We start from the raw sequence: 71926 nt of genomic DNA, 5'->3' as shown, positions 1-71926 counted from the left end.
GCAGGTTCCTGTTCCCAACATAGGCTGTCAGAGACTGCTGCCAAGCAATTAAGACTGGCAGGCACCTGGGACTCATTAAGAGCTGGCCTGCACCAGCAGACTAATGGGACACCTGCAGTCAATTAGGGCCTGCTGGTCCACTATAAAAGATTTCCCCTCGGGTAAGGAGGGGGGAAGGAGAGGAGTGACGGACTGGAGAGGAGGAAGTACAAGGTGGAGGAGAACTGAAAGTTACAACTGGGAGAAGTTCTCACCCTGTGGGCCAGGAGAAGGTACCGTGGGAGTGGTTGGGGAAGTGGCCTAGGGAGAGGCTACTATTCTGTGGGGATTAGGGCAGGAGCCCCATTAGTGGCCACTACCTATGGCCCTCGGCTGGAACCCTGAGTAAGTGTGCAGGACTAGATTCCCCCCAACCCTTCCCGCACCTGGTGGGCCACCACTGGGGAAAGAGGGAACTTTTGGACCGTGGAAAGATTTTCCCCCTCAAGCTAGTGACTTTCCTATGATGAAAATGGCTCATTAAGTGGGGAGCCTTTGCCTCTAAGAGAAGCAAGAGGCAGTGGGAGGGTCACCGCGAGCCTCTGAGGCATATCAAAAATCCACTAGGAAGTGCAGGAGCCAGGGGGTATGACCGGAGCTCTGCCACAGGATGTTAAGCCAAGCTAGGATGCCGTGCTCACTGTGAGAGGTCGACGGGAGAAACACTACTGTTGCAAGGAATATCGGTGTCGATGAGGGTGTCTCCAGTGTTCCATTTAGCATGTCCCTACTAGACCCACTAAATCAAATGCCAGAAGATCGATCACCGCAGTGTCGATCTTCCCAATGATGTAGATGTGGCCTTACTGTGTAGGTCAAGTTCTGCGCTCATTGATATTGGTGTATATCCAAAGTAACTTTACTGCAGCAAAGGGAGTCACATCAGTGCAAATAAATTTAAGGAATTCTGCCCTCCTCGCTTTTACTATCTTCTCCTATGTAATGTTGCCATAAATTCTAGAGACTTTATAAACATCCATGCTACGCATCCACTGACATAAGTGAAAGTCTGACTGGAAAGTGTTATCGCGGATCATTTTGATGACTACAAGCTGATACCGTAAATATAGGGCTATGACTATAGGATCAAGCAGATGGAAAAGGAAGCTCTGCTGTGCAGGAGACTGTTCCTGCTGAACAGTCAAAACTTGTCTTCCACACTTATCTTCCTTGGAAATTACTGGCCATGGGCCTGGAACAAACTCACTCACATCAGTGGCTTTGGATCGGTCTCCAAGTAAATCTCATTTTGCATGAATGTGCTTCACCTTCCCTTTGAAGACCTCATTTTCTCACAACAGCCTCATTAATTGTGTTATAGATCAAGGTGACAATGTCTCAATCCAAACAGCTGCCCAGCTAGCACCTGATGTTGTATAATAATAATGACTAATGAATCTTAATCTTTCTTTCATAAGTCAAATTCATTAATATTTATATCTGGCAGATGAACCCCCATGAGACTCTTTCAATTGCTAAGTGTTAGTATACGGCATATAGCTGATATTTTATGCAGAGTCTTTCAGGACACTCTGCTAAACAGCCGACAAATTATGTGCAATTGTATTTTTAAGTGATTGTTACTGTTGCCATGTGGTGGGTAACAGAAGAATGTCTATTTCAGACACTATCATCTGGCAGAATAAAAAACCTGAACAAAATATATTTTTAGCAATAAAGATTCTGATGGAGATGTAAGATTAAATGCTTTAACAAAGGCAACTAAGAGAGGTCAGGGTCAGTATGGATACACCATTGCAGTAATGACGAGATTGTTTGAGGCTATGGATTTTAAACAGGTACCAATTTTCCTGTTAGAACATGCATGATTTCACTTGAAAGAAAATCTTCTCCGGCGCTGTTAGGAGAATAAACATTCATTTCAATGATCTAATTGAGCTCTTGTAATTAGGTTGAAGTCTGTTTATCGCTAATTCATAATGCTTCATCTTTAGACAAATGATTAATTGGTAATTACCCTAAGAAAACAAATTAATCATTTTTTTTTAAAAACCATGATCTTCTATCTACACAATGTAGCAATCCAGTTGGCTCTGGGCTCTGATTTTTCTTAATTTATTTCTCTCCGTTCCATTGATTTATTTGGGGATAGTGTCTCCCATATCAGGGAAAACTGCAGCTGAAAAACCGAAAAAGCATAGTCTCTTTATTTGACAATAAATAAATAAATAAACACCCTTTAACAATGGTGGGCAATAGCCAGTCCATGGGCTAGACACTGTTCATCAGGGTTAGCCCCCAGAAGATCACCGCTTCTACATTTGTCTGCTCCTCCATAGGTACGTGTGCTTGCAGCCCGCAATGGCCACAGATTGCTGTTCCCAGCCAATGAGAGCTGCGGGAAGCAGTGTCCCAGTCTGCACCACTGTCCACAGTTTCCATTGGCTGGGAACAGCAATTTGCAGCCAATGGTAGCTTTAATATGCGCTTTATTGTTTGCCTGCGAACTACTAACTTGTAAGCACTGGACTTGTACAGTCAGACTTTCAAACATAGTCCCTAAATCGTACCTGTACAATGTGTGCGTGGGCGGGTGTCTGTGCAAAGGGCAAGAAGGGTGTAAGTGTATATTTGCTGTTGCAATTCAGTCCTCACGCACACAAAGTGGCGAAACTCTTTTTGAAAAATTGGCAAATCATGTCCTGCTCGGGTGTGGCTGATCTCCTGGTAATCTACGATAAGCATTTTATATGCAAAATAGGGCCTGATTTAAAGTTTGCTGTCGTGAATGGAAAGACTGCCATTGGCTGCAGTGGGCACTGGATGAGACTCAGGCTGCTTACTAATATAATGATATGGTGTCTGTCTCCAAATGAGCATCCTTTCCTTCATTTCTGATTGTTCTGGGAATTACACAAGTGTGCAGCTGGCAGGACCCTTGAGAGCTCATATGGTCTAGCCTAGGACCAAATATACTGAGATCATCTCTGACAGGTGTTTGTCTAACCTGGTCTTAAAAATTTCTAATGGCAGAAGTCCCAAAATCTTCTCTGGAAGCTTATTCCAATGCTTAACTAGCCTTAGAGTTAGATACTTTTTTTCTTTTTCTTTTACCTAATCTACCTCTCTTGCAGGAGGTTAAGCCTATTACTACTTGTTCTATCTTCAATAGCAGGAACAACTGTTGACAAGGGACATGGGGAGGGGGACACTGGCCACACGACTGCCTCCCCCCACACACATGACTCCTCACTGCACCACCCCAACTCAGAGGTGAGCCGGGACAACCCCCATTCTAGTCCAGGCCCTGCCCTGACTGTTCCCCACCTCTGCTGTGCTCTACCCCACCTCCTCCCCCAAGTCCTTTCCTCCCAGCGATACACCTGGGGGGAGTAGTGCAGCTGGAGATCTGGTGCCGGCAGCAGGGGTCAGGCCCTCTGCACTCACTGACAGCAGTGGGGGGCAGCAGAGTGACCTGGCCCCAAGCAGGCCCCTTGCCTCTCCTGCCCACGGCGTTTGGGGCACATGCCCCCCTCATATCCCATCCGGGTCGCCCCTGTTTATTGGACACGAAGAATGGTCGATCACTGCCCTCTTTCTAATGTGCTTTGCCTATCTGAAGACTGTTATTAGGTCCCCTCAGTCGTCTTTTCTCAATATTACACACGCTCAGTTTTGGAAACCTGGGAAGAGGGAGAAAGAAAGTGAAGGGCAAGGAAGTCTGAGTAGCAAGTGCTGTGGGAGGGTAGGCAAGGTGATGCTCAGAGGGGAGCTGCTGGCTGGTTGACATGCTGTCAGCTGGCAATCCAGACAGCTCCTGGCAGCGATCCATTAGTGGCAGGGAGCAGAGGGAAACCGTAACTATTAAGAATGGAGAGGAAGGAGGAATAAGGAGAGCAAGCAGCACTTGTCAGGGAGTGAAGTGCAGTAGTCTTAAGACTAAACAGGCCCCATTTTTTAACTTTTCCTCCGAAGCTGGGTTTTCTAGAGCTTTAATCAATTGTGGTTGCTCTCCTCTGAAATCTCTCCACTTTCTCCAAGTCTTTCTTAAAGTGTGGCCCCCCAAAACTGGACACAGTACTCCAGCGGAGACATGACCATGAGCTGTGTGTCATCTGTCTGCGTACATGCATAGGCCCTTGTCCCCAGCCTCCTTCCACCAGTGGCTGGTGGTAGGAGGACATGCCCCCCTCGGGGTCAGAAGTGTGTCTGGCCTCCCCAGAGCCTGTTAGCAGGAGCCCCGGGGTGCTCTGTTGATGCTGCCTGGGGCTGCGTGGCACAGACTGCCACTGTACATGCATCCATGTGCAAGACTGAAACACGATAGCCAGGCCGAGAAGGCCGAGTAACAATTGCACCACTGACCCTCAGTGCCTGCCACCCCCACCCTGTGTAGGTGAGTGCTCTTAGCTGTTCACACAATGATCTCTCCCTGGCCTCGGAGGATGCCTGCGAGACATCCAGGCCCTGGGATACCGGCTCTAAAGTCAGAGTAGTGACTATGCTGGCCGTTTTCTCCCTGTGGGCTGGGACCCCTGGGCAGGCGACAATAGGAATTTCTAGCCCCTTAGTGCGGACTCCGTGCCCGCGGTTACACGTGGCACGGAGTAGGTAGTTCGAATTAGGCTCTCGAATTGGAACTACCGGTACACCTCGTTCCATGAGAAGTAACGCTAGTTCGAATTAGAGAGCCTAATTCGAACTACCTACTCTGTGCCACGTGTAGCCGCGGGCACGGAGTCTGCACGAAGGGGGATTTAAAAATGGCGGCGCCCGGCAAGATGCAAATGAAGCCCGGGATATTTAAATCCCGAGCTTCATTTGCAACTTCGAATGCCTACATTAGCCACCCTAGTTCGAACTAAGGTGGCAGTGTAGACATACCATAACTCTGTCAAAGAAGGAAGTTTTGGTCTTGATAAATCTATATTGGCTATTAATGTTATCTTCTATGTGCTTACAAAATTTTTAGCGAAGATTGATGCAAAATAGGCATTTAACACCTCAGTGTTCACAGTGCCATCCATTATGTGCTTTCTGTAGTAGACCTACACTTGACTCTTTCTTCTAACATATTTGTAGAATTTCTTATACTCTTTTAGGTCATTTGCTGGATGTAACTGATTTTATACTTGAGCTTTTCTCATGTAGTCCCTATGTCCATGATGTTCTTGTGTATTCATCTTTATTAATTTATCCAATAAGCTTCCCTGGAAAGGAGCTGCCTGAGAGAAGGAATGGTTAATTACTTAAACAGCCTAGATGGAGGGAGAGGGGGGAGCTAAGGAGCTAATTAGCCCATTAACTGCAAAAGTAGAAAAGTACCAGAGGGAGAGAAGGACAGGGAGAGATCCTGGGAGCGGTGAGGAGGACTCTAGTAAAAGGGATCTCTCTGCATGGAGGGGCGTGGCAAAACGGGATGCTTGTATATCACTGTGAATACAATTGCTGTATAGGACTGTAAAGTGTGATGGCTGATTTAATAAACGAGGGTATGTCTACACTACCACCCTAGTTCGAACTAGGGTGGTAATGTAGGCATACCGCACTTGCAAATGAAGCCCGGGATTTGAATTTCCCGGGCTTCATTTGCATAAGCCGGACGGCGCCATTTTTAAATGCCGGCTTGTTCGAACCCCGTGCCGCGACTACACGCGGCACGGGCTAGATAGTTCGGAATGGCTTGCTAGTTCGAACTATCTAGCCCGTGCCATGTGTAGCCGCGCGGCACGGGGTTTGAGCAAGCCGGCATTTAAAAATGGCGCCGGCCGGCTTATGCAAATGAAGCCCGGGAAATTCAAATCCCGGGCTTCATTTGCAAGTGCGGTATGCCTGCATTACCCCGCTAGTTCGAACTAGCGAGGTAGTGTAGACATACTCCTATAGATGTTAGAACCCCTAGTGCTGGAAGACAGGAGGAGTGAGCAACTGTTTCCTGACCTACAACAATGTAATCCCTCTGTCTAGGTGGTAAAACAATGATATAATAGCATCTGATGTTACAAAGGAGGCTACCAGATTAGGTGATAGAAACTCACTGCTTTCATCATACTATAGTGATGATTCAAGCCAGCTTTGGCTTTATGAAACAGAGTCACTGAGGTGTTAGAAATGAAGACTCAAAGCTGTTTTTAAACTCGGAAACTCCAGGGAATCTATGATGGTTGCCAGGTTGCTTCCTCAAGGGCAGTGAGGCTCTGCCATCAAGCATTTGTCTACTCTTTGTGTTCAGTTTTACAGACCCAATGATCTTCCAGATGGGGGCACATGTTTTGGAAATTCTGTTATTACAGAGAATCGACAGGAAAGGAAAATGTGGGACCTTCTGAAGAAGTTTAAAAAGCAGCCAAACAACAATGAGCTTGCATCTAAAGGAACTGAGTTAGGATGAAACTAGCAAAAAAAATCTGAGCAGCTCTTCTTGAACCATCATTATGGCAATGTGGTGGGATAACTAGGCAGAGAACACAGGGTCACATTCCTTAGGCAGAGTCAATAGAAAACATTATCGGGGGATCAAAAACAAGAATCAAATCTGAAGTGTAGTATCTGGCGACAGTACAAACTATTAACTGGCTGCCGTCCTGGAATGGGCCACACAGGAACTGGTTGCAGCTCCTTGTTTTGGGGTCAGTTTTATGCCAGCCCAGGCCCCAGTGTAGATTAGAGCAAACCAGATGTCTATGATCCAAAGCAACTTTTATGCCAGTGGCAAATAGTCGTAGCACAGCAGCCATTTCTATTCCTTATCCAATTCACGTCCATTGCTCAGCACAGTTCCTACACAAACTGGGGAGAGCAAGTGTTTTTTTCCAGTCCATTTGCGCCATTAACGCGGTGCAAAGGATCCAGGGAGGTTACAACTTCATGTGGCCATTTAAAATCAGTCAACCAATTGTGTCTGCTCACTGTCACCAGAATGCACATGAACTGGACATCAAATATAATTGCACAGGTGTCAAGCCAAATGCTAAGAAAGCAGACCTCCTTGTTAGTCCTAGAGGTAGCCCATTGCCAGAGACATAGACAAGGGATATCTGAATCCCAAATCAATAAGGATGCAGCAAATCCAATGGCAACCAGGAGCAAAACCATGGAGGGGTTTATAAGGAAGCCAAATATATGTTAAAATCATTAAAGACTTTATGAGGAGACAGGGATGAGTATTTAACAGTGAAATGAAATGGATTTAAAAGCTACCACAGAGATAATCTTAGCAGAGGAGTTCCATAAAATCTTATAGGAAATCAGAGCAAAGCGCAAAGAGAAGAAAAAAAGGAAACTCCTTGCCAGCATTTGGTGTTGTCTGAAGACCATGTTCAAACAGGACCCTGTTCTTGGCTTCGTGCTCCTGTCTAAGTCAGGGAATGGAATTTCTCAGAAATATGACATTTTAAAAAGAATGAATTGCCTGAGACGTGGGTGGGCGACGTCTCTCTAGTGGCCCCCACCATCCTGGGCTGTGAATGCTAGATTAAAAATAACCTTCAATAACAAGCAAACCCCCATGTTCTCAGTCAGTCATTATTATCTGCTCTGAAAGCTGGAAAATAGCATAGAAAGAAGAGATGACCTAGCATCACATGAAAGGGGAAAAAACCTCTTGGTTTTATTTTTCATTAGAGGAAGAAAACACCTTTTACAATGGAAAATGGATGCATAACAAGGGCCAACATTTTATTGAAGGAGTCAAATGACTCTTAATAGTTCTGAAAACATCCCCAAGAGGATCTGGCTTGGAGTGGATATGGTCCAATATCAGTAGGCCAAAGCCTAATTTTATCCTGTCATGAGCCCCAACAAGACGCTGCTTTTGTAAAAGTGAGATAGTAGCAAGGCTTATGTGGTGGGCAAGAGTCAACTGAATACCAAGATAATAATGAGGGATACAGCCAAATGATCATTACAATACAATTTGTCCGATTGACCGTCTGTGTTGGTGTCAGACAAACAACCTACCGGGTGGATATTCTAAAAGCGCAGTTTGGCCATGTCAAGCTAAAAGACCTACACAAATCTAACAGCAGAAGAAGAGAATGGCTGAGATGGGTGTGAGTAAAATACTGACTGGTTTCAACAGATTCACAACACATTGAGGGCTAAGTGTTAGACCATAGAAAGGCCACTTACGCTTTATGGAATGCTGTAAAGTCTGGGTGAACTGCTAGAGCTGAGATGCAAACACCTGTGTAGGAACCATGTTAATACCCTATGTCATCATGGATTGTTACTAAGGATTCAGGGTGCTTACATTTAAAAAATCAATGAATCAATGAATCTAGCCCTAGTCCCTAAGGGCTAGATTCACAAAGGGGCTGAAGCAGACAGCTGAAAACAAATCTTGAAACTTTGCTTAGGGAGAAGTAAGGCAAGGTCACTGTTAGGGATGTGAACGGTTAACCAGTAGTAAGCATCACCCTTAACAGGTAGTGCTTACTGATTCCAGTTAACCGGTGGGGGATGGAGCAACTTCCCACCTGCCATGGGAAGGGGACTGCTCGAGCTCCCCAGGGCCTGTGGCAGACAGCAGTGCTCCAATCTGGCTGCCTGCCGTGGACATGGGTGGGTCACAGGCAGCAAAGGGGGAGAAGTTGCATCAGTCCGGCCATGGTAGACAGAGGGGCCTCTGAAGCCCAGCCAGTCTGCAGAGTCTCCTCCTACTCCTCCTTTAATTGGTTAACAGGTTTAACATCACGTTTAACTGGTTAACCAGTTAATGGGCTTTTACATCCCTAGTTTCTGTGTGGGAGAAGGAGACTGAATCTTATCAGCTTCATTGCTTTTAGGAGCTGAGGAATGCAAGTGTTTGGTGCTCCCTGTGATTCTCTTCCTATTCCTGCACGTCAGTGCCCACTTTTTCGTCCATTCTGTGACCCATGTCCCTTCCGTGCTTCCTAAGCCAAACACCCATTTCCTCTAGCCCTAGAGCCCTTGGTCAGTCTCACGCTCACACTACACACTTAAGTGAGATTAAACTGCAGTGCCCTCTGCAGGATCAGGGAGGAGAGACATTTTACTGTGGTCTTAAAAACCACACAAGTTTTACAGAGGTGCTTCAAACAAACGATTCCCCTGGAGACACAAATGGGATTTCCAGCCACAGCCTTCAGTCACTGCTGGAGTCCCACTGGAACCAATGCCAGCTCTTCCACTCACTGCAGTGTTATGGGAGCAAGTCACCAGGAAAGCGATACGAACACACAGCACACACCCAGGGCCTGATCGCTTAAGGAACTGAGGGTGTGATGCTCACTACCTTGCCAAGATCAGGCTTTCCACGGTGCCAGTGGCAGAAGCTGAGGTAAAGATAAAGGAACTGAATTGAATAGTGTTTTGCTGTGAGCTCAGAAAGTACTTGCCCTTTTTAGTTCGCTTCCTAATCATGTTGTCCTAAAGAACTGCTTGTTTCAGGTGGCTCAAAGCCTGGATTTGAGATGTTCTTTCTTACTCTAATTATCACTTGAGCTACATTGTAACACTCTCTTTATTAACTGTTTCACAAAGATATCTTATGCAACAGCAAAGTGCAGGCTACCTCTGGCTCTTGAAGGTTTGGATCAGGACATTTTAAGGTAGCCCATTAGAGACAAAAGCTCCAGTTATTAAATTCAGATCCTGGGGCCCCAGTCTTTAGGAATGCAGGATTCCCGTTTAGGCCTATCTCTAAAACAGAATAGCTTCTCCAAGGCTAAGTCTATTTAGTGATATACATTACAGTCCAGGTTGAACCTCTCTAGACTAGTACCCTGAGGACCTGACTGATGCTAAACTAGAGAATTGGCTGAACTATGGGAGATTAATATTATCTAGTGACATTGCCAACACTTCCACTACTCAATGGGCTCTTAAAAGATATTTTGGGGGTAAATTAGAGCTCAATAACAGCACAGAACAGAGCCGTAAACAAACTTCATCGGACCATGGAAAACTTGGTCACACCCATGATAAGTGGACATTCAGTTAACTAAAATCATGCCAGACCACAGATGTTGCTGGAGCAGAGAGTGCCTGACTAGAGAGGTTCAACCTATGCCTGCTTCGGTATGGTGAGAGCCTAAAGCTAACCAGGATTTACTAGCTGCATGGTTGTTGCTTCCTCAGAGTCATGCTGTTTTTTGCAATTCTGGAAGTGTCTGTTACCCACACACCTGATGGGTGTGATTCATTGCCCTGTGTAGTGGCACTTAGACCACTTACAGAGAGGTAGGAGTGTGCTCTACAGCCTTAGCTGAGAGTGTGCTGGCTTTTAGCTCAGGGTGTAGAGCAAGGGTGGCCAACCCATTTAACAAAGAGAGCTGAAACAGCGGCGGAAAAAATGTGAAGAGCTGCACCAGAATTGTCGAAGGGGGAAAAAAAGGCTGCCCCTTTAAGAAACAAGCCATATCAGGCGCCCGTCAATGGCCGCCATTTTGAATCCTTGCCCTGGTGAGCACAGGGGAGCCTGGGGAGAGCCGGGAGGGGATGGGGACTGTTGGGGGGGGGGAGGCGCAGGAGCAGCTTCGCGAGCCGCACTTTTGGAGGAGAAGAGCCACATGCAGCTTGCGAGCTGCAGGTTGGCCACCCCTGCTGTAGAGACTCCTGCCCTACACTCCAGAGGTTGCAGGTTCAGTTCCTCCTGCTGGCGTTACACCTGCAGGCTTGAAATGAAGGAACATGAGGAACCAGAAATGCCTCAGATAATGACAATGTGCTGACGGATTAGTGATACTAAGGTTAGGAGCCTGGGTCATGACATGGCCCTTAAATTCTTGCGATAGATCTAGTCTCTTTGATCACTTCATTATTTTCCATAACTTCAATTAAACTATACACAATAGAGGTGACACCAGTTTTAAAATCAAGAAATCCTTTCGTCTTATAACTGTCCCGGCATAGAGAGCACCAAGGCCGCTCTGTTGCTTGCCCTGAGGGTGCAAAATGGCTAATTATTGGAAAAGTTAAACTCCATGATCTGTGGCAGGAGGCCAGGGTGATGCGCACCTAACAGGTACATGTGCTTAGGGGGTCTAGAACTTGACCTATCATTAGCTGTCAACTCTGTTATACGTCTGCTGTTCGAGAGACTCTCCATGTGATTCTTAGTATCACTTTGGATTTTGAAGTGTTCATCAGGGAGGACCCATTACAGGCAGTCCCCGGGTTACGTACAAGATAGGGACTGTAGGTTTGTTCTTAAGTTGAATCTGTATGTAAGTCGGAACTGGCTGAATCTGGACGCCAGTTCTGACTTACATACAGATTCAACTTAAGAACCCCAGGCATCCCCAAGTCAGCTGCTGCTGAAACTGATCAGCGGCTGATTCCAGGAAGCCCGGGGCAGGGGCTTCCTGTAGTCAGCCACTGGTCATTTTCAGCAGCTGCTGACTAGGGGACACCTGGGGCAGAGCAGCTGGGGTGCTGCTGGGTTGGTCCAGTGGCACCCAGAGTGGCGCTACGGGACCAACCGGCAGTGCCCCAGCTGCTGTACCACAGGCGTCCGGAGCAAAGCCGCGGAGCACGGGGGCAGTGGGACAGCCCAGACGCGCCGTGGCTATCCTGCTGCCCTCGGGCTCCGCGGCTTTGCTCTGCTCTGCTCCCCGTCCCCCAGGTCTGCAGACCAGGGGGAGGGGGAGCAGAGTAGAGCAGAGCGGCGGAACGCGCGGCCAGCTGACAGCCCAGACGCATCTGGGCTGTCAGCTGGCCGCGTGCTCCGCTCTGCTCCCCCTGCAGATCAGGGGGAGGGGGAGCAGAGCGGAGCACAGCAGAGCGGCGGAACGCGCGGCCAGCTGACAGCCCAGACGCGTCTGGGCTGTCAGCTGGCCGCGTGCTCCGCTCTGCTCCCCCTCCCCCTGATCTGCAGACCAGGGGGAGGGGGAGCAGAGCAGAGCGGCAGAACGCGCGGCCAGCTGACAGCCCAGACGCGTCTGGGCTGTCAGCTGGCTGCGCGTTCCGCCGCTCTGCTCTGCTCCGCTCTGCTCCCCCTCCCCCTGGTCTGCAGAGGGGGGGGGGAGCAGAGCGGAGCGCGCGGCCAGCTGACAGCCCAGACGCTTCTGGGCTGTCAGCTGGCCGCGCGTTCCGCCGCGGCTTTGCTTCCTCTCCCTGGTCTGCTCGAGACCAGGGAGAGGAAGTGCCCCGTTCGTAACTGCGGATCCGACATAAGTCGGATCCGCGTAACTCGGGGACTGCCTGTAATTCTATAGACGAAACTCACACAATGAGAGAAAGGAAATGCTGTTACTGAGCTATGTTCTTATCAACCCCTATTAAAGATAGATCCAGTCGTATTATGGATGAATCATGCCTGCAATCCATAACCAACTTCTGCATGAAATGAAACAGAAACAGCCACTCCAGTCCTTGTGGTGCGTGCTATTTTGCAGACAAATTTTAAAAAGCACCCTTTGAAAATAGCCATATTTCCACTGGAGTCTCTCCTTTGGATGAGCTGTTAAAGCAGGGGTGGGGAACCCGGTCCCCAAGGCTCAGGGCTTCCCTTCTAGCACTGGGGAGCTCATGCCTACTGAAGGACTGGAGCACACAAAATCTACTAGCCTGGACTCTACTGGGCTCTGGTGTGTGAAGGGAAAGTAGGGAGTGTCTTTCTCCTCAATAAGGGGCCACTTTAGTGAGGGTTTGGAGGCTTTTTATGGCTTCTCACGTGTGAGTGACCCCTGACTGATGTTTCCTTGAGTCAGCAGCCCCCAACCCAAAAAAAGGTGTTCCACCCCAGTGTTAAAGTGAAATCCCGTCTGCTTGTATCCTATGGCTGTCCTGATAGAACTTAAAAATCCCAAGGGGCTATTATACGGTGAGAGCAGGGGATAACCCTGGCTACATCTACGCTACGATCCGCTTCTGCAAGAGGAAATGCAAATGAAGTGCTCATTTGCATATGTCTCACTCTCATTTGCATTTCCTCTTGCATCTACACAGCGTTTTTTTGCGCAAAAACCTCTTGCGCAAGAGGGATCTGAGGAGGAAATGCAAATGAGAGCGGACATATGCAAATGAGCATTCCATTTGAATTTCCTCTTGTGGAAGAGGATCGTAGTGTAGACGTAGCCCTGGTGTCATGGAAGAACAGTTGTTTTCCAACAGATTCTAAAGTTCAAAGCTGTGTGTGAATAGCAGCTAAGCACATAAATTACAGTCCTACCAAATTCATATCACAGATTGTGAACTCTGGTCTCCACCCTGTGAAAACTGGTCTTTTGTGGGCTTTTACCCTATCCTATATGGATTTAACAGGGGAAACCGGCATTTCTCAAACTGGGGGTCCTGACTCAAAAGGGAGTTGTGGGGGGGCTTAGATCATTTTAGGGCAGCCACCCTTTTGTCCAGTATTGCCACCCAATTCTACAGGCAGTACCCCACTTGCATTAGCACAGAAGTAAGGGTGACAATGCCATCCCATGGCATCCTTACTTCTGTGCTGCTGCTGGTGGCAGCTCTGCCTTCAGAGGTAGGTCCTCAGCTAGCAGCCGCTGCTCTCCAGCTGCCCAGCTCTGAAGGCAGCACTGCCATCAGCAACACAAAAGTAAGGGTAGAAGTATTGCAACCCCCTACAATGACCTTGCAATGCCCAAACACACACACACACGACTCTTATGGGGTCAGGACCCCTAAAATTACAACCTCATGACATTTCAGTTGAAATCATGAAGTTTACAATTTTTTAAATCCCATGATCACGAAATTAACCAAAATGGACCGTGAATTTAGTAGGGCCCTACACATACTGAATTTTGTGCTTGCTTAAGCAGCCACTGTAATACGCACTTTTCTAGATACCAAGAACATTAAAAACCCCAGGAAAAATCCACCCCAGGTCCTTGACATAAATGGTAAGAGATCATTTCTGCTGTCACACACTGTGCAAACGTGTGGGGGGAAAGACCGGATGTAAGAATAGATTCTGGCCATTAGTGGTTATACTGTAATACAGTATTCAGATGTGATTCTAAAGTGATGCAGTTGTACTGCATACAAGAAGGATCTAATGTCCATGAATTCTATATTAGTTTTCTAATGGTGACATCCTTTTCTATTCCCTGTTGGAATTTACATACCAGCTGTAAAAACAAATCTTTGGATATCTTCACTAGGTGAATTTCTTTTTTTTTTTTTTTTTAAATAACCAGTTACACTGTTTAATAGAACATCTCCAGCAGAAAACATTAGTCAAATTCTCTCCATGCCTGAGACCTGCTCTATACCCTATTCTTTGTATAAATTACAATAATTGTTTTACTGCTTGCATATGATTTAAAGGTAAAATGGAATTTTGAAGGCACCTTTTTTTTAAAGCATCACACATGAAATCACAAATCTTTGCTAACAGACTGATTCTGGTGTCATGTACATCGCTGCAATTCTAATTGCTTCCGTAGGATTATTCGTGAGATATATCACTATATGTGAGACCAGAATTGGGCCAAATATGTCAAATTGGACCCAAGAAAAAATTCTAACAAAGACAATAATTAGTTTATAGACCAGGGAAAGCACATTTTTTTCCCAAGTTCTGGTTTGTTGAGAAGAAAAAGCGGGGAGGAGGTGGAATTCTAGCATGGAGTAAAAGGACTACATGGAATAAAGAAGTACAAGAAATAAAATGGTATTTTATGCTCTTAAATATAATAAAAATTGACATTGAAAATACTAAAGGAAATGGGAGTTCTCACTACGATGCCTATTTATTATTAAAATGTCTAAAACAGTGTCTTGTGCTGATCCAGTTATATCACTGTCTCTACTATATATCTGAGCCAGTTTGTCTGTAAGTGAGCAAGTCTGTCTGTCCATCCATCTGTTTGTTCAATAACTCCTCCTAAATGGTAAGAGCTAGGACCACCACATTTGGCACGCAGCTTCCTCTTTTCATAACTTAAAGCAAAGTAACAGATTAGTTGTACCCGTACAATGCAATGTGCCTGGAATGTGATTGTTTTTCATAACATGGAAAAGGTGGAAGCTGCTAGCAAGAACAGTTATACTGTGTAATGACTACAGGGGCTAGCAAGTGGCCAGAGATAGGGACTGGGTCAGCTATAATGCCATTGGTCTGCAGGGGGCAGGTGTGGAGTTAAGCCCACACCGCAACTAGACCCAGGGATCTGCCACCTTGGAAGCATGGCCTCCGCTGGCTCTTGCAGTCCCCTCACCGCTGGCCCCCTGCCCTCAGCCCTTCCTAACCCCCAACCCTAAATCCTGTACCCCCACATCCATACCTCTGTCCTGAGTCCCTCCTCACTCCCTGAACCCTGACTCCTGCACCCCCCACACATCCAGATTCCTGCCCTGAGACCCTCCTCACCCTCCAATCCTGAGTCCTTCACCCCCACACCTCTGTCCTGAGCCCTCATCATCCCCAAACTCTGACAAAATCACTCTCCACATACCCCCATCTCCTCCCTGAGTCCCCCACACTCCTCAACCCTGACTCCTGCACCCCCACTCTCTGAGCCCCCCACATTCCCAAGCGCTTGCCCTGATGTCTGCACCCCCAATACTCTTAGCTCGCTGTTCTTAAGGACCAAGCAAGGCCAGGTAAATCTTCTAGTGCTCTAATAAAATGACATATTATTTGGTTTCTTTGGTTGAAGGGTTACAAACATTAATTTCACTCCACAGGTGCATTTTCCTTATGATTGTGTCTATTGGATATAGTTGTATCTCTCACAGCAGAGTTATTTCCCAAAGACGTTGAGAAAAAGCTCATCCTTTGCAAACTGCACATTAAGGAGCCTTAGCATAGCACAGTGATTGCCAACCAGTTGATCGGGATCTACTGGTAGATCTTGGAACCTCTGACAGGTGAACCTGACTGGTTTGGCCAAGAGGCTATCGAGTGCTGGCACTTCAGCTGCCCTTCCCCACAAAACTGCCCCTCTCCAGAGAATCCTGCTTGCGGTACAGAGCAGGGAAGGGAGAGGAGGGGGTGCTTATGTCAGGGTGCCCCCCTCTCCTCCTGTATTCTATCTCCACTGAGCAGAGAGCACTACAGGGCTTGGGATGGAAGGAGTTTGCAGGCTGCTTTTGAGAGTGGAGCAGGGTCAGAGCAGGGGTCAGCCTGCCTTAGCACCACGGCACCATCACCCAGGAACCACCTGACATAAGCAGTGTCCAGCTGGAGCCAGCACCGATCCCCTGTCCCAGTCATGAACCCCCTCCTACACCCCAAGCCCCTGCCCCAGGCTCAGTTCAGAGCCCCTCTCACAGTCCAAATCCCTTAGCCCAAGACCAGAGTCTACACCTCAACCCTCTGCCCCTGCCTGATGAAAGGGAGGGAGAATAGGGGTGGGAGGGAGGATGGAGTGAGCAGGGGCGGGACCTCGGAAAAGGGGCATGAAGGAGGTGGGGCAAGATTATCTGGATGTGAGGTAGACCTTGGATCGCATTTATAGTCTAAAAGGGATCTTGTGCTTAAAAAGGTTGGAGACCACATGGCAGCTTTTCTAATGAGTCATTTATCTCAATTCCACTAGGTGGCAGTGTGTGCCTTGAATTTCTCAAACTGTTTTAGATGCTGCTACTTTCTAGTACTGATTCTTCTGCCATAATTAGTGTCTGTCCAACACTTTTCAGTACAGTGAGAAAACATCTAATAGGGGAAAGATGCTTGATCATGAAGAGTTATGGGTGAGGGTGGGCAAGGAAAAAAAGAAAACACCCAAGTTATAAGAAGGCATAAGATATACACAGAGGCTGCGTCTAGACTGGCAAGTTTTTCTGCAAAAGCAAATGCTTTTGCGGAAAAACTTGCCAGCTGTCTACACTGGCCACTTGAATTTGTGCAAGAACACTGACGATCTAATGTAAGATTTTCAGTGTTCTTGCAGAAATACTATGATGCTCCCGCTCGGGAAAAAGCCCTCTTGCACAAATGCTTTTGCGCAAGAGGGCCAGTGTAGACAGGTAAAAACTGTTTTGTACAAAAAAGCCCCGATGGCAAAAATGGCGATCGGGGCTTTCTTGCACAAAAACACATCTAGATTGGCATGGATGCTTTTCCGCAAAAAGTGCTTTTGCACAAAAGCATCCGTGCCAATCTAGACACTCTTTTCTGCAAATGCTTTTAACGGAAAAACTTTTCCGTTAAAAGCATTCGTGGAAAATCATGCCAGTCTAGACGCAGCCAGAAAGTATGTATTGTAGCCTTCAATGCTATTATACCACTTATATCTTAGCTTCAGATTTTCTTCTATCATAGGTTCTAGTTGTCTTAGGGTGTGTCTACACAGCAAAGTTATTTCAGAATAATTTTGAAATACCGGATGGCTTATTCTGACTTCTGTAAACCTCATTCTGTGAAGAATAACATCTATTCCAGAATAGCTTATTATAAAACAAGTGTGCAGTGTAGACACAGCCCTAGCAGAGGGCCTATGTACCCATTGAAACTCCTTGTAGGTATAAATGGGACTTAAGCAATGCATAGACTTTGCACTGGTCCTTATTAGAAAGCTGCCTTACAATAAATATCTCTGTACAATGCCCACAGTCAGAGGGTGAGTCTGAGGGCATTAGCTTACTCAAACAGTATCTATGGTCATATAAGCAGGCAGGATGGGGTTTATTGCCAACCAAAATATTTAAGCATGTGCTTAGGTGCTGGAATGAGGGATGAGTGGAGTGTGACCGCAACACCTGGCTTGAAGTGGTTTCCATCCTACTCAAGGTTCAGTGGCTTTCAGTACCCCCACTGTACAAACTGTTCCAGCGCCCTGGAGCATGTGTCCGTGTGTGCTGTGTTTCCCTCTGTGCCTCATCTGCAAAGGCAGTGGCTCTGTTACAGCCATTAGTGACAATAGCTATGGAAGTCTCTGGTTCAGCCCCAGAATGATGACCAAGATGGTGAATTCTAAACATCTTCCCAATGTTCCTGGTGAGGAAAACGCTTGCTTGTTCTTCAACATTTTACTCTTTCCCAGACCAGGGAACAAAAGGACCCAGGGAGTTAAAGGTGGTAACTTTACTCTGTCACTGTACAACATGAAACAGTCCAATGTTCAGGGTTTCATGTACAGAGAGCACAGCCTGCCTAGTACTGTGACAAACAACCACTATCACGTAACCTTTTATTAAAGACCCAGAAGAAGAAGGAAAACAGTTACAGGATTTGAAAGGTAAAGTACTAAGGATTTTATTTTAATAACAACCCTCTGCCTTTAACTGTAAAGAGCTTCAGAAAGCAGGGCCATGAACAAGGGCGAGGCGAGTGAGGCACTTGCATTGGGCGCATAGCTGAGGGGGCGCAGAAAAGACAGCTATTATGCTGTCTTCGCTTGTGCCTCGCGCCATGTCAGCACCCCTGCCGAGGCCGAGGATGGTCTTACCTCAGATGCCAAATTAGCTAGTTACAACTCTGTTAAAACGGACACCTCCCCCCAGCACACACCCTTTTAACAGTTTCTGAGATGCTGTTTGAGATGGTAATATTTGTCCTTTGAGGGAGGGAGAGAGAACAAGTTAGTTGAGAAAGGTGGGGACTGTTGTTGTGAAGGTCCACTCCAGTTTCCTAGAAGACAACACAAGACAAAGGCACACAAAAAAGGAGACCTTCTGCCACACTCCCCGCAAAGGTAGAATATGCAGCTTCTATCTTTGGTGCTGACTCAGACTGGCAGCCTCACGGCTAGAGAAATACAGGCCCATCACTGAGTCTTATTTGCCATTTTGACACCTGGCAAATGTATGCTGTTTAGAGTATTGCATTGAGTTGTCTCTTTCGCCAAAGGTTTACAGCAACGTTGCCAAATGTTCAGGCCTGGCCACCTGAGCCAGACTTCTGTTAAACAGAAGGTAAAAGGAGAGAGGTAGGAAAGAGAAGAAATAAGATAGAGATGGAAAGTGGCATGTAAGGGGCAGCAAATCACAGTAGGAAACAATGTTTCACATAGTGATGTTAGGGATTTAGGCAGTGCCAATGGAGGGCACAAAAGCTTTAGGCTGTATGGTCTCTTCTGAGGACAACTTCTTCTGGGTGGTGTTCGGGGCCTGCAAGAGCAGGTGGAGTCCCTGGGAGTGCTCCTTGAGGAAGCTATGCTGTGAGGAAGAGTGATTGGTGGGATCCAGAGCTGGTGCGTAGACACCCACGAGGCCTCTCAAGATCCTTGGATATCCACCAGGTTTGGGTGCATGCCCCATAAGGGAAGACGATTATTGTGCAGGGATCCTCTGAGAGATTTCTTCCTCTCGTGTCCCCTTCCATAGGCTTTTCCACAGTCGGGCCAGGCTTTATTGCAAAAAGGCTGTATGCGTGATATGAATTATATAAAAGCTTCGGGGGTAGCCGAGTTTGTACAGGATAAAATTAAAACACAACAAATGGTCTGGTAGCACTTTAAAGACTAACAAAACATGTAGATGGCATCGTGAGCTTTCGTGGGCACAGCCCACTTCTTCATATGACCGGAGTGTTGGGTGTCCAGAACTAAAATAAGCCAAACAGCCAAAACAGACTATTTGTTGTTTAAGTTTATGAATTATATACCTGAGTTAATGTAGTTCTGTGTGATTGTTTCCATTGTAAAACCTCAGATCTATAGGCCTTTGGTAAAATTTGCCTCAGACTGACATACAGATCTCAACCTGGAACAATTTGTAAATGATTTTTTTCCTGCTGTTTGCTTGTTTGAGTTATTTGCCAGTAACAGGAATATAAAGAATTTTTAAACCTTTAAAATCTTTTCCTCCAAAATATTTTACCTTTAAGAGCAGGGGGATCATCAGACTGTCAAAGGGCTTGGTCCTGGAGACAGGCCATGTAACCCTGTTACAAAGATCCATGATTAGCCTGATTAGCTTTTGTTTCTAGTTTTCACTTTAGACTGGAATAGACCCTAGCACTGACCAGGAAATGAAAAATGCTCTTCTTGAACTTCACTGTATATTGTTTGCCTCCTTCTCATTTACTACTGAATCCCACCTCTGGGCCTAATTCATCTCTCACTCACACTGGTGTAACTCAGTTGACTTCATTTGAGTTACGTATGACTTGCCCAAGTGTAAATCAGATTCAAATGATTCCTGCATAAAACAATGGACACTAAGTTTAAAAAAGCCCGGCATATATAGTCACACTTCACATCGTATTATCTCTGTAGTATAAATATCTACTTATGCAGTATTAGCTTCCTGCAGCCTTAGCAATCATGTTTGCTGCTGTGTTTGCAGAGATCAGCAACAGCTGTGTCTTCAGTTTCGTGAGCAGCATAATGTAGTCTATAGAATCTTATATAACTTTGATGTTCAGTTACTAACGATGGGACTGATCCTGCAACCCATTGGTTCCAATCCTGCAAAACATTTAATTTTGTACTTAACTCTGAGAATACACTGAAGTCCACGAGGCTACTTATGTGCTTAAAATTAAGCATGTGCTTAAGTCATTTGCAGGATCAGGACCCTATGTGCTGTTGGGACATTTCTTCTGCTCACATAAGTTCTTGAACATCTGTGCTGTCAAGGAGTCTGTGCTCTGGCTTGGTGTACTTAGAAAGAGACTCATCCCCCAGATTTTGTTGTACAAACGAGACTCTATCCTGGTCTATCTACTTAATCATGGGCCCTTATTTATGGTGGTAAAGTGGTTTCGGAAGCACAAACCTCTCTGCATCCTACTGGTGACAATGCCTTGAAGCAGAGTCCTCTTTGTCCAAGTGTTAAGCATAGGAAGGACACCAATAAGTGAGTGAGGAGTCTGAATGATGGTTTTTGGAATTCACAGGCTGTGATTATTTACACTTCTGCAGCCATAAGGTGAAATTCTGCTCTCTAATCCATAAAATAGAACTCTCTGCTCTGGTTTTTTTCTGACATAGCTGGGACTCCTTGTCAGTGGGCCTTCTGAAGAGGGGATTAGAGGAGCTGTCATGCTGATCTGGGAAAATAATTTTCCCTATGCATCCAACTTGGCCTTGCCTGCACTGTTATATTCCTCTTCGAGGAAGCTCTCAGCTCTCTAAGAACAACGTAGGAATATAGTGCTAACACACTTGGTTAAAATTTGAAATGGCATGTTATGCACTGACCCATAACACTGGGCATTAGTTGCTGTAGAAATGTTTCACTGGGCCTGCCTTTACAACTTGGAGCCTAGCTAATACCTTTGAACAAACTGCTCCCCTTAGTCTCATTAGTAGTCTAGCCACAGAATTCATTCCGTGCCCTTATAGCTTCTCTGCCAAAGAAACTTCCTGCTCACTGAGGATCTTATAAACAGCTATTATGTCCCGAATGCAGGCAAGTGGAGGAGAGGGAGGGAGAGAAACAGGCATTACTCACTGGTGGCGGCCTTGCCTTTATTTTTCAATGTTTTGGAAAGAAGTGTCCTTTGATCCACCTGCATGTTAAAGCTTGCTCACACAGACTTGACTCAGGCACACTTCCATTGGCCCTTGTCTTCAAGGTGAACAAGCCTGCACAGGTTGACTTTGGTTAGTTTGGCGTTTGCAAGAGCATTCTAACTTGATGGGTCTGAGGTGTGATGCTGTTGCAAAAAAAGCAAATATGATTCTAGGTTGTATCAACAGGTGTGTTGTAAGCAAAACTCGTGAAGTCATTCTGCCGCTCTACTCTGCACTAGTTAGGCCTCAGCTGGAGTACTGTGTCTAGTTCTGGGCGCCACATTTCAAGAAAGATGTGGAGAAATTGGAAAGGGTACAGAGAAGAGCGACAAGAATGATTAAAGGTTTAGAGAACATGTCCTATGAAGCCAGGCTTCATGAACTGGGCTTGTTTAGTTTGGAAAAAAGAAGATTAAGGGGGGGACATGATAGCGGTTTTCAAATATCTAAAAGGGTGTCACAAGGAGGAAGGAGAAAATTTGTTCCTCTTGGTTTCTGCGGACAGGACAAGGAGTAATGGGCTTAAAGTGCAGCAGGGGAGGTTTAGATTGGACATTAGGAAAAAATTCCTAACTGTCAGGGTGGTCAAATATTGGAATAAATTGCCAAGGGAGGTGGTGGAATCTCCCTCTCTGGAGATATTTAAGAACAGGTTAGATAGACATCTGTCAGGGATGGTGTAGACGGAGCTTGGTCCTGCCTTGAGGGCGGGGGGCTGGACTCAATGACCTCTCGAGGTCCCTTCCAGTCCTATTATTCTATGATTCTATGAGGTGGCATCATTGTTCTTGTTCTCCAGTGAGAATCTTCATACTGGGGAAGCCTTTGGCTGTGGAAAAGAATCAAGGCCAGGAGGTTTACATTGTCTCAAGACATTTTCAACATGGCATTCTGGACAGAGCGGCTCATATCACTGGATTGTTGGATGCTGCATGGGAATTTCTTGTGCAACGCTCACGTTGACATTTGGCTCATGGCTCAGCTTCACTCCAAATGTGTAGGATGCTGTGGACCAATATTCTCGCTAAACTTTTTCATACATGTGCGGATTTTTCCCATCCAAGGACAGCGGCTTTCCCTCCCCTACCCCATAATCAAGCCAGATGAATTTGAGTATGAAAACTGTACTCTGTCTGCAGGGAACCAAATCCCGCCAAGGCAGGACATGACTACAGGGGGACTGAATGTTGAAATGAGTATTATGAAGCTAGTAGATATGCCTAGCTATGTAGAGAAATCATCTCATAATAAAGCAGTTGCAGGCCTTTATCACAGATAATAATGAATCATCTTGAGCCTTTGCTGGCAAGAGGCTGAGAATGCAGGTGGCTTTCTCCTTGTGCCCCATTGTAACCTAGATATTCTGGCCCTGATTCAATGCCTGTCTGGGCAGGAACATTGTTGGGAATGATGCAAAATCCAAGGTATTAGCTCTAGTGCATGTAAACAAGCTATGCAAAGGGCAGTAACTCAAGGCCTGCTCCCACTGAAGTCTATGGCTGCTCAGATGCATTGCTGAATTCTAAGTTAATGGTACCGACCAAGAGAAAAAAAACCCAGGCATTTCCTATGGCTAGCTCAGTGCAAAACTCTACTCAGTGTGCAGCAGTCTAAAAAGCAAATGAATTGCTAGCTCATGTAAGGAATGGGGTAGAATATTGAATGAAAAATACTATAGTGCCATTTTATGAGTTAATGGGACACCTTCCCCTGCGAACAATGTCTTCAAGTTCTGGAAACCTTGTTTTGAAAAGGATGTAGTGCAGAATTATCAAAAACTGCCTGTGTGATTTAGGCCCACAATGCCCATTAGAAGGTGATGGGACTTAGGTAACGGAATAGCTTAGGCATTTCTGAAGATCCCTCACATAGAAATAAATGGGTGACAAAAATGAGCAGACTCAGGGGAATCTATATGAAGAGAGACTGACAAGTAGCCCCTTCTGGCCTAGGAATCCATCAAATCTGTGGTTTTTTCCCCAAGACAGACACCAGTCCTGTATGGAATGGACTGAGACAACAACATAGAAATTCCCAGTTTAGATCATCCAGTATCCTTTCCAGGATTCTCCCACCCAGCCCTGTAGCTACTTGGGAGGTGGGGGTGGAAGGGGCAGAGGTCTGCAGGCTGGTCCCGGTTTCTAGCTATCCATCTGCAACTGGCCCCTCCAGCCTCCAGTTTGTCTGGGGGCCAGGACTCTGGAGGATGGCAGAGCGTGGCCAGACCTGGCTTCCAGCTGCCCTTCCCTCCCCACCCCTGCCTGTAGCTGTTCTGGGGCTAAGCCACGGTTCCTGGCCGTGGTCTCTCCTGGGGTGTAGGGTATTTCTACAGGGGGGCCTTTCTTTGGGGTGGGGGTGCAGGCCACGGTTCTCAGCCTCTCCTCTGGGGGGCATCTCTTCTGAGGGGAAGCAGGCTGTGGTTCCCAGCCTGGCCTCTCTTTGGGAGGGCCCACTCTTTGGGGGGGAGGCCCCTCTTGTTTGGAGGCTGGACTGCATTGCCCGGCCCTGGGGTTGGTCCTGAGGGCCGGGCAGTATATATTGCCTTCAAAATAATTTTCATTTATAACTTTTGGCAAGATGATAATAAAGGCTACATCTAGACTGCATGCCTTTTTCAACAGAGGCTTTTTTGACAGTATCTTTCAAAAAAGCTTCTGTCGGAAAAGAGCATCTAGACAACAAGAAGATTTTTCGGAAAAGCGTCTCACTTTTTTGAAAGAGAGTGTAGACGCTCTCTTTCAAAAAAGCCCTGATTTCATGCAATAGCATCTTTTTTTGAAAGATGACTTTCGGAAAAAGACATTATTCCTCATAGAATGAGGTTTACTGCTGTCGACAAAACTGCTTCATTCTGTCAACTTACTGTAGTGTAGATGCAGGTATAGTTTTTTTTGACAAAAGCCAACTTTTGTCGAAAAAACTCTGTAGTCTAGACACACCCAAAGAGACCAATTTAATGAAGGGATACTGTTCATGGCGAGGAAAAAGAACTTACAAAGCAATATTCTTTCCCTTCTTGACATACAACATCTCTTTCCTCTCCACTCATGCACCAAAGCCTTGTTCTTCTCCCAGCTTTACTATAGCAATGTTCTCCCCCTCCCACCTCATTCCTTCCCTTCCCCACTGGCCCATCTCCTACAGTCACTGTCATTAATCATGTCATCTCTGTCATTCACTGCATGGGATTCCCATCAACTTCTGCATCAGGTTTTAGCTCTTTCCCATCTCCATAGTCAATGCTCTGGCCTACACCCCCAGCCTTATGACTTACTAATCTTCCTCAAGCCACTTTCTTCATTGTACCCACACCTCACATATGACCAGGACTCTTGTCTCTTCCCTCTCTTAACTCTGTGCTTCTTCCCACTAAGCTTTGAATGTTCTCCTCATGCCGTTCCTGGGATAAGCTCCGCCCTTCTGACATTCAAATGCCTCTTCAGAATGTCCTTCTCCTATAAACCTGGGAAGAAGTGCACAAAGGAATCCTTTTATAAGTCACCCCAACAAACGCTACTGGCCCTACCAAACCCACAAAGCATTCTGGGTGCAGCACAATCTACCGAATAGAGCCCCACCTTGACCCTCAGAAAGTCAGTTCCCATTTTTGCCACTGGTTGCCCTGAGTAAAGCATTTCCATCCTGGGTTCTCAGTCTCCCAAACCTGTGAAATGCATATAATGAGGCTGCCCCCCTTTGTAGAATGCCTTAAGATCTAACAATGGAAAATACTATCTACAAGCTTCAGAAAGGTTGCCGTGTTAGGCTGTTTCAGCAAAAATGAGGAGTCCTAAATAAATTTGTTAATCTTCAATGCACCAAAGAACCTCTTGTTTTTATTGAAAAACTGGGTGTTATGTTTCTAATAACTAATTACTTAGACAGAGCACTCCTATAACAAAACCAACCAGCGGCAACCCCTTTTTCTGCTGGAATGTTATGATTTGTTAGCCACAAAAGAGGCTAACAATTGTAGCACACTTTTGCCCCTCAGTTCCATGGTTGGTGGGGTGTCTTCATACAGTCTGGATTTAGTCTTTGCATATAACACTGTCTTGTTTACTCCACATACACATAGATTCAATGCATTTGTAGTCATTTCAGGGCTTCAGATCATTGTTTTTTATTTACTGGTCTTGATCAATTTTTTAGGTCCCAGTCATGCAAAGAGATGCAGCATTGTAGCCTAGGGGTGGGGGAACCTTCGCTGGGTCAGGGTCTGCTGACCCACAGAAAAATCAATGGGGGCCTCACAAAAGTGAGAAGCAAAAAACCTAAAGAACCTCATTGACATGGTCCCCAGCTGAGAAATAGAAAGGTACGCCCCACATTCCCCACAAACACCAGAGCCTAAGGAGGCCCAGGATAGTAACTGTATGGGCCCCCGAGGCTCTGGGATGGGGCCAATAATATGGGGTTCAGTGTGTGGAAAGGAGCTGCTGGGAAAAGTGCGTGGGGCACGGGGTCTGGGTCTTCTGACCATTCCCAGTGAATCCCCTCCTAACTTTTTGCTGATTTGATAGCCACTTTATGAGCCTTTCAAATTAAACAAGTCTTTACAATTAGTTCCTTATCAAGTATCTCAGCCTTTCCAGGGCTGGGTTGAAATAGTAATATTAAGTATCTGATTAATTGCTGGGAATGATTTATTCCAAGTGCTGTACTGGCAACCTCACTGTAAATAGACTGGAACCCAATGTGTTCAAAGATACATTTCCAGAAATTGAGCTCATCTTCGGTGTCAGTTCTAACTTCCCAAGGCCTTCTGAACTATCTCTAGGTTATTTACAGTAAAGTCTGAATAACAGTGTGTTGCAATTCTCTATTAAAGTAACATGAAAATCATTTTAGAATATTTCACATTTAATGGAACAGTGTTGAAAATTTGGTAGGGAAATTTAAGTGTGTTACTTCATTAAGTTACATAGATGACATGGTTAATTCATCATAGAGCTTTCTGAATATTTATCCCATTTGGCCAGATTTTTCAGTGGTCTTCACTAAAATGATACACACAATGTCTGTGTGCATCCAGCTCCATCTCACCACAGCAACATTGGGCCAGGTGAGAAGAACCTCTCCATGGCCGCTGCAGTGGGTACAGCTGGGAGAGATGTGCAAGTCCCCCGGCTGGGGGAAAGACAGACACACAGACAAACAGACACATAAATAGAAAACTCTCTGAAATACATAGTAGATAGCTATCCCTTTCTCCACCCTTGCCCCCTACTGGCCCAGAGGAGTTATAGCTACCCTGGTCCTCATCTCTGGCTCCTTGCTGCCCCCCCACTTCCCGTGGCCATTCTACAGTAGAACAGTCCCTCCTACCAGACCCCTCCCTTTCCATTTTATGAGAAAAAAATCAAATTCCAGGCACATCCCATTGTCCTGGCACAACCAAAACCTGGCCTTGCTTTAAGTTATGATAAGAGGAAGCTACATACCGAATGTGGTGTGCTCTTACCATTTGGAGAACTTCTTGAACAAACAGACAGAAAGATACACAGTTCTAATATATATATATTTGAGAGACAGATACTGAGAGGATGTATTAGAGCAGATCAAAAATGTTTTATTTTCGGCAAAAGATCAAATATTGAAAAAATGTTGGCTAAAAAGCAACAACTGGTTTTTCAGACATTCTGTTTTAGTTAATTTAGTTAAGAAAGAAAGAAAGAAAGAAAGAAAGAAAGAAAGAAAGAAAGAAAGAAAGAAAGAAAGAAAGAAAGAAAGAAAGAAAGAAAGAAAGAAAGAAAGAAAGAAAGAACCGTTCAAGCAGTTTTGATGGAAAAAATTCCAGTCAGTTCTAATCCCGATGGAAACGTAGCCTTCTATGGTGAAAATTATCCCATTGTGTAGAACACTTTTGATGGTGAGGGAGGAATAATCCTTTGGGAATTTCCCTTTTCTCTCACTTTTCCCCCCTTTCCACTCATTGCACACCCACTAGACCAATTGGCTGGCTCATGGTGTACTTTTCTGAGAAAATATTTAACATCAGTACATGAAGGGTCACTTTGTTCTTGCCATTTTTGTCATTTTGTTAGATCTCATTTGTCCAGAGTCAAGCAAAACTATGAGAAAAATACTTGATAACTCAGGACACCTAATTTTGAAACTTTGCAGCATATAGATTAAATGGTTTTAATTGCACCTAAATCCTAACCCAGTAGTTCCTGGTTTTTAATTTACTAAAGTAAAGTTTCCTGGCTATTAATTGACCAAAGAGGAGTAAATTCCATTTTTCCTGTTTCTCCATACAAAAAAAGTTTAGGTTTAAGTAGGGGCTCTATCCTACAAATCTGTATTCACATAAGTATTCCTTATGCAAGGGCATTAAAAGCTGGTCCATAAGAGACATCCAGGAAAATTAATCAAATAAACTAAGGGTGTGAATTTGAAGTGGATTACTTAAACTGAATTAAACCTCTGTGTGAACATTGTCACTGACAATTAAGGCCACTTTATTTCTGATTGAGAGTGTTCATATAGGGCTTTAATGCAGTATAACTAATTCATTTTCCTGGATGTCCCTGTGTAGATAAATCCTAAATAGTGACTAGTCCCATTGGTTTCATGTATGGAATATCAGACTCAATGGGGCTATTCATGTGGGTTAAAGTCTACTCGTATGAGTAAAAGTTGGCAAGATTAGGCCTTAGCTGTTCAACTTTCCCCAGGATACATATATTAGGCATCTCAGTCCATATTTAGAAGGCCAGATCCTCAACTGGTGTGCATAGTATAGCTGTGTTGAACTCAATAGAGCTACTCCTATTTACATCAGTTGGCATGCTGGACCACAGTCATTTTCTCTTGCATTCAAAACCACATTATGAACCCTTTACTCATGTTGAGAATATGTTGTTGTATAAAAAACAAGAGGCAGTGTGGTCTAGTGGATAGCACAAGGGATTGAGCCTGAGGAGAGTTGTGTTTTGATCCCTGTTTTGCTGCTGGTTTATTGAATGGCCTGGGCAGATCTTTATGCCTCAGTTTTCCCATCTGCAAAATGAGAACAACGACACTGACTTTAAGATCTATTCACAAAAACACGGTACAAGAGCTAGGTATTGTTGCCATTATATTGCGATGGGGGTGAGTATCTGCTCACCAGCATAGGAAGTTCAGACTATTGCCCTAACTCCACACATGCCATACCTGGAATTTTGTATTAATTCATTTAAAAATATTAAGACTACAAAAAACCCACCTTAAAAGTATTATCAATTATTATTGCCAGTAACATAAAATCCCTGTTACTGATGTTTCTTTCAAAAGAAACAATTAAAAGACAAAGCAATTGGACCTAGAATAAATGCATAATTTGTACTTTTTGTCAGTAACCTTTCCCCTTTGTCTCTTAAAAAATAAACGGGGACATTCCTATGCTCTAGTTGTACTGTGCCTTTAAGGTTTGGGGGAATGATGTCACAGTGGGCTTTGGAGGCACTTTGAGACAGCCTGTGAGAGAGGTTACCATCAGAGCTGTTGCAGTTTTAAGACTGCTAAAATATATAAAAGAAACAAACTCTTACTACAATCACTTTGGGACACGTGATGGTGTTGGAGTCACTTTTCTACATAACGAAGTGCAAGAGACACATTCAATCAGCCCTCAACAGCCCACACAGAAGAAACTGTATGTGAATTGCAAAGGATTTGAATAGGAATTGTCCAGCAGTTTTAAAACATGGGCAGTTTTCAATTAGAAGACTTTGTAGCTGGTTGGATAGGAGGTAAGTAACACTTGTAGGATATTTTGGGACAATATCAATAGAATGATGTAAAGATAGGTAAGTGAATGCCCATTTTTAAAAATTAAATATGATATTGATGGATGCATTTATCAAGGTGTGTGCATTTATTCATGCTTCTGTTTGTATGTGAAGCTTTCTATCTTTGTTCAGAGAGGATAGTTTCAATTAAGCAGTAATAGAACATTACACAGTTTTATCTGTTTGCTCTCAGACTACCAATATGCAATGAGATGTAGAATGTCACATTATGGTGTCAACTGTACATTACACATTCCTGAAGTAAGTGCATGACCTACAAGACTGAATGCCTCTAGCTGAGAAATCTGTAAAATGATATTGTAACCCAGCACAGAAGATTATGGTTTTATAAAGGCGTTCTAGTGTTTCCCAATGAGTTCAGATCCCTGTGCATACAACCTCATATTTAAACAGCTGGGAATCCTCCTCCACCAATCAGATGGCTCTATTAATCCACACCCTTTTATGAAAGGCACAGATCTGGTTCTGAGTGGGTAGCCCTGATAAGGATATGAGATTATTATCAGGACAGCTTTCACTATCAGATAAGAATTATTGATCAGGTAGTTTTCTGAAAGTATTGATTCTGGCCTTCTGTATTAGAAAGTGAAGGAAGAAGGGCCTACAGATATATCTTTAACATATTGGCTACGTCTAGACTGGCCCCTAATTCCGGAAGAGGCATGCAAAGCAGGTAAGTCAGAATAGGGAAATCCGCGGGGGATTTAAATATCCCCCGCGGGATTTAAATAAACATGTCCGCCGCTTTTTTTCCGGCTTGGGGAAAAGCCGAAAAAAAGCGTCTAGACTGGCGCGATCCTCCGGAATAAAGCCCTTTTCCGGAGGATCTCTTATTCCTACCTGAAAGTAGCCAGTCTAGACGCTTTTTTCTGGCTTTTCCCCAAGCCGGAAAAAAAGCGGCGGACATGTTTATTTAAATCGCGCGGGGGATATTTAAATCCCCCGCGGATTTCCCTATTCTGACTTACCTGCTTTGCATGCCTCTTCTGGAATTAGGGGCCAGTCTAGACGTAGCCATAGAGAGCTCCTTTTATCTAGAAAGATCCCAAAGTGCACCACCCAAAAACAGCTATCATTGAGTTGGAAGACAGCTGGCAGGTGGACAACGTAACAGGACAGAGAAGGACATTTTGGCTTAGAGGAGGTAGCTTCTGTAAAAAGTGCTACTGTGTTGGATTTTTAATCTCCACATTGGGCTCATGAGGCTTTTGTATTAGTGCTACACAGGAGTGTGGGATAACTAAAGAGTGCTGACCCATATTTCCAAGGCTAGGTCAATGTCCTCATTTACTCAGGAAAAAAAGAATCTTTGCCAAATTGCCATGAGAAAGGGTGAGGGTTGACTTCCAACACCTGAGGCCGACCTGTCGATGGTGACTTATTTTGGCTAATTTGACCATGTCTGTTGCTGCAGGTGCATAGATATATAGGGCAGGATAACTGTCTGAGCAAATAGCCATAGGGATATGATTTGCCTGTTTCATGTGCAGTTTTCATGCACAATTATACTAAATATTCATTAAAACAAGGTCCTGAGTTAAGGATCTGGGGCAGTTTTAAAAACGTTCTTATTCTCTACCCCCGTTTTGCTTCCTTTGTCCTATTTCTTGCTCTCCCTTGGAGCAGGCCATCATGGATACGCTACTCATGGGCATTGCAGGGCAGTGGCTGGGGTGGACAAGGAAGAGAAGAACTTACTTTCCACAACTGAGTAACATGGTAATATTCCCATTATAAACAGAGATGCCCATTAACTGTGAAGCCATTTTGGAAGAATCAGGGCCTGCAGCAGAATTAGTCTGCAGGCACCCTCCTAAGTACAGTAGGCCTATAGCAGGCTGCCTGATTGGCCTTGCCACCATTGGCCATGCCACCTGATTGGCTGCTGGGGCCAGGAAACCTGCACTTAAACCAGAAGCTGCAACTCACTAGCTGCTCAGTGGACATCACCCTGCCTGCTGCTATGTTACCTTGTTCCTGATGCTCCTGCCTTGCACCCAGCCTGGGCTTTGGCCTGCCCCTGCTTTGGACCCTTCCTTGCCCTGGTTCCCGACCCCCAACTTAACCCGTGGCTTTTGCGTCTCACTCTGGCTTGACCCTCGGCTCTTGTGTCCAATTCCTAGCTCTGCTTTGAGTCTTGCCTCTGTTTTCTGATTACTGCTTGACCCTCAGTTCTGGCTTCCAGGCCTGCCTACCAGTTTGAGCCGTGGCTCTGCCTCCTGACTACCATGTCCAGCTTGATCCTCAGCTCCAGCATCCCTCACCTTCAGATTGACTCTTGGCTCCAGCTTCCAAAATACTAGCTCCAGTTCTGAGCCTGTGTAACCCACACACCTAGTGGATGTAGTTCACAGTCCCATGTAGCGGGACTTAGACCACTTACAGCAAGAGATAAGAATGAGTGAAGTTGCACCTGATCATTTGCTACTGGTGTCTACTCTGGCTGTTAGGCCTTACAGCTGCTCCAGACATGTGACCTGACACCCATTCTGATCACTAAACTAGATCATCCTTGTTCCAGTCAGCCAACACCATTGAATGACAGGGATTTTCACACGCAGCCTCAATTACACATGCATAAAGCCTGGTTCAGTGAAAATAGGTATTTCCATGTGGAATAGTGCAGAGGTTGAGTAGAAAAAAAATCTGTCCTCCAAGTTGCAGAGTGTGCATAGGGTAGCTGCACAGCACCACCACATGTGCTCTTCCAGCCCCTGTTCTGCAATATCATCTGTAAATCATGCACAGTTTCCTTCATATCAAGTGACCTCACCACTGCTACCTCTTTGGGGTATGTCTACACTGCAGAGTTTTCCAGAAAAACAGCCATTTTTCTGGAAAAACAATACTTACATCCACTCTGCTATTGCGTTCTTTCAACAGAAAGTTGAAAGAACAGAGGGGTTTCCCGACGGCGATAAACCTCATTCTATGAGGAAGAAACCTTTTTCTGAAAAAGCTTCTTCGGAAAAAGGTGTGTGTGGACATGGAAGAGAGTGTTTTTTCAAAAGAAGAGGCCTCCAGAAAAAAACACAGGTGCCCTGGCGGCCACTCTGTCCACAATAATTACCACTTAAATGTGAGATAGCATCCAGACTGATTGGACGCTATCTTTTGAAAAAGCAGATCGCTTTTTTGTTGCGCTTTTGCTGTGTAGACGCTCTCTTCCGAAAGAAGATTTCCGGAAGATCTCTACCAGAAAAGCTTCTTCTGAAAGAAGCCTTCAGTCTAGACATAGCCTGGGTTAGTTTTTGTGAATCTGGCAGAGAAATTGGCTCCATCTTGGAAAGGGAATGTATAGTCTTGCTGGGCAACTGTTCCATAACTAATATCCTTGCTTCAAGATGTGCCCTCAATTTGCATGGTTCTACTGACGAATGAATTTTCATCAAGTAGGTAATACTCAGAGTGATGGGGAGTACTCTGATTGGTCAAGGGGAGTACATATGCAACAGAGCACAGATTTGAGTTTCATCAAGTAAATGTTCCTTTTAGTTGATTCACTGAAATTCGTTTTGTCTGATTACCTTATTTTAATCCCCAGGAGCTGCAAGTGTAATTGTGGGGCATCCTCTGGACACCGTAAAGGTAAAATATTTTAAGCCACACTTGCACTTACACAGATAGTGAGATTTCTTCCAATGCAGGGCAGCCCATAGGCTATCTACCTGCCCAGATACAAATATATCCATATTTAGTGATATTTCTCTTTGTAGTTTTCTTTCTTTGGGTTCATCTACAATGCACCATTATTTCGAGATAACTAGTGTTATTTTGAAATAAGAATGTGAGCATCTACACAGCCTTGCTCTTATTTCAAAATATTTCCTGCTGGGGCCAGGAAACTTGCACTTAAACCAGCAGCCGCAACTCACTAGCTGCTCAGCGGACATCACCCTACCTGCTGCTATGTTACCTTGTTCCTGATGCTCCTGCCTTACACCCAGCCTGGGCCTTGGTCTGCCCCTGCTTTGGACCCTTCTTTGCCCTGGTTCCTGACCCCTAACTTAACCCGTGTCTTTCGCTTCTCACTCTGGCTTATTCCGAATCTGTAAACCTCATTCTATGAGGAATAATGACTATTCTGAAATAGCTATTTTGAAATAAGGCATATGTAGACGCTCCACTGCTGCTATTTTGAAATAGACCCTTACCAGGGCCATTCTGTTATTCCTCCCCAGTGCCTCCTGGGGTTCTAAACTGAAATAGCGCGTCTACATTAAGGAAGCCTGCCTCGGACCAATTGTAAGGCTTCCCTGCAGTGTTATTTCAAAATAAGCTATTTTGGAATAACTATTCCAGAATAGCTTATTTCAAAAGTCTCGGCTTGACAGGGCCCTGGCTGGGTTGATTTAGTTGGGATTGGTCCTGCTTTGGGCAGGGGGCTGGACTTGATGACCTCCTCAGGTCTCTTCCAGCTCTATGGGTGTGTCTAGACTACATGGCTCCATTGACAGAGCCACGTAGATGAGGCTCTGTCGACGGAGCCATGTAGATCCTCGAGGCTTACAGGATCTGCCGACGAAGGGTTCTGGGGTCAGCAGATCCCTGTCTAGACTGCCGCACTGTGCCGACAAACAGCTGATCGGCGCAGCTCGGCGGCCATTTTTATTTGAATGAAGCGGCGATTTAAATAATTGCCACTTCATTTCCCTTTGTCGAGTAAACTAATCTACATGGCTCCGTCGACAGAGCCATGTAGTTTAGACACACCCTATGATTCTAAAATAGCCATGCAATGTAGACGTACCCTTAGTCTCAACTCTGATTTTAACACAGAAAAATTATTGCAAGGCCTTTCAAAAGGAAAGTATGAAAATATGATTATAAGATGAAATCCCTGCAAGGGATCAAAACTGAAAGTGAAACTTCCCATTATATAATGTAAAGCAAACTGAAAACATCAGCACATACTTTATCGACTTGTGCAATGGTCGAGTTCATGAAGAGCAAAAGGCAAGTTGAATTTGGCTTTGCTGAAGAGGTACTTTTAAAAGGTTTTCCTCAGGTTGGTAATACTGTAAGGACAGAGTCCAAATTTAGCTATCCCACTGCTAGGAACTTCAGTTATTCAATAGCCATTCCTGTCATCCTATTTCCTAGAAAGGAAATCAAGTGTTGTTTTTTTTTTCTCATTAGGATTTACATGTGTGGTGTTAGAGGATATTTGTTAAGAGGTTCTAATGCTGTAGTGTAGAGAAGGCAGCAGAATCTTTAACATGGCCAAAGCATTGGGAAATGTCAGTATTTTGTTATAGTCACTGAAGCTTTAGAGGAACACCCCAGTCCCTGTCCTGCTCCATTGTACATCCCCTTCCATGAGTGTACTACAGAGATAATCACCTGATACTGCTGCTAGCTAGTAGATTTACTCCTTTAACCCAAGTGGAAGAAGCCTGTGTTGTAGGCCAGGATTCCAACCCTGACCTTAGGGAGGTCATTATACTTGTATATGAGTGTGTAACGTCTCACACATGGCTTATTCAGGCGATGTCTTTATTTACATTTCCCAGCCGGCTCCCCTTTGCGGTTCCCCGAGTCCTGTCCGCTCTCGAGTCCCACTTTTACACTAGCGTTGCGTCCGCAGGCGCCTTCTGGTAGCCCCAGGTATAGGGGGGAAGGGAGGGTCCAGGCCCGCCCTCTCTCACAGACTCCAGCCCAGGGCCCTAAGGACACAGACTCCCTCGGGTCCGGTCCGGCTGGAGGGGCTTCCCGCCATAACACGCCAGCCCGCGGGCAGCTGAGAGCCCTGCCCTGGGCTGCTTCCTTCCCTCCCTTACCTAAACCGGTCTTTCCCCGGCATCCCGGCCGTTCACCATGTCCCCGGATGGACCTGATGGTCCTATAGTTCCTCGCGGCGACTCTCTCTCTCTCTTCGAGACACCGTGGGTCCTCACTTCCCCCTCCGTCTCTGAAGGGTTGCCTCACAGCCCGTCGCTCTCCTCCCCTTGGAGAGGCTAGGAGCCCTTTTTAACTTTGGCACCAGGGTGTTACATCACACTGCGTCACTCTCCTCTGGCTTCTCCTCCTCCCCTCCCTATAGCTGCGGAGCATGCCGGGCAAGCCGTTCTGTGGCCGCTCGGGACCCCGGCTTCGGCCCGCGCTGTGAAGCGGGGAGAGTGCGGGTGCCAAGCTACATCCCCGGCTGCCCGAAGCCGCGTGGCGCTGGCTCCTTCCCAACCGCCCCGTGCCCCGTACAGGACCTCAGCGGGCGGCGGTTCAGTGCGGGGCAGCCATGCCCCGTCACAGAGTGCAATGCCCAATAGCCAGTACAAATACCATGGTTCTGCAGTAGGGATGGTCAGGCCACAAAGATTCTGAACCACATTTGCCAATTGTTCCCTAGTGGCTTTCTCCACAACTGCATGGGGGTATGTCTACACTACCCTCCTAGTTCGAACTAGCGGGGTAATGTATGCATACCGCACTTGCTAATGAAGCCCGGGATTTGAATTTCCCGGGCTTCATTAGCATAAGCGGGGAGCCGCCATTTTTAAATCCCCGCTGCTTCGAACCCCGTGTAGCGCGGCTACACGGGGCTCGAACTAGGTAGTTCGGACTAGGGTGCCTATTCCGAACTACCGGTACTCCTCGTTTCACGAGGAGTAACGGTAGTTCGGAATAGGACCCTAGTCCGAACTACCTAGTTCGAGCCCCGTGTAGCCGCGCTACACGGGGTTCGAAGCAGCGGGGATTTAAAAATGGCGGCTCCCCGCTTATGCTAATGAAGCCCGGGAAATTCAAATCCCGGGCTTCATTAGCAAGTGCGGTATGCATACATTACCCCGCTAGTTCGAACTAGCGGGGTAGTGTAGACATACCCTGGGAGAGTTGTGCATGGGCAAGGGTGGGTTGTGTTGGGTACATCCCAAATGAACTGCATTCATCAGACACTTATGGAGGGCCATTATAATGGCTGTTGTATCTTGGGGAATTCTGCATCATTGCGCTTGTGCAGAATTTATGCCACCCACAGATTTCTTTGCTTCCATGCAGAAAAATGGTTTTCTGACAGGGAAGCAAAGGGAAGCTAAAGAATGGTCATGGGCCCTCCCTAGCAGTTTTAGGGAGAGAGAACTGGCAGGGAGGAGTGGCGCAGACGCAGCTGGTGGCTCCTCCCCTCCACCAGGCTCAGCTGCTAGTCCAGTTTGGGCAGGGGAGGATGGGACTTTCTCTTCCCTTGCACAAAATTCCTTGTGCAAAATCCATGGCAGAGTCAGACCCACCATGGGTTTGCTCCCCATTGCAAGAAGATTGCTCCCCATTGCAAGAAGTCGTATACTTACCCTCTCCCCTCTGCACCCATCACTCCTCAGCTGCATGGGAAAGGATCCCTATACAAGTCACTGCTCTCCCTTCTATCCAACACCCATACATCCAGACCCCCTCATGCCTGGAGCCTCCTGATGAGCCTCATTCCCATACTCAGACCGCCGGTTAATGAGCCCCACTCCCCTTGCATCTGGACTGCCATGACAAGCCATCAACAACTAGATCCCCACCTCACTGAGCCCCACTGCGCCCCACATCTGGACCCCCTCTGATCCCACACACACTCAGATGCTCCTGCTGAGCTCTGTACTGCCCACCTCCATATCCCCACACTGAACCTCAGATACCTTCACTAGTACCCCTCTTGCAGAGTCCTATTACCATTGCACCCAGAATCCCCCAACCAGCCCATGTGCATCCAGATCCCATTGCACCCAAACCCAGATATACCCACACAGATACATGGATCCTGCCTTGCTGAGCCAACCTGCTCACACCTGGTGCACTTGGGATAAGAGGACAGAGCTCTGGGATATTTCTGGGGCAGGCCCAGTTCTTGCTCTGTGTCAGCATGGGGTGCAACCTCACTGCTGAGTCTATGTCCTGAGGGGGCAGCTGCATCGTGATCTCCCACTCTATGCAGCCAGTGGTCTGTGCTCCTCACTTGCAAGCTGGCGCCCTCATATTTGAGGAATAAAATTTGCTGAATTGTGCAGAATGTTAAAATTTCGTGCCCAGTGTTTTCAATTGTTTGGTGCAGAATGGCCTCAGGGGTTCTGCAGGAGCTCAAGGAGCTGCAGAATAGTTGCAGAGGTGCACCATTGCCTGGGAGAAGGTTATGTCTCATGTGGGGATGGGAATAGTGGCTCTCAGAGCTCTGAGAAAAGTGTAGACCAGAGTAGACCATGCTATACCCTTTCTACCAGTCAAAGCAGATTCTGCCTCTCTCACAGGGTGAGCTCTGCTGACTGCTATGGGAAGTGGGGTGAGGGGCCATCCTTTCCAGGCAGTTAATGCTGATGTCGCTATTACCCAAAGGCAGTCACAGTGCTGGGTAATAATAAGAATCTAACCCTTATACATAGGCACAAAAGGGCTTCTTGCATCATCTTCCCAGCCCCTGCAAACCTGCACAGGGACCTCTGCCACATACGGCTACGTGATGGCACATGTTGTTATACTTCCTTGCTCTTTTCAAAGCCAGTTAAGAGATTTGGTTGCCAAGTTGCAATTAAAAAAGAACAGGAATGAGGCCTTGAAAATCCCATCTAATAGTCCTTGTGCTCTTGCTTCAGGAGAGCTGATATTGTGTTTAAGAAGCTAGAGACCATCAGACTAAGGATCATTGTTGCTTGAGGTACTTGAGTTTCTGTGTAGCAGACAGCAGGGAAGCATGGTGCCGACTACTGAAATACGTCACTGCTGGCAGCAGCAGTGCCAATGCCTTAACAAACGGCCCTGAGAAGTCAATGTTCAGTGCTGAGTACATACAATGGATGTTACTGGGAGCGTGTTTGTTCAGGAACTGCCAAGTAACTAGTAGAGTGTCCTTCAGTGCTTCTAAAGACAACTGTCCAGCTGACGCCTCTATTGCATTTGGTTCTGGATGTCATATGGGAATACCAAGCAGGCTGCTTTGTCACTTTTCCAAACTGGAGGAGCAAGAAACCTAACCAATATTGAGCTAGGAAGTGAGCAACTGAATAGGGTTCACCAATGAACACAGCACTTAGTGGAATAAGGAATGGAGGTTTCTTCTTTATCTGAGATGAGAAACATGGGCAAACACTTGCAGTATTTCCTGTATATTCAGTTGCCAGCATGGCAATGCTTGACAAACAAACCAAACACTCGATTCAGCAATTCCTTTCCCTTCATGGTCCCCTCAAATCCAAGCAAGGTTTCCCCCTTGCATTATGAGGTCATGTCTGTAAATGGACTTAACTTCCTTCGCCTTTCATTCTGCATCCTTCATTTTACCCTGTATTCCCTGAAACCTCCTTGTGTAGTATTGAGGTGCTGGTGCTAAGTAGTTCTCAGTTTTTGCACATGAGTCAAGATTTTGGGTCTTCCAAGCCAAAACCCAGTTCTACCAATGAAACCAGACAATAAACTAGAAAGCTGCTCATGTCAGGAGAGGCCTGCACATGCACCTTGAATTAGTGATTCTCCCTTTTGGTCTGTTCACTTTGCTTGTTCTAAACAATGGCTTCATGTCTTTCACCACTCTGGTTGGAGCAGCTTGCATGAACTATCTCCTTATGGATGTTCGAAGTCAGGGTGTTGTGATTATCTACACGACAACTTGAAGAAAGGAACATTTTAAGACTCTCTTAGGCTATGTCTATACTACACCTGTTTTGCGCAGGAAATATGTAAATGAGGCTAAGCATGGAATATCACCGAGCCTCATTTGCATAATTAATTAGGCTCCGTTTTTGTGCAAGACGCTTTTGTGCAAAAAGGAGCCATCCTTTTTGTGCAAAAGCCCCCTGTTGTGCAAGGGTTGTTCTTCCGCATGTTTTTCTGGAAGAATGGCTCTTGTGCAAGAGGAGGGTTTTGTGCAAAAAGGAGCCGTGTAGATGGCTCCTTTTTGCACAAAAGCCTCTTGCACAAAAACGGAGCCTCATTAATTATGCAAATGAGGCTCGGCGATATTCCATGCTTAGCCTCATTTGCATATTTCTTGCACAAAACGGGTGCAGTATAGACATCACCTTAAAGAGAAAACCCCTAGAAATTTGCTGGGACATTCTCTTTCACTTGTTACTTCTGTTTGATCACAGGCTGCTTTTCCTCGCCTCGGCTTATTTTTAGCGAACATAGCTTTTGCCATTTTCCGGTGGCTTTCAATTCCAATGAAGCACTGTGTGCACTGTAGCAGTAGAATGCACTTATCCAGCTTGTTCAAGGGCATGGCACCAGTGTACACAGCTTCAACTGAGAATAAGATTTAACTTCTATACCTGCAGTGTTTTCACAGCTCACTCCTGTGGGGAGAAGTTCATTGAATATTGTATTCACATGTCGTTGCAGCTACCCAAGTTGGACTAAATGCCAGCTTTTGAGAAATGCTTTAAGAAATTTGTTTATTCACAGACAGCAATTTACATTCTCCTTTCTTGTATCATGAGCCAGTTTCACACACCTGTCATGCTGGTGCGAGTTGGCCAAGTGAAATTATAATTCTTTTCCTCCATTCATCATAATGAATCTTCAGTGTGTATAAAAACACGTCTGCATTTTAAGCATACAATGATAATCACCCTGATCCTTAAGTCTGGCAGACCTACACTCAGTTGCAGGTGCTACACTGGTGTGGGACAATGGGATCCGTACACCAGTTATATGTGCCCAGATCTTGGGGTCAGTTACAGCAACCTCAGCTTAACGCAGGGGTGGGCAATAATTTCTGATGGGGGTCCACTCCAAGATTTTGGTGAGCGGTCACAGGCCTCACTTTTCTATGGAGGGAGTGCAGGATCTGGAACAGAGGTTGGGTACAGATGGGAGCTTGGGGTAGGAGATGTGGTAGTTTGAGTGAAGGAGGGGGTTGTGATCTGGGGTAAGAGCTTGGGGTGAAAGGATCTGGGAGGGGGATTGACTGCAAGAGGGGATTCTGGTCTGGGGGAGGGTTCTGGGAAGGAGTTGTGACCTAGGGGAGGGGAGCAGGAGGTTGCAGAAGGTTTGGGGGTGATGACTTGGGGCAGGAGGGGGAGGAGCCGGGGGCAGGGAGTTGAGAGGAGGGTGGGGAGAGAGAGCCCGAAGCAGGATCTGGCTGGAAGGTGCTTACCTAGGCAGCTCCTGGCCAGCAGCCCTGCAGGACCCCGAGGCTGGGTCTCTGCCTATTGCACTCCCAAGCTGCCCAAAATGGCTGGCTTCTCCTTGTGACTCTCTGATCCAGTCACCGGGAGGAGGGTGAGGCTTTGCACACGGCCTCCCCCCTCTCCACCAGCAAAATCTTTCAGCTCCTATTGGACAGTTTCCAGCCAATAGGAGCAGAGGCCTTCTACGGGGGGCAGGAGCAGCATGCCAAGCCTTCCTGTCCTCCTGGCACCCGGAACAGAGAACCACAAGGAGAAGCAAGACACTTAAAGTGGTTTGCAGCTGCTCTGAAACAGCTGGCTGCTTTGTGCTTGTGGGATGAGCCATAGATGAAGACCCAGCTAGAGAAGGCTAGCCGAAGCCCTGCCTCTTCCATCCAAAGTCACACCCCTTCCTCCCAAGATCATGCCCCTTCAACAATCTCCCTCCCACATCCAAGCCCTCCCTGGCTGCTAGGGAGCCAGGTTGCCATAGCATGGCCCCGGCCCTTCCCTTGCCTATATTACCCACCACCTATGGCTTGAGGGCCCTGATGAGGCAGCTCACAGGCCGTATCTTGCCTGCCCCTGGATTAACATGATGCTTTGCTAAATACTTTTATCCCTCCTTATTTCTAGAAGCAAATTTCATTACACTGCTGGATTTTTCAAACTTTAACTGCACTACAGAGTGACTGCTTTTTAATGACACAGAGTTCCTGTAAGCAACAACAGGTGGAATTTTAAGGCTCTGGATTAGAACATACAATGCTATCACCTGGAATACAGAAATCTAAGAGGTGTCATTGGTTGTTAGGGTAGCAAGGCTACTCAAGTCTGAGACCCTTGTAGTGCCATAAATTAAAATGGACAGTTTAGTTCAAGAATTCTCTCAGCACTGAGAAGTGGCTGACACTAGATTATCATTTATTACTCACAAGTGCTTTAACTTTAACCTTAAAGAAGCTGGTTAGCATGTAAATAAAAAGAAAACAACCCCAGGGAGATGAAGTGGAAAAACCCCACGTAAGGATGCAAATCAGTATAAGAAAAAATTCCAAGTCACAGGAAGCAGTGACCACGATCGCAGCCATGATATGCAAATAGTCATTCACACCCCTATCTTGCCAGTGGTACATGCAAATATCTGATTTGCTCATGTCATAATGGTAACTGGATGCACAAATCATCCTTATGATTTTTTTTTAAATACAATGAAAATGTACATGCTTCATTTAAAGCCTTGCTCTGGGATGGGGATGAGGGTCCATATGCAGGCTCCCCCAGGGAGAGAGGACTACCCAAGCCCTCTCACAACACAGCAGCTTGAGGCCAGGGGACACAGACAGGGAGGGGTGTATGTCCCCCACAGGTTCATCTGCCCCTTGCATTCTCCAGCCAGAGTGAGCAATGGAACAAATTGCACTTTCCCCTTGCTCCCTGATGAAGAGGAATCACTGGCAATGCTTCCGTATGAATGGGGAGGGGGTGGAAGCTTCAGTCCACCTCCCCGAAAAGGATGCTTAAGAAGGTGGAGAGTCAGGGCTGAGTCAGTCATGGACAGGGAGGAGGTGCCTCCAGCCAGCCCTTTTCATCTGCCTGGTGATTCTGTCTCTTTTTTTATATGGTTTTCTGAGAAGCAATCCCATTCCAGGCACAGCCCACATTGCTGGCACAACCAAACCCTTAGCTTGCTTTAAGTTAAGATAAGAGGAAGCTGCCTTACAAACTTGGTGATCCGACCCCTTATTGTTTAGGAATTCTTGTAAAGACAGGTAGACAGACACACAGACAGACACACTCTCTCAAATATGTAGTAAGTATGAACAGCTACTGCCACCTGCCTATAGAATTGCAGGTGTTTAGAAGAGCTAGTGAAAATATTTCTCTTTGATTGCACATTTAAAAAAAATTATGGGCCTTTCCTCCATGGTCTCATTTGGTTACACAAGGAGTTCTGTGTAGCATGTCTCATACATCAAGATGACAGCATATGGCACTCCCTTCAATATCACTGAAAAACCTGCAAAGCTTGGATTTAATCTCTCAGGCCAGGATCCCGGTAATAATTCCTGCAGTAGCACATATGCACCTTTCAATGTGAAAACTCTCCGGCTGTGTCTACACTGCCACCCTTTTCCGGAAATGCTTAATACAGAACAGTTTTCCGTTATAAGTATTTCCGGAAAAAGTGCTTCTACATTGGCAGGATGCTTTTCCGGAAAAGCACCTTTTCCAGAAAAGCATCCGTGGCCAATGTAGATGCGCTTTTCCGGAAAAAAGCCCCAATCATCATTTTCGCGATCGGGGCTTGTTTGCGGAAAAGACTACTGTGCTGTCTACACTGGCCCTTTTCCGGAATAGTTTTTCCAGAAAAGGACTTTTGCCCGAACGGGAGCAGCATAGTTTTTCCGGAAAAGCAGTGACAATTTTACAGTAGATCGTCATTGCTTTTCCGGAAAAGCAAGCGGCCAGTGTAGACAGCTTTCAAGTTATTCCGGAAAAGCAGCCGCTTTTCCGGAATAAGTGGCACAGTGTAGACACAGCCTCCATGATTAGTCTGTGGCATGCCCTTCATTGATAGATAGATAGATAGATAGATAGATATAGCCAGAGTAAAACACCTGGGGATGTCTGCTTGCTAAGGTACTTGGAGGCAATATGAAATGTCCCATTAATTCTTGGCAGGAATTGACAGCCCTACTGATTTGGGAGTAACTGGAATGATATAGATATTGAGCAAGGATAGGGTCGTATATTCTAACCTCATAAGCAACTTTTATCCTGATCCAGAGCAAGTGGCATGCGTTGCTTTCTAAGTCATTAGTGAGGTGCCATAAGATGATGTCAAGTATCAGAGGGGTAGCCGTGTTAGTCTGAATCTGCAAAAGCGGCAAGGAGTCCTGTGGCACCTTATAGACTAACTGAAGTGTAGGAGCATAAGCTTTCATGGGAAAAGACCCACTTCATCAGATGCATGTCTGACGAAGTGGGTCTTTGCCCACGGAAGCTTATGCTCCAACACTTCAGTTAGTCTATAAGATGCCACAGGACTCCTCACCGCTCATAAGATGATGGTAATCAGAGGAAGCAAGGGAGGAGACTTTATTTGGAAGAAGGATAATAGGCTAAAAAAAAAGAGGCTTTGCCAATTATGAGTTTTCTGTCTGTGAAAAAATGTAATCAAATAATGACAACTGAGCTAAGGGAAAGCACTATTTGCAGAGGAGAGTTCAGAGAGTATTTTGATGATTAAATATGCATCCTTATGTTTCACAAAAACTTTTGTTTCCTGTGTGAAAGCTCTTTCCAGTTGAAGAACTTTCCAATTTTCACCCATTCCAATTTTCTAGGTGTTGTAAATAACAATGGAGCCAGACCGTTACCTGGTATAAAATGCTGTAGCTCCATTTAAACCTGTTATAGTAGTTGGCTGTTCTTTCCTGAACACTTTGGAAACTGTCTGGGTTCTGTCATTCAGAGCTAGCATACCAAACCACCCACTGATGTGTCCATTCTAAAGACTGTTGTCATTCTGCATCCACCAAGGGAGAAAGGAGGGCAGTGCTTTTGATATTAGGATATAAAAGAAGAATTGAATTTCCCCTAAAATAAACCTGCAAGCTAAGAAAATTTGTCAGTTGATTGCAATGACTTTTTTTCTATTAAATACATGAAAGCATCTTGATGGATGAGTTATATACAGGCAGTCCCCGGGTTACATGGATCCGACTTACATCGGATCCCTACTTATAAACGGGGTGAGGCAACCCCGCACTAGCTGCTTCCCCCCAGCAGACCAGGGAGACGCGGAGCGGCTTTTCTCAGCAGATACCTCAGCTTGAGAATAAAGGACTGAGGGAAGTGAGGTGTGGGAGAATAAAACTGAGCTCTGGAGAAATGTTTGGCTAGAATTTCCCCTACAATATGTACCAGTTCCTACTTACATACAAATTCAATTTAAGAACAAACCTACAGTCCCTATCTTGTACGTAACCCGGGGACTGCCTGTATGTGAGAGGTGAAACATCTATTAGGTAATACAGGGTTTGTCTTGGTTAATATGCTGGGTTTTATTACTGTTCTTGGCCCTTATAGAAAATCTTTAAATATTTATTTCCAAAGACACATACTCTTGTTTTGGAACAATGTATGAAGCACGTTTTTGCATTAGAAGTTAAATATTTCTAGGTCTTGCAATGATTGCCTTGGCTCCTTTTAATATTTAGACATTTAGCATGAAATTGCATTGTCAGTGCATGAAAGGCACCTAGCACAGCAAAACTACTGCAGGTTTGATGTGCAGGGATGGGCAGTTAAGGAATGGGTAAAAGGGTACTCTGCACATCTTGCATAAACTACAGGTGAGTTCTGAATCAAGTCCACCAGCTGTGAGAGAATAGGCTGCAGGCCATTGGGTCTCTCATTATCTTCTCCTGCTATTTATGTGGGCTTTGCAGGCGAGGGTGAATTTTCCTGATGCTAAAGGTGTCTTTCTGGTATATTAACGAACTTAAAGGAAAAGAGGAACCCACGGTAAAAGAATGAATTACCTGCTAGACTTCATAAGGTCTGATAACAAAGGGCTTGAAATCACAATCAAGCTTCTACCTAAAATAGATTAATAGAATTTGAAGCCAGAAGGAACCATTTTGGTATAGTCTGACCTTCTGCATAACACAGGAGATTTTGGCCACCAATTCCTGCATAAAAACTATAACTTCTAGGTGGTTGTAGAGTTTATCTTTTGGAAAGTTATCTAACGATGATTACAGACAGAGAATCCACTGCATTCCTTGGTGGCTAATAATATCATTGGCAAATGATATTATTCTGCATAACACTTGTGCCAATGATTCTATGTCGGGTTGGGAGGCCTTGCCTTTCCACATTTCAAACCAACTTGATCTGGATTCCAGATGAAGGAAAGAGCCCTGGAGGTCTGGGGTTCTCTCTGGATCTGCCGCTGGCACTGTGCAAACTGAACTGCTGCTTATTGTCCCATATGTCCCAGGAGCAAAGCCATAATTTGCTGTCAGATCCAAATGTGCTTTGTTTGTGTAGCATGTGCTTCCACTGAAATGAACATGCATTGTGTCAATTACATTTTGTAAATACAATTTGCAGGCTCGTCTACAAGCTGGACAAGGATATGGAAATACTCTTAATTGTATCCTTACCGTGTACAGAAATGAAAGTGTAAGTAGCTTGGTTTGTCTATACCATGCCAGCAGAGAAAATAAAAAAGAGATTCAAAGAGATTCCAAAACAGTGTGCACTCAGTGCAATGGCATTCAAAGGCATTTTGTGGAGTACTTGCCCTCCTCCAAGTGAATCTGGTCCTCTGAGAAGGAACTAGGGCTGCCAAGTGTCTGGTATTGACCTAAATAGTCCGGTATTTTCGCCTTCTATCTGGTAAAAAATATTCAGAAAATACTGGATGCCTAAACTGTCCAGTATTTTCTGTTTTTTTCCCAGCCAGAAGGCAAAAATAGCAGACACCCAACAACCCTACATACTCAGCAACTGGGACCAGCCCCCGGGTCCCCCTGGCCTTACCTGGTTCCACAGGGAATCTGCATTCTGGCTCCATGAAGAAAACAAAATGGCCACCTGCAAGAAGCCTAAAGAACTGAAGCCTTCCCTGGGTCTTAGTACTCAATTACTCCTGTCTTGCTATCCCTATTCTGACTCTGCAGGCACTTAAAGCTGTTTTAATGTTTTTTGGTTTTTTGCTTAATAACTGTTGTTTTTTTTTTTTTTTTTGCTCAGCAACTTTGTTCTCTCCCTTTTTTCCCCCTCCACAGAATTTTTTCCCCTGTGTTTTTTTTGGGGGGGGGGAGGGTGTTCAGTATTTTTGGGTAAACCATCTGGCAACCCTAAGAAAGACAGTCCTCAAGGGAGTGACTATAGATTTTTGGCTCCTTTGAGTGGGCAGGAGTATAGGTGTGTGTGTGATTTTCAGTCTCCTTTTTATGTCTGAAACACTGTTTTTAGCAGAATAATCCTCACCCCCAACAGATACATACATTGCATGAAACCTGCTTGTGAGTAGGAGGCAGAACAACCTCTTCAGACATAAGCCCAGCCTGGAGCCTGAATTTAGGAAGTGCACAAGTTGAATATGACTCATGAAATAGCTTGTCATTTCCAAGCTTTATGCCCAATCCTGCTTCTACTGACCTTACTCACAAAGTTTCTTTGGACTTCAAGGGGAGCAAACTAAGCTCCTTTCTTGTTGTTCCCACTACGAATCCCAAAGTTCTTCCTGAATTGATTGCCTTGCCTCCAAATGAGGTAATGTGCCTCAGTGAGGCATGAATTCTAATGTGCACCGACATGTTGCATAGTCACTGGCCCATACAGACCTGCCTGAATGCACTAAAAGTTCCCTAGTACAGCTTTAAACAATAGGAGGTTTAATGTACAATAGGAATTTTCTAGTTTGTGCCAATAGTCTACATGAGTGACTTCGCATGCAACACATTGGTGTGCATTAGAATCACATCACCCTCATGTGCATTACTGCACCCTGGAGATGAGCCCTGAGATGTTTTGCCCCTATGTTCAGATTCTGCATCATTAGAACAGCCAGCCAGGCCAGCTGAAGGTAATTTGGGGCCAAGTTCTGTGTTGATTTATTCCCCATGTGACAATATGGAAGTGAATGGAAAGGCATGGGTATAAAGCAGTACAGAACTTGGGTAATAAGCATGTCATGTTTAGGACACTTATGGTCTGATCCTGTATTCCTTACTTAGACAAAACTGCCATTAAACAAAAAGCCAAGCGATTATTAGAAACAAGGTTTCCTGGTTGTTATGTTGCTGTGTGTGCTGTCTAATCCACTTAGTGAGCCCAGCTTAGGTAAAATAGGAAAATTTTCCACCTGTATAATTTATGACAATACATGCCTTGGGCTGGGATCTATCTGTCTGTCTCTCTGTCTGTCTCTCTATCTATCTGTCTCCAGCCTGATATGACATGTCATTACATAAAGAATTGTTAAGAAAGGTACGTAAGATATCACATTTTAAATCCAGTTAGCTCTATGAAAGAATCAAAGATGTTAAAAATGACAAGAGAGGTATTCAGTGATCAATTTCCCACACTGAACAAAAGAAGACATAATTTCTGGGTAACTGGACTGAAATATGAAAAGTCAAGTATAGTAGAGATCGTGGAATTCTAAGGTTTACTGCAAAGTGTAACCCAGCAGGAAAAATAATCAAATTGATACATCACCCTTAACTCTTGATTCATTTCACTGTTAGGTTGCTGGATTCTTTAAAGGAATGTCTTTCCCATTGGCCAGCATTGCTGTCTACAGCTCGGTGACATTTGGTGTCTTCAGCAACACTAAAAGGTTTATTAGCCAACAGCGCTATGGAGATTCTAACCATGCCCCAGCATTCTCGGACTTGCTTGCTGCCAGCATGGTAGCAGGGGTTGTCTCAGTAGGAATTGGTAGTCCTGTGGACCTGATAAAGATAAGACTACAGATGCAGACACAGACATTTGCTAAAGGTAAGAAGACAAGGGTTTTCACAGCTGGATTCTCCGCCATCTTACATCCATTTTGCTCATTGATACTTATGGAAAAACATTATCAATTAGATTTTGCCAATATCCCAGAGCCTGATCAAAACGCCATTGAAACCAATAAAAAGACTCCTATCACTTTCAGTGGACTTTGAATCAGGCCCTAACACCAATGGGTGTGTTCTATGACCACTTTGCACCAGTGTAAATGACCATGCAAACTACTAGGCAAGAGCGAATCAGGCCTGTGTTCCTTAAACTAAATGTTATACCGTAAAATCCTCACAGAATGCAGTGAATCCAGAAAACTTTTAATTTGCAGCAATAGCACCATCCAGGCCTTCAAAGAGAGGTTCTCAACCGTCTTTTAGACAATGCACTAAAGGCACAGACACCTAAGGCAGAGGTGTTTTCAGTAGTTGTCTGATTTTATTTATTTATTTGTGGAGCAGTGACCCAACAGGAGGTTGACAATGTGAATATCTGCTATAGTCTTTACTGAAGCTTCAATTGCAATTTTGTCTGAAAAATCTCTTATGATGAGCTACATTATTTGGCTTATGGCCACCGTTTATCGTTAAGATCTACACTATTGAAGATGACTATATTTTCCATCTAGGTGTGCTACACAGAACGCATTGTATAATGCAGCTGAGACTGTGAGATAAAGTCTAATTTATGGGCATTTTCATCCCATAAGGTCTCTTACAGAAGCCTATATAGAACAATATGGAATAAAAAAAAATGAATATGTATTTGCTGAATCTTGCCGCTTGCCAAGAATATTAGTGACAGTTTTTCTTGTGTGAGGAAAGTAATGAGACTAAAATTTGCTTGCTGCCTTAAGAGACTGATGAACCTAGATTCATTGCTTCTTCAGATTATAGTGGTTACTAGCAATTCTATGACTATTTCCATTCCTTTGGTTTCACGCTTTTTTATTTCAAGATAGGATGCTCTTTGAAGATTTGATTCGTCTACCCATAGATTGTTATCTCAGTCTCATGCCATTTCTGGCATTCTATAATATATAACATTATACACAATTTTCACAAGCAAAATAGTGTGCCAATTTGTCATCATGACCATAAAAGATGCTCAGCTTATCTGTAAACAGCTTATCTTGGGGCGGGGGGGAGAGGAGGGGGAAACAAAATCGCCCACTTGCCCATCAGTGGAGTACTGCACATTTTTACCTGTCATCCCTCTCTAATATGAAACAAAGACCCAGTTCCTCCCCTCAGCTCTTTCTGTGAAGACACTTTTTCCAAATAGTTCTCAAAACCGAAGGTGGTGATAATGACATTCCTGGTCCTGAAAACCTTCACTAAGCCTAAGCATTGATGGTTATACCTGATTCATAAATATGATTCTTACCTCTCTTCATTCCTTCAAGAGTCAGAAGCTTTCCATCACTGCAGGCAGTTACAGACAACACTGAATGAAGATTTTTAGGTTAAAAAGGAATGTCTTGTTGTGTTTTTTGATGAGAAATAAAATCACCATAGAAATACATTGTTTAGGGGCCTGATCTGTAGTTCATTGATGGCTTTCCATTGACTTCAGCACTGCCAAGATTCTGAATGATTTGACTTTGAAAAGCAGCTACCTACTTTCCATAATTCATTGTTCTATATAGACCAGCTCATCTGAGGAAGTGGGTTTTACTCATGAAAGCTCATGATTTTATATATATTATTGTTATTCTCTAAGGTGCCACAGGACTAGACATGATTGGACCTGTTAGTGGTCGATTCTCACCAAAGGAATTGTAATGGCTTTATCAATGCTGCCGTTGGTTCTTAGGAATCATAGTACCAATGGCAGTGCAATCTAATTGCATGAGTGTTGTTTGACTCTTTCATTGTATTATTTGATGAAAAAGCAAATGAAATATAATTTGAAAACCCCTGCCAAAGTATCACTTAAGGCCCAGTTCTCATGTAGATTTCTTCATACTTTCAGAGGGTATGTCTACACTACCCTCCTAATTCAAACTAGGAGGGTAATGTAGGCATACCGCACTTGCAAATGAAGCCCGGGATTTGAATTTCCCGGGCTTCATTTGCATGAAGCCAGACGGTGCCATTTTTAAATGCCGGCGGTTCGAACCCCATGGCTTCTTAATCCGAACTAGCTGTACTCCTCGTGGAATGATCGAATCCAAAACCTAATCCGAACTAGCTACTCCGTGCCGTGTGTAGCCGCGCGGCACGGGGTTCGAACCGCCAGCATTTAAAAATGGCACCGGCCAGCTTCATGCAAATGAAGCCCGGGAAATTCAAATCCCGGGCTTCATTTGCAAGTGCGGTATGCCTACATTACCCTCCTAGTTCGAATTAGGAGGGTAGGGTAGACATACCCAGAGTGATATAAGAGATTTATTGTAAATAATAAACCTGTACAAATGACCCATATTTCAGTTCTATGGCCAATTTCTCCCCGCCCCCAAAAAATCATTTTGGGTCACCCTGAAAATGTTTCAAAATTTTGTTGAAAATTCATATAGAAAAAGGTTAATTTTGAGTTTGAAATTTTTAGTTTTTTTAAATACGATTGAAGGAAATTCCAGAATGAAAGGAAAAGTTGAAACATTTTTAAATTGCTCTCTCCCCCCCCAAAAAAACCTGGACCAATTCACCAACATTGACCCAAATTTATGAATAGTTTCAGTCGATCCAAAATGTCACATTTTATAAAGAGAAAAAGTTTTCCCCAGATCTAACAAATGAAAATATGGTCCATTGGCTCTAACAAAGCACAGGCGAGATTACGTAGATTGTTAATGCATGGGAAGCTTGAAAATGCAGCCTGATGCTTTTTTTCTGGAAGGTGAACAGTATGAAAATTTTGGGTTTCGAGCCCACATTTGTTTGTGAGATCAGGTTTGTCATCTCTCAAAGAGGTGGTGGAACTGTACGGTACTGGGATATGTTTGCTCAGGTAAGCAGCTGAGGCAAATGACCAATGGGCTATCTTAGTGAACTAAGTGTTCTAAAGGGCAAGTTTGAATTTACATCAGGAATCTGCTTTCAGGCTTCAGGTTCTTATATAAAGGTAACTATTGGTCAAAATGTCTTTATGCCTTTGAATACATGGAATCATTGAAACATTGTTTTAATTCTAAGACCAGAATTCTTTTAAAGCCGCTTCCTGATGTTAAATTTGGTTAGCACTGAATTCCAGCTCTGAAAGGCAAAGTGCCAGCCAAAAGGAGCCCTCCTCCTTCTGGATCTGGAACAGTTCCATCTAGACTCTTGAGCCAGATCCCTTGCTCGTGTAAATTGGCATAATTCCATTGCATTGCTTTCTGGGTGTTGCAGAATGATTTTGACAAGCAAGAAGCAGCTCAGAGAAGGTCCACACAAGTAAGGAGGGATTTGATACACCTATAAATGTCTAAGAGCATAAACTATGAGCAATGTTTAGGGCAGTACTTAAGACCATTCCTAGTCCTCATGAGAAGGCATTCAGCAAGGGAGAAGCTGAACTGAAATCAGGCAGAGTATCTTGACAGCAAGATGGCTACGGGGTGGAATTTTTCTGCAGACCAGAGGCCATGACAAATGTGTTGAGAGACAGTCTAGGACTGACATACTGTAGAAAATGAAAAGAAAAAGGTCCCAAATGAGCATGTGAAGAACAGGCAATAGCTTTGCCTTCTTGGTGAGCCTATAGAAATACTTGAAAAAAGCCCACAACTAGCAGTAAGTCTATTTGCCTGGATGCAAATTTTCTTTGCAAAAATTCAGGTTCAGATGTACTAGAAGATTGGACACTAAAGATGAGAGATTAGCTGAATCAAAGTTTGATTTCTCTGACCCCAGTGTATATAGAGAGTAACTACAATGATATCAATGACTCTGTTGCTCGATTACAACTTTGAAACACGTCAGAATTTGGCCTAATATATTTGTTGCAATGAAGAGATTTGGAATCACCATTAACGCTGAGACTGAAAATAAAAGTGTCACCTGAGGTCCCGAAAAGCTGTCATGTCTGCCAATGATTTTGATTATGATAAGTGGTGAGTTCTGAACTCCAAGGCCACATATGAGTGTCCTACTAAAATTTGTATATTTTGCTGCTCCTTTCATATAAGTTTTTCACAGTCTCTTTGATATGTATATATATGTCATTTGCATGTGTGTACGTGAGAGAGCAAGAGCGAGTATATATGCAGTAGAACTTCAGAGAAATGAACACCAGTTATAAAACGACCAGTCAAGCATACGCCACATCTTGAATCAGAAGTACCCAAACAGGCAGCAGAGTAAAATATTGTGTTAAATGTAAACTATTATAAAAATTAAGGAAAAAATAAAACATTGACAAGGCAAAGGAACTGTTTTTGTGTGTGTTTCACTTAAATCAAGATGGTTAAAAGCCACATTTTTCTTCTGCATTGTAAAGTTTCAAAGCTATATTAAGTTAACGATCACTTATTAACTTTTGAAAGAACAACCATAAGGTTTTGTTCAGAGTTAGAAAAACCTCGAATCCTGAGGTGTTCATAACTCTGAGGTTTTACTGTATCTCAGTGAAATACAAAGTACATATGAAAGAGAGGAACTATGAATGTATTCTAACAGAATACGGTATTATCTTTGAAAAATCATGGAAGTCTCTCCCAACTCCAAGTCAAGAGAGAATACAGAAGACTGGAAAAGGGCAAATATAGTGCCCATCTATGAAAAGGGAAATAAGGACACCCCAGGAAACTACAGATCAGCTGATTTAACTTCTGTACCAGAAAGATAATAGAGCAAATCATTAAGGAATCTATTTGCAAACATTTAGAAGAGAATAAAGTCATAAGTAAGTCAGCATGGATTTGTAAAGAACAAATCATGTCAAACCTACCAGATAGCTTCCTTGGATAGGATAACAAGCCTTACAGAGATGGGGGAAGCAGTAGATGTGGCATATCTAGATTTAGGAAAGCATTTGATACAGTCTTGCATGACCTTCTCATTAATAAATTAGGGAAATACAACCTAGATGGGGCTACTATAAGGTGGGTACAAAACTGGTTGAATAACCATTCCCAGAGAGTTATCAGTGGTTTGCAGTCATGCTGAAAGGGCATAACAAGCAGGGTTCCACAGGGATCTGTTTTGGAACCGGTTCTTTTCAATACCTTAATCAATGATTTACTTAATGGCATAGAGCAGGGGTGAGGACCCTTTTTTGGTTGGGGGCTGCTGACCCACAGAAAAATCAGTTGGAGGCTGCACACAAGTGAGAAGCAAAACAAAACAAAATAAAACCTTCAAACCTTCATTGATGTGGCCCCCAACGGAGAAGGAGAAAGTCTCATCCTACATTCTCCTCACACACCAGATCCTTGGAGTATCCAGGCTAAGAAATGTTGTGAGCCCCATTGTAGGGTGGCAGAAGGACTGGAGCATCAGCGCAGGCTCCCTAGTGGAGGAATCCTGAGCTTTTATGGCCAGATCCAGGCAAGCTGGGGACCACTTCCAGCCCCCAGGCCTTACGTTCCCCACCCTTGGCATAGAGCTTAGAAAGTTTTCACAGGATATCATGCTGGGAGGGGTTGCAAGTGCTTTGTAAAGTAGCATTATGATTCAGAATGACCTGGACAAACTGGAGAAATGGACTGAGGTAAATAGGATGAAATTCAACAAGGACAAATACAAAGTACACTTAAGAAGGAACAATCAGTTTCATCCATACAGAATGGGAAATGACTTTCTAAGAAGAAGTATGGCAGAAAGTAATGTAGGAGTTACAGTGAACTGCAAGCTAAATATGAGTCAACAGTGTGACACTGTTCCAAAAAATAAAAAAGTTAACATAATTCTGGGATGTATTAACAGGAGTGTTGTAAGCAAGACACGAGAAGTCATTCTTCCGCTCTACTCTGTGCTGATTAGGCCTCAGCTGGAGTACTGTGTCCAGTTCTGGGCACCACATTTCAGGAAATATGTGGACAAACTGGAGAAGGTTCAGAGAAGAGCACCAAACATTATTTAAAAATCTAGAAAACATTACATATGAGGGAGGATTGAAATAATTGGGTTCCATAGTCTAGAAAAGAGAAGACTGAGAGGAGACATGGTAACAGCTTTCAAGAACCTAAAGGGTGTTACAAGGAAGAAGGAGAAAAATTATTCTCCTTAACCTCTGATGATAGGACAAGAAGCAATGGGCTTAAATTGCAGCAAGGCAAGTTTAGCTTGGACATTATTTCAGGACTTAACCATCCGGACAAGAAGGGTTTTTTTTTAATTGCCTAGATTGGAGTTTTTAAAGAACAGGTTAAACAAACACCTGTCAGGGATGGTCTAGATCAGAGATGGGCAATAATTTTTGATGGGGGAGGGCCACTCCAAGAATTTGGAAAGTGGTCAAGGGCTGCACTCTTCTGTGATATTAATGGAGGAGATGTGGGGTCTGGGATGGAGGTTGGGTGCAGAAAGCAGCTTGGGATAAGGGATTGGGATGCAGGAGGGAGTGTGGGGTCTGGAAGGGAGTTTGGGTGAAGGAGGCAGTTGTGACATGGGACACTGGACTGAGGTGCAGGGGGATGGGTTGTGATCTAGAGCAGGGAAATGGGGTACAGGAGGAAATACAGGTGATTGGGTTGTGAGCAAGGGCAGGGGGGGATAGTGATCTGGGGCAGGGGACTAGGGTGCCAGATCTGGGAAGAGATATGGTTGCAGAAGGGGGCAGATGGGTTTGGGTATGTGGAGTAGTGGAGGGGAAGAGAGGGTTAGGGGAGGGAGAGGCTGGCCAGGAGACTTACCTGGGTGATGCTTAACCAGAAGTTCAGCACATTTCTGAAGCAGGCTCCCTGCCTGTCTCACTCCTGCACAGTCTGCAGCCGTGTGCTCTGTGAATAACTATGATCTCTGGAGGAGAGGAGGTGTGGTGCTTTGGGACTGCCTGTTATTCAAACAGGCAGCCCCCATTGGCCAGTTTCTGGCCAGAAATTGGCAAATGAATTGTGCTAGGGGTGGGGATAGCAACTGAAGCCTTCCCCCCTCCCCTCTGGGGTTCACAGTTGTTAAAGAGAAATTGCCCCACAGACGCTTTTCTGAGCGGCGTGTGGGTAGAGCAAGGCAAGGGGTGAGCCTGCCTGGGGCTCCCTGCAGCATCCACAGGCCAGATCCAGTGGCATGGTGGACCAAATCCAGCCCATGTGCTGTATTTTTCCCAGGCCTGGTAGAGATGGTGCTTGATCTTGCCATGAGTGCATGGGACTGGACTTGATGACCTCTCAAGGTTCCTTCCAGTTCTAGGATTCTATATATACATATATATATATCAGATAAGATGCATCTATAACTTTGTACCACTGCTTGTAGAATTGATTTCTAATGTTTATCCACAAAGGGTTTGAATGTGAGAGAGATCTGGTATTGTGACAATTTCTGTTTATTTCATACAAGTGGAATGAATGATGATCAAAAAACCCTGAAAAATAGTTGCCTGGATAGCTGTAGCCACAAATTTCAAAGTGAATATACATTTCTACCAGGTGGAAACTTCACCCAAAGCAGGACATCAACAGGCAGGCACAGGTTAGCCTAGGCCAACATAATAATGAGCCCATTTCTTTGGGAAGCAATTCGATGTGATTTATATTTGCCGATTTCAAAGGACAGCACAGATTTCTGTTTTTGAGGGGAAATACTTCATGAAAAACATACACAAAAAATGAGGGTAATACCCTCTTCTTCTTAGGATTTGCTGGCTTTTGTCAGCTTCTTTAATAACTATCTTGTTCTTAAAATATTATGCGGCTTTTGAAATGTAATTAGCTCTATTGTATAAAATACAATAAGTTTACATGTTTGTTTTAATAAAAAATGAATAAAAAGTGCTAAAGTTATTTTGGTCTCAAAATTGCCTGTGTCTCACAACCAGATTTAGGTGCCTAAAGATGTTAGTAGGTGCCAACTGGGGTTGAAGTCAATGGTACATAGGTACCTAATGTGCGGAGTGGTTTTTGAAAAGTCTACTAGATGTCTGTCTGCATCTTTAGGTGTCAAAATACATTTGAAATCTGGCCCTGAAAATCTAAGCCTCTTTTGAACATATGACTTAGGTTCCTAAGTCACTTAGGCACTTTTAAAAATTTTACCCACTGAGTGTTTTTACATTTCACTTAAATTATAAAGAGGAAAGGTCTACCAGGGCTTAATTTAAAAAGGAGCAACTTCATTAGGGAAGTTAAGCTAAAATATGAGAACACCCAAAGTATGTATAGTTGTTAAAATGATTTGTATCTGTTTTCGCAGCAAACATAAACTTAAAGCACAGGGTAATTGGGTTTCCTGCATACAGAGGCCCAATTCACTGTGTTAGTTCAATCCTACGGCAGGAGGGCTTAGCAGGAATGTATCGAGGTGCCGGCGCAATGCTTCTGAGGGATGTTCCTGGGTATTGCCTATACTTCATCCCTTATGCATTTCTCTGTGAATGGATTACCCCTGAGGGAGCCATATCTCCTACTCCCTCTTCTGTGTGGATGGCAGGAGGTATAGCAGGTATGGTTATTTCTATTTCATAAGGTTGGGAAACAAATTACCATGTAGCTTAGTCTAAATGTCAGAAATGTTATAGTAGTCACAGTAGTAGGTATTAATCAGATCCCAGCCATACCCCAAAGCAGTGAAACGCAGAATAAGCAAACCACTAATTTTATTGTCAGGGTAAGATTTCTTTATTGTGTTTAGTCTTTCTGTATCAGGCACAATATATGTACCTATATATTAGATAATCTGCAAAAATCAATCCGAATCGTAAAATGTCCCTGTTTTATGGCCTTCTTTTCTTTTCACTTACATCAGTGTAAATCTTGCCTATTGTTGTTGATGTCAGTGGAATTGCCATTAAGGGTTTCCTTTAGAGGCAGTGAACTAAGGATGAAATCATGACCCCTTTGAGGTCAACTGGAATTTTGCTATTGGCTTCAATGGGGCCAGGATTTCACATCGGTGGACAGTCTATATGTATACAGTGGAATTGCTCATGTGAGTGAAGTTAGGCACCTGTATAACTACTTGCAAGACTGGGCCTCACATGTTTATTTTCTTCTTAATAAGGGCTTGGTCCAAAGCCCATTGAAACCATTGGAAAGGCTCCTGTGGACTTCAGTGGCCTTTCAACTTTTTGAATGATCCATAAGCCTCCAAGGCAGTATGTTACCTTGTATGTACCTCATAAGGATAAACATTCATCCACAGCAGAAGCCATAAAATCAAGACAGACAACATTAATCTTGTCTCAGTGCTGGAAGTTGAAGCCTGCTTTCTCTGTTTATACTGGCCAAAATATACATTTGTATGTACAAACTTGCCCTTAAACCAGCTAATGGTTTATTTACAATTCCTAAATCTCTAGATCCAAACTGAAGACAGTTACTTATTAGCCTGGGTAATGATTACAACACACTGGCTCTGTGTCACTTGCAAACAGACAGAACACTGATTGATCTGAACAAATTCTCTAGTATGTCAGGACACTGGCATGGCTCACAGCATGCTTCTTCAGTCTGTCTTTCCCGTACAGCCCAATCAAACACAGTGACTGGCAGGAAAGGCCACAGATTTAATTATAATACTGAATCAATATGCATGAGACTTTCTCAAAGGATTAACTCTCTCAGCATGGAAGCATTACATTCCGGAGGAAAAAGGGAGCAAATATAGGACTATGTTTTCTATACTTGAATAAGATCCTGAGTAACTGGAAGATGTCAGTCATAAGAGATATAACTGCCACTGGCATTTGCAACAAGGAAAAACAGCCCATCTGATTGCAGAGTGTTCAATAGGAATCAGATTCAGTGTATTCCCATGTGATTAAAAAAGCACCTCAAGCCTTCTTCACTCAGTACCCTCTTTCTCAAAATAACCCACCAATTCCAAAGTTAGTTTAAAATTGCTCCTATTAGCAACATACTTAGAAATGGGGTATATTTTTGTATAGGTTGAACCTCCCTGGTCTGGCACCATTGGCACCTGACCAACCCCGAACCAGGCAATTTGCCAGATCAGGAGAGATCAATGCTGGCCCAGGGCAATTCTTTCCCCCATCCACTTAGCTGCCCCACTTTTTCCCAGCCACTAGCATCTAGTCTACCAATACTCCTGGCCTGAGCCCGCTAGATTGTCCATAGGAATGCTTGCATGCGGTCTCTGACGATGCCAGACCAGAGGTGTTGCCAGACTAGGGAAGGCCAGATTACAGAGGTTCAACCTGTAGATTGTAGAGCTGAGAAATTTGGGGGTGGGAGGAAAAGCTTTTCTTCACAAACTTGTACTAAATGATATTTTCTCAAGTCTTAGTCATGGGTACTGCACCAGTATCTATGCACACAGGGATTCTTCTGATCTGCCTGTAATTGACTGATTGATTACTCCTTCCCAGTGTCACACAGACAACCAGTTCTGCAAACAATTTGTCCAGAAATTTGGTGCATTACCCCCAGAAGTGCCACGTTGATGTCAAAAATGCTACTTTACACTATCATTCCCATGCATTCATCTTTTTTCAAAGTACCACCGACTGGATGCAATAGGTGCTGGGTGAATTAGTGGGTGTAGCAGACTGGGACTAAGGAAGACTGTGAATAGGCATGCACTAGTGATAGTATATTATTACCCATATATCTCCACGTATAATCAGTGCAGCACAAAGGAAGGAATTTTCTTTTCCTTATTTCTAGGAGCAATTTCCTGGGGGACTGCTACACCGATGGATGTTGTGAAAAGTCGACTTCAAGCCGATGGGGTTTATTTAAACAAATACAAAGGAGTCATTGATTGTATCTCCCAGAGCTACCATAGTGAAGGCTTAAAAGTAAGTGGCATTAATCTTTAGTGAAAAATTTAATAGCTGTTATTATCCAAGCTGTAGGTAGACAATAGATCACTAATGTCAGTACATTTAATTATAAGCCATAAAATTGATGGCAGTAATATGTTCTAAAGAAATAAAGATTTAAATGATATAAGATCAGGTTCTCCTATACATTTGGACTAACATTTTACTCCATGGGAAGTCCCACTGAAATAAATGGGTTTAATTCAGACTGAGGTGGTACTTGTCATGACTATTTTCGGTAAAACATAGAAAGTTAAATACTGGCCCCATTAAAGTCAAAGGGAGCAGTGCTTTTAACTTCACTGGGGCCAAATTTCACCTAAACTTATTATGTATTTGGTAATGGGTGGATAAGATTTGATGGATCTATTTCTCTGGTGCCCTTTAGCCCCGACACAGGGCTTTCACACAGGGGCAAAGTGGGTGTAATATGCTATTAAATCAGAATGGCAGAGAATCAAGCGCTGTGGGTTTATTGTATTTTAAACTGACGGGGACTAAACATTGTGCTGTTGTTTCTGACACTTGAATGTGCTGTGCATCTTATGCCTTCCCCCAAAACATTTATAGCTAACTAGAGAAAGCTAAATTCCAGGTTCTGAGAGGAAACTAACCAATTATAAACAGGAAAATAACTGACAAATTTGGGATTGTCACCCATTAAATATTTGCCGTCTTTTGGCAACATGATAGTAGATCTTACTGACAGCCACAAAAGGTCATAGTCTGACCCTTTTCCCAAACGAAGGCTGTTGCCACCTTTTATTCTCACTCATAGGACAAAGGGGAGTCAGGAGCATGAAGAAATACACAGCAAGTAGCCATATGAAACAGTCTTTGGATAATGACAGAAATAAGGGCAGCATTTGTCCTTATGACCTTACCCTGGCTACCCTGATGGTCAAATATCAATGTACTTGCAGACTTACCTGACATTGCCCAGGTCCTTCTGGACAGGAAGCTGGCAGTGTGGGGTCAGAGGAGGGCCTTGGGGATGTGGGAGCAATGCAGGAGGCTGGGGGCAGGAGGGTGAGAGAATGAGGGTTGGGGGGTGAGGAGAGTCTCAGGGCGGGAAGTCCCATCTTTTGTAAGTTTGCCTTTGTAAAGACTGAAGAATTTTTAAAACGATTGATTTTGGTCCCCTATCCTGGGAAGAAGATACTTATGTCTTCCTCAGCTTGCAGCAGAGAGTGAGCCCAGATAGTTAACACCTCGTCTCCTCCTTTCCCAGGTGTCTCACGCAGAGCTCTGGTGCAATGGAAGACCTCACCCATAAAGTTTGAGCACTTCATTTGCAAAGGCAAGAGGCCCTGTCATCTTGCCTTTTGTTTTCTTAGCTCATTCAATGCCCCTGTCAATGCACCTGCAAGAGAGGAAGGGAGAGATAGATAAGAAAGGGGAGATTAAGAAGAAGATTGATTTCCTGTTTTCTGGTCACAAAGATATAAACACAAAATAGCCCAATTTTTACCCACAACAGGAAAAGAAAATTCTGAGAGGCTTCTCCTGCTTCTCAGTGCTGCTGCTATTTGCTTGGAGGGCATTGTACTTAACCACACACACAAAAAAAAGAGTATCTATGCATCCCCTTGAAACTAGTATCTTGCTATTGTTTTTTGACACACTGGTGCTCAAATAGAAAATGCTCAGATATGAGCATAGCAGCTAAGGCAGTAATGTGTCGTGAGTTATGTTCTCTCCTCTGGCTCTGAGCAGATCACAGTTTACAATGTTTAGTTATTGACATTTTCACTAGAGCTCAGTGTTTCCTTCTTCATAAAAATGTCTGATCTGTTCCTTTGTTGTAATATTTTTCTCTTCTGGACAGGTCTTTGTGAGGGGCATCACGGTCAATGCAGTGCGAGGATTTCCAATGAGTGCAGCCATGTTTCTTGGATATGAGCTTTCACGCAAAGCGCTAAGAGGAGAACAGGCTGCAACCAATCCTTAACATCCAGGTCAGCTTCACAAAGATCTTTACTGATTTCAGATCTGCCACGCTATTAAAAATAGAGACTGCAGCATTGGAATCAGTGGAAGTTGTGGTTGCCCAGAACTTCTGAGAATGATCTAAAGCACTTATGTGATCTCTCACCATACTATGTGAGCCCCTCACAATCCTGTATGTGGTAAACTTAAAAAACAACAAATGGTCTGGTAGCACTTTATAGACTAACAAAACATGTAGATGGTATCATGAGCTCATAGATATACATGATACCATCTATGGCTGTGTCTAGACTGGCAAGTTTTTCCGCAAAATTATCTGCTTTTGCGGAAAAACTTGCCAGCTGTCTACACTGGCCGCTTGAATTTTCGGAAAAGCACTGACGATCTCATGTAAGATCGTCAGTGCTTTTCCGGAAATACTATGCTGCTCCCGTTAGGGCAAAAGTCTTTTTCCGAAAGACTTTTGTGCAAAAGGGCCAGTGTAGACAGCACAGTACATCACAGAAAATGGCGATCGGGACTTTTTTGCGGAAAACCGCGTCTAGATTGGCCACGGACGCTTTTCCACAAAAAGTGCTTTTGCGGAAAAGCATCCTGCCAATCTAGACGTGCTTTTCCAAAAATGCTTTTAACGGAAAAGTTTTCTGTTAAAAGCATTTTCGGAAAATCATGCCAGTGTAGATGTAGCCTATATGTTTTGTTAGTCTATAAAGTGCTACCAGACCATGTGTTGTTTTTTAAGTTTTTCCTGTACAGATTAACTCGACTATCCCCTGAAAATCATGTATGTGTTTATTCTCACAACAGCCCTGTGAGTTACAGGTGAGCCATTTCCCCCATTTTACAGATGGAGAATTAATGTGTAGAGAGACTAAGCAATATGGCAAGAGTCACCCAACAGCAGCTAGATTATCCTGAGTTCAAGCCTGCCTGGACCCCCTGAGCCTCTGCCCATGCTAACCCTGCCTACATAGTTATTTTTAGCATGCTAGCATCAGTGGAGCTGACGAGTGCCTGTCTACCTATGCTGGCAATGGCCTTCCTGACTGCAGTGTAGATATACCCTAAAATCCTTAAATATGTATTTAGGCATCTAACTTTAGCCACACACACCCCTTTGAAAACGTTGGCCTAAATGACTTATGTTAGGAGACAGAGCTTCCAATAGACCAAACATGTTTGTTCTAAAGCATGACTCAGCTTCAAACATAATGCGAGTAGGTGTAATACCATTTAAATCGGATCTGTCTGGTCTCCTATGTCCTTTGAATCTTTAGCCTATGCTCAAGATCTTGTGTCATCACACATGACTTTGCTTCCATTTTTAAATGATCACTCTATCCTTCCTCAGGGGGAGATGTCTGGTTCATGCTATTGCAGCATAGCAAGTGGAGGTGGGGGCGAGGTTTCTGAAGCAAACAGGACACCCCAGGATTCTGTACCCAAAGGGGGAAGGGCTACAAGCAGAGTGGACTGAAGGATAGGACAATACACAAGCTGCGACTGGCAGCTTAGTATTCTTGGTCCCCTCTCTCAACTTGCTCAATGAGTTGGGGAAACAAAAACAACAGGAGCAACTATACCTAGTTCTCCCTCCATTGTCTGAAGACAAGCTGAGAGGAGGCTGGAGTAGCAACTACAAAGGTGCTCCCACTCCCCTCCACCCAGCCAGAAGAAGGAAACAAAGAATTGCCGGCCTCCCGCATTCCTTTCAATATTAGAATAACAGTGACTAGGTGAAGGACCAAAATGTCTTGCCTCCTAAATGCAGAAAGGAGCTGCTAAGCATGTGGGTTCTAGCAGGCTTTCCCTGTACCCTGACATTGGATTGGGTCCTTCCCTTTGGGCCCAAGACAAAATGGGAATGGGGCCAAGAGTGCCCTTCTACCACAAGGTCTAAGGAGCAGTAGACACAAGTCTCACCCCTTTGAGAACCAGCTAGATTGGGATGTGGCTAGCTGGGCTTGGATGCTCAGGTGCTACCTGCTCTTGGGCCCAGCGTTTGCTACTGCCTAGAATAACAAGAGCAGTCAGTTTTCCAAAAATGAATACAAAATCCATCCAATGCATGCGCCCTCTGGGCAAATGTTCTTACATCAGTGATTACATTCACAGCACCATGTCCCCGTATTATCTACTTTTAAACATGGTGGCTATGTCTACACTGGAATGATTTTCCAAAAATGCTTTTAATGGAAAACTTTTCTGTTAAAAGCATTTTCGGAAAAGCACGTCTAGATTGGCAGGATGCTTTTCTGCAAAAGCACTTTTTGTGGAAAAGCATCCGTGGCCAATCTAGACACGGTTTTCCGCAAAAAAAGCCCCGATCGCCATTTTCGCGATCGGGGCTTTTTTTCGGAAACCAGTACTGTGCTGTCTACACTGGCCCTTTTGCGCAAAAGTCTTTCAGAAAAAGACTTTTGCCCAAACGGGAGCAGCATAGTATTTCCGGAAAAGCACTGATGATCTTACATGAGATCGTCAGTGCTTTTCCGGAAATTCAAGCGGCCAGTGTAGACAGCTGGCAAGATTTTCCGCAAAAGCAAATGATTTTGCGGAAAAACTTGCCAGTCTAGACACAGGCATTGGGTTCATCTAAGGCCAAGGTGGGCAACCTGCAGCCCCCCAGGGTTCTATGTGTGGCCTGCAAGACATTTTGTTGACCATTGCCCATTGCACAGTGGCTAGATTCTGCTGGTTTCCATCTGCATCGTTTTTGTCCCTGCCTGTATTACTAAAGAGATACACATGTAAAGTGAGGGTGTGTGAAGTGTGGTGCATGCTGACTGCTCACAATGTTGACTGTGCTTCCACTGCATCCAATCAAACCACTTCTGTGGTTCAATCGGCACACCCCACCAACTCTAGGTATGCAAGTGCATAGAGCAAAACTACCATATTCCAGGAGACTATCTTGGTTTCAACAATCTTGCCACTCACTAAGAGGAAGGAAGGCCACTCATGCAGCCCACTCACTAGCCTAGATTTCCCATCCCTGATCTAAGGACACAATATTGTATGATGGTTGGATAATGGTTGGGATGATAATTTCCTTTTCAATGCACACTAAATTACAGAGTTGTTGACTCGAGTCCCATGACTTGAACTCGAGTCCGACTTAAGTAGCCTAAGTGACTCAACTTGAGACTCGACTCAGGTTCATTGTGACTTGAGACTTGACTTGAGATTTGCTAATTTTGTTAAATCGACTTGGTGAAAAAATTGTCTGAAAATGCCGATATTGATGGCTTGTACAAAAGTGACTTGACATTTTTTAATTAAGACTTGGGACTTGACTTGAGACTTGACTCAAAAGTGACTTTAGGGACTCGAGACGCGACTTGAGACTTGAACTGTAGTGACTTGAGACTCGACTTGGACTTGACAATGACGACTTGAAGACAACACTGCTAAATTATATGTCATTTTTTGACTATTCTGTGTAAAATGGAACATGCATGAATGAAAATGGAAGGTCAAGGGAAGATTTGCTCTCAGCTGAATATGTGAATTGTTCTTCCCTGCATGGCACCTGTGCCTTCAACAGCCACGCTTTGGTTTCACTTGCTAACATTTTGGAAAGAAAGGAGCAGGTCAATACACTTCCCTTCCCTTCCCTTCCCTTCCCTTCCCTTCCCTTCCCTTCCCTTCCCAGCACAAAGCAGAGGCACACAGAAGACTTAGAAATTAGACCCTTGATCCTGAACCATTAAGTCAATGGGAACTTTACTGTTGGCTTCAGTGAGCACAAGATAAAGTCCCAGCAAAAGATGAGCTAGCTGGACATGCTTGCTGCCTGCTGTGCCTACGTCTGAGTATGCCCATCTTTACCAGAGGAAGAATGTCTCCATAATCATTCTCATCGTGGATCCATGTGGCTGGGATTAGTCTTACTCCCACATCCTAATAAAACCCTCACATTTGTTTGCCCAGTAAGATTTCTCAATGTCTCCTTTTTTCACCCTCCAAAGCTCAGTAACGGGCCATTCCTGTAGTGCCAGTCAGCCAATGAGAGCTGGATTGGGTTGCTCCCATCCTCTATATTCTCTCAGTTCTATTCTAGGACAGGACACAGAAGACCAGTCCTTGGTTGAGAAACACTGGCGTAAATATTAACTTAAAGCTGGAAGCTGCAGGAGGGCACCAAAAATTGCACTTTCCAGCAGCTTACACATTAACATGTGATTCACTGTGACACATGGCATTGCAGAGAGCAAATGAAGGTGATCATTCTTTAACTCTTTATTTTTAGGGACATATTTTGTATAAAAAAATGAAATAGAGATTAAAATAAATAACAAAAACAGTCATGCACCTAGCTGGATCAAGAATTTATATCACATAAAATAATTTATAAAATGCAATAAATGTATCTAGCTATTCCATTTCATCCATTTCATCGAGTAGATGTGTATTGGTTGATTGTTTGTGCATAAAATATGAATAGCTGTGTCAGAAATGCCATATGAACATGTCTCAGGCCCAGTGCATGAGAGAACATAATTTCCTGAGCTAAGAAATACAAGCCAAGCAAGACTGTTTGAGACCTGCAATATGATTACATCTGTTCACTGTGCCTTGAGGTTCCTTTTAATGCACAACATCAATTCAGGACCTATGTCACCCTTCTTCATGCTGAGTAGGGGTATGTCTACACTACCACCCTAGTTCGAACTAGGGTGGTAATGTAAGCAACCGGAGTTGCAAATGAAGCCCGGGATTTGAATTTCCCGGGCTTCATTTGCGTCTTGCCGGGCGCCGCCATTTTTAAATGTCTGCTAGTGCGGACTCCGTGCCGCGCGGCTACACGTGGCACGGACTAGGTAGTTCGGACTAGGCTTCCTATTCCGAACTACCGTTACTCCTCGTTTCACGAGGAGTAGTGTAGACATACCCTAGGTGAGTGATCCTAATGAAATTAGTGGAATTACATGTCTGAATAAGAATAAGTGCATGAAGAAGTGAGAAGAAATGGATCACACATATTAATGGAAGGCACATTCCTGGAGCCAACAGTGCTGCTAGAAAGTAGTGCATGATAGGAAATCTTCTAGAGGAAAGAAGAGATAGTAAAGCTTTAAGCCTTTTAGTGTATGGACAATATTGTTTAATTTAAAACAAACAAACTCATGTGGAATAGGCGCTCTGGGCTATGACACAGGTCCACTGAGATTGCTTATCATTTTTAGAGTTGGAGACATTGTGGAGGAAGGATTCAATCCAGCAAAAATATTTAAGACAAAATTAAATAAATGTTTGTGCTTTGCTAGAGTAGACCTATGGGAGAAGACCAAGCTTAGAGAACAGACTCTGGTGGTTGAATTTCCTTGTATTACAACATTAGTAAAAGTGCTAATCAATGTGTATTTGAAATCCTATGTTATTATGCTTTATTCTTTCCAGTGCTTCTCACGAATACAACACTGAGAGCAACATGGGTTTCTCACAGCTATTTTTAGTAGTATTTTTCTTTTTGAAGTAACACAAGCCAGCCTGAGACACGCTCACATTAAATAGAAGCCTGCAGGAATGGATGATTAAACTTAATAACATATTACCTTAATGTCAAAGGAGGAGGGAGAGAAAAGGTTTAATAATAAAACAGAAAAGAGAAGGGAGGAGATAAAATATCAAACAGGTGAAAGCATTGACCACAGGATGGCACCATATCCTGTCATAAGAAATGGGAAAAGACTGCTTATTACAAACAGCTGGAAGAGTTGAGAACACTCAGAACACTGCCAGGCACCATTTCCAATGCTGACCAGGCTTACATGGATACGGTCTGATCAAAATGTGGCCCAGCTTGATGGAACAGTTTGCAGGCACTAGACAAATCAATGAGGGTATGTCTACACTACCCCGCTAGTTCGAACTAGGAGGGTAATGTAGGCATACCGCACTTCATCCCAACTCCCTCCCAGACTCCAGTCTCCCTCCTGCACCTCAGTTCCTTACCCCAAGCTCCCTTCTCCACTCAGCCTCCATTCCAGACCCCGCACCTCCATTAATATCATGGAAGAGTGCAGCCCTCGACCACTTTCCAGAATCTTAGAGTTGCCCCCCCCCCATCAAAAATTATTGCCCGCCCCTGAGCTAAGCAAAACCCTGCTGGGTTGCTTCATGACACTTTAAGGCAGATTTGCTGCTCAGACTTTTTGCAGCACAGATGGTTCAGTGACAGAATTCGTGCCTGCTATGCAGGTGGTCTGGCATTGAGTCTTAAACCACTGCATCAGTTCTGTACGGATTTTGATAAAGAAATTAAGGAGTGAAATTCAATGGTTATTGAGATCAAACTAGATAATAATAATAGTACCTGCTGGCCCTGAAGTCGATGGAGACTGATTCTGAAAGGGTTTCAAACCTGTCTTCAAAGTAATAAAGAATGAAGGGCATAAAACATGTTGTGAGTTGATTTTTTTAAATGGTTTAGCTATTACCATTGTTAGATGGTTAATGTAGAGAAAACACGTGATGGAAATGTTCTTATATTTTAATTGAGTCCAGTTACAGTATCTAACGTTATAGGAAATGTCTCTGGACGATAACATCTCCCTTATACTTGTTTTTCTGTTTTCACCTGACCATGTTTGGTTTTTCTGCCTGCAAGGTATGCTTGGGTGCAGCAGTGAGTGTTATAACTGTACTTGCGCATTCATATGCATAACTTTTTGAATTCTTGTGTGGGGGCTTGAGAATGCTGATTTCATAGGCTGTCATTCCCCCTCCACCACCACCCATGTTTAAAATGAGAATAAAAATTCCTTTGTTGTAGTGAGTTTTTGAACTAAGGGCCTGATTTCCCACAGATGCTAGGAGCAAGACAAAATTATTCCCTAATAACTTGGTGTTACGGGCAGTGTTCCCTCTAATTTTTTCCAGCCATGTGCGGAATAAATTTTATGATGTGCACTGAAGCATTTACAGATGAGAACCATCAGCAGAAATACATGCTGCTTGCTGTGAGCACTCTGCTAATCAGCTGGGCAGCATTTGAATGTCTCCTGAGTGGCCACCCAAGCACTCAGCTTACAGGCAACTCTGGTTGCAGGGTATGTACACCCCATGCCTCTTTGGGGGCAGGGCAGGGTTGTGTTATCACCAGCAGTTACAGTTTCCCTGAAAGTCTTCAGGCTGAATGCGATGCAGCCCTTGGGGTCACGGCAGTCTGTGGCTCATTGGCCAGAGTAAAGTATAGCAGCCCTTATGTTCAAGACAGTGTGACTTAGTGGTGGAGTTTATATAACAGCCCTTAGATGTAGGGCAGTATGGCCTAGTGGACAGAGTCGGTATAATCACTCTCAAGTACAGGGCTGGTGCAAGCCAATAGCTAAAGCTAATATAATTGCCCCTGTGTATAGGGCAGTGTATCACAATGGCTAGAGTCAATATAGTATCCCCTGGATGCAGGGCAATGCAGCTCAATAGTCAGTACCTGGGGGCTGGGGAGTGGGAATAGAGGGTCTTCATTATTGGCTGTGTCTAGACTGGCAAGTTTTTCGCGAAAATGGCGATCGGGGCTTTTTTGCGGAAAACCGCGTCTAGATTGTCCACGGACGCTTTTCCACAAAAAGTGCTTTTGCAGAAAAGCATCCTGCCAATCTAGACGCGCTTTTCTGAAAATGCTTTTAACGGAAAACTTTTCTGTTAAAAGCATTTTCGGAAATTCATGTCAGTGTAGACGTAGCCATTGGGTCACACTGCCCTGTACTTCTTAGCTGGAGCCTATACCAATAGCCAGAGGGCAGTTTGACTCAATGTCTGCTCAGATACCAGCCCTTAGATGCAGGGCAGTGTGGCCCAATGGCCAGTACCCAGGAGGGAGGAGAGCACCTCCACCAGGGAGAGAGGGATGGTATGGGAGCCTAGCCCAACCCACTCCACTGGTCCCTGGCCCTAGGCCAAAACAGCAGCAGAGTGGTCTGTTACTGGGTCAGTGCGGAATCCCATGGAAAGATGCTGACCACACGAGGGTGGGAGATACCCCTCGTATGCCCTCCCTGGGTCACTTCTTACCATGCTTCCAGGAGTTGCAGCCCATGGGGCACTGGGGTCTCCCAGCTCCTCTGTGTGGGTTATTCCCTAGGCTCCATTGGTCAGTGCCCTCCAGTCCGGTTCTTAGGGTCTGCAGCTGCTGCAAACAAAGGCTGAGATGATTCTTCAGCTGGAACCTCCACCAAAGGTCCTTCCCCTCCAGCAGTCAGCCTAGAATGAGCTGGGCTGCTCTCTTTTACACTGAGGCAGCAATTGGTACATACCTAGTATGGCCTAAGGGGAAGGACTTCTGCCCACAGTCAGGAGTTAACCCCCTCTTGTCCAGTGCAGTGTATGTGCCATGCACGTACTCCTTAGGAGGGACCTCGGTGGGTGGTCTGTCTCCCTCACCTCTCTCCCAGGCTGGAGAAGTCCATGCTGACGTGAGCCTTCTCTGCTCGATGACAGATACAGAAGTCATATGGTTGGGGAAGTGGTCCCAACGCATCATCCTGGGGTTTGTGTCCTTCACACCCTGCAGCCATTGGAGGGTGCATCATCAGTCATCAGTGTGAAGGAGCTGCCGAGCAGATCGTGGCATAACACCCCCATATTACCTCCAAGGCCTCCTTTTCAATTGTCAAATAATGTCTCCCTGTGGAACAATTTATGGCTTAGCTATAAAATGGGGTTGATTTCCCATTGATTTCCTAGCAATAGGACAGCTTCCAGTCCCATTTCTGAGGCATCTGCTTGCAATGTGAAGTCCCTTGAGAAGTTTCGGTACATGAGGACTGGTTCCTGGGCTAAGGGTCTGAAATGCCTCCTCACACTTAGTGGACCACTGCATCTGTTGTTTGGGGAACTTTTGGTTTTGTCAGAGAGGGGAGGCTGCTACCATTGCAAAGCCTAGTACAAAACTCCAATAGGATGTGGGCAGTCCAAAGAACTGGGTATCAGCTAGAGCAGTGGTGTGCAACCTGTGGGTCACGGCCCCCTTGGGGGTCGCAGCTGCCTTCCTGGGGGGTTGCAGTGCTTGGATCCGGCTGGCTGCTTTTCCTGGCTTTCTGGCTCAGCGCCCCATGTACATGTGGTGGGGTGGGGGAGTGGCAGGTGAGGAGGTGGAGGAGTGGGGGAGTGCTTCCTTAAAGGGGCACTTCTTTTTTTTTTCTCAACCAAATTTGGCGGCCCCCGTGGGCAAATGAAAAAAGGTGGCGCACCACTGAGCTAGAGGTTGCCTCTTGTCAATCAGAGGCCATAAATTACTTCCCAAGATATGACATTACTTCCTGCCCAAGACAGCATTTTGCAGGTTGGCTGTGAGCCCCACCTCCCAAAGGGCCTCAAAAACACTGGTTAGGTGTCAAAGGTGATCCTTTCAACTGCTGCTATAACTCGCAGAGTCTTATACACGACTGCATATCAGTTGTGAGGCTGTAGTACTCTGTTCATCAACCACTGAAAGATGTGGGCTGCCCCAGGTAGACCAAAAGGCAATGTGATGGCTGGAAGAGGCCCTATCATCCGGAAAGGCAGTCTTTGCCCTGAAGTTTTGTGTCAGGGATACCTGCCATGACTCCTTTGTTAGTTCTAGTGTTGACAAATATTTGGCTCCTCCTAGTTGCTCTAGAAGTTCTTGAAAGGGGCCTTACCACTTAACTAATAACATTGATTCAGTGGAGGACAATAATAATAGAACTCAGTCTCTGTGCTCAAAGATGAGTACCATAGTCCCTTTGTTGTGTTGTTACTCTGGGATTTGCTGGGCTCGTAACAAGTTTTCTCAAAGACATCTAAGGCCTGGAGGTGCTCCCAGAATTGCAGCCTGTAATAGGTAGTTCCCAGAACCCATGTTGCTTATGCCTCCCGGTCCTCTTTCAGGAAATCCAGGATGACCCACGGTTGTTTCCCACAGAGGAGTTCAAAGGGAGAGAACCGAGATTATGGGCCTTCCCCCACAGGGAATGGTAGAGTGATCAACAGTGTGTTCCAGTGTCAGGGACCATCTTCTACAAAGATGATTTGATGTGAGGGTTCCATTTGTGTTTGGCTAACCCATCAGTTTGTGGGTGGTACAATGAAGTTCTGAGGGGCCAAATGTTCATGAGGCAACACAACTCCACTATCAACTTGGAGGACACAGTGCTGCCCTGATTGGTTAGGATCTTCTTGGGTATCCTGACCTGAAAGAAAATCTTCACTAGCTCCGTTGTGACATTAGGGCCATAGCAATGTGTAGCGGGATGGCCAGCGGCCCAAGAGATCCATGCCAATTCATTCAAATGGTATGTCAGTCACACAGGAGCATGAGGGGGGCCCAAGGTACTGCTGACCCTCAGGGCAGGAAGCACAATAATCCCACACCTCCTGGTGCATTGCATGTCGGGCCAAAAAAAAAATGGTGTGATATCCTCTGAAGGGTCATTTTTCTACACAGGTGTCCTACCCTGGCTTCTGTGAGAGCAGCTGAAGGAGGCTCGGAGGTCACCTTTCAAGCACCAAAATCTGTTGAATAATTCCCATATTTGGAGTTGCCATACCAGTCGATAGAGGCAGTCACCCCTGATCTCAAACCTTCGTCCTTGTGGAGGATGCAGTATATTGTCTCCTTCTCATTCTGGTGTCACTGCCTTCTCCCAGGCAAGACTTAAAGATGGGTCTTCCCTCTGCTCTTGGATGAAGTCCTTGTCATGCTCCAACTGCACTTCGGTATCTTTGACAGGGTGCTCTGTGTGTGGAGGGGACTCAGCAGGTGGTTTACAGGGTTTAAACAATCCTTCTTCACGGTCAGGTTCCACAGGGTGGCCGAAGGGTTCCCCTTCTCTGTGGGAGAGGAGAGTAAGTTTTCCTGGTTGTGCCCAGAGTGGCCACCAAGACTCCCTGGGAAGGGCTGGAGGCCTCCTATTTCGAATTAAGTGTCTACACAGCACGTAGTTCAAAATAGCTATTTCAAATTTGGTGTTACTCCTTATAGAATGAGGTGTCCTTTAGTCTGAACTCCGTGCCCGCGGCTAAAAATTCCTCAAGGTATACTGGTAGATCCTATTTAGAGATCCTTATTCGAACTACCTACTCCGTGCCGCGTGTAGCCGTGGGCACGGAGTTCAGACTAAGGGATATTTAAAAATAGTGGCGCCCGGGAAGATGCAAATGAAGCCCGGGATATTTAAATCCCGGGTTTCATTTGCAACTTCGAATGCCTACATTAGCCTCCCTAGTTCGAACTAGGGGGATAATATAGACATACCCTTTGATACTGCATTTCCTCCTCTCAGATGTTGTTGCTCATGGTCTTGTGGATTTTTCTGATTTTTTGGCCAGTCTCACCCTAACTGCGAGGGGGGTAGGGTAGACTAAGATCACCTGGGAGGGTTTCTCTTCAGTCATGGATCTCAAA

At 44.7% G+C, this 71926-nt stretch overlaps 1 protein-coding gene across 9 annotated transcripts; it reads left to right on the top strand.

The window, feature by feature from the left end:
* Nucleotides 1-17995: 17995 nt before the first annotated feature.
* On the top strand, nucleotides 17996-71421 carry SLC25A48 (solute carrier family 25 member 48). 9 transcript variants are annotated; one of them, XM_025181205.3, is made up of 8 exons: nucleotides 17996-18107; nucleotides 32673-32716; nucleotides 45331-45373; nucleotides 47478-47730; nucleotides 56013-56261; nucleotides 58445-58578; nucleotides 60431-60560; nucleotides 70967-71415. In XM_025181205.3, exons 3-7 carry the CDS (start codon nucleotides 45356-45358, stop codon nucleotides 60551-60553), a joined length of 777 nt encoding a protein of 258 aa, XP_025036990.2. In that variant the 5' UTR covers nucleotides 17996-18107; nucleotides 32673-32716; nucleotides 45331-45355; the 3' UTR covers nucleotides 60554-60560; nucleotides 70967-71415. The 9 variants fall into 9 exon arrangements, with proteins under 9 accessions (XP_025036990.2, XP_075756541.1, XP_075756545.1 ...); XM_025181204.3 differs by lacking the exon at nucleotides 17996-18107 and adding an exon at nucleotides 28770-29068; XM_014569990.4 differs by lacking the exon at nucleotides 17996-18107 and adding an exon at nucleotides 28770-29068 and having other exon boundaries at nucleotides 45331-45402; nucleotides 70967-71414.
* Nucleotides 71422-71926: the final 505 nt, after the last annotated feature.

Source organism: Pelodiscus sinensis, chromosome 16, assembly GCF_052426305.1.
Source record: "Pelodiscus sinensis isolate ZL-2025 chromosome 16, ASM5242630v1, whole genome shotgun sequence".
Classification (NCBI taxonomy): domain Eukaryota; kingdom Metazoa; phylum Chordata; order Testudines; family Trionychidae; genus Pelodiscus; species Pelodiscus sinensis.
This window is presented reverse-complemented; position numbering and strand designations above follow the sequence as displayed.

What these genes read in the sequence shown, in the direction of transcription:
- SLC25A48 (XM_014569990.4), top strand. Translation starts at nt 29,023, where the DNA reads ATGGGCAGTTTTCAATTAGAAGACTTTGTAGCTGGTTGGATAGGAG. An exon ending in ATCCTCTGGACACCGTAAAG is followed by an intron (nt 32,717 to 45,330) that starts GTAAAATATTTT and finishes TACAATTTGCAG; the next exon opens with GCTCGTCTACAAGCTGGACA. An exon ending in ACCATAGTGAAGGCTTAAAA is followed by an intron (nt 58,579 to 60,430) that starts GTAAGTGGCATT and finishes TCTTCTGGACAG; the next exon opens with GTCTTTGTGAGGGGCATCAC.